General features: G+C 43.9%; 2 protein-coding genes and 2 non-coding genes across 4 annotated transcripts; 3 read left to right on the top strand and 1 right to left on the bottom strand.

Annotated features, from left to right (window-relative positions):
* Window positions 1–1,228: 1,228 nt before the first annotated feature.
* LOC136760149 (U7 small nuclear RNA) lies at window positions 1,229–1,286 on the top strand. The gene has a single exon (XR_010820161.1). It is a non-coding gene; the product is annotated as a U7 small nuclear RNA (small nuclear RNA).
* Window positions 1,287–9,297: 8,011 nt separating this feature from the next.
* Window positions 9,298–9,359, top strand: LOC136760156 (U7 small nuclear RNA). The gene has a single exon (XR_010820163.1). It is a non-coding gene; the product is annotated as a U7 small nuclear RNA (small nuclear RNA).
* A 26,048-nt stretch (window positions 9,360–35,407) lies between these two features.
* Window positions 35,408–44,055, bottom strand: LOC136755536 (uncharacterized). Its single transcript, XM_066712208.1, has 5 exons — window positions 43,553–44,055; window positions 39,992–40,278; window positions 39,088–39,139; window positions 38,116–38,216; window positions 35,408–36,218 (listed from the first exon to the last, which is right to left on the bottom strand). Exons 1-5 carry the CDS (start codon window positions 43,863–43,865, stop codon window positions 35,901–35,903), a joined length of 1,071 nt encoding a protein of 356 aa, XP_066568305.1. The 5' UTR covers window positions 43,866–44,055; the 3' UTR covers window positions 35,408–35,900.
* Window positions 44,056–45,568: 1,513 nt separating this feature from the next.
* LOC136755486 (zinc finger and SCAN domain-containing protein 32) lies at window positions 45,569–52,175 on the top strand. Its single transcript, XM_066712113.1, has 2 exons — window positions 45,569–45,940; window positions 50,406–52,175. The coding sequence occupies exons 1-2, from the start codon at window positions 45,637–45,639 to the stop codon at window positions 51,623–51,625; spliced, it is 1,524 nt and encodes a 507-aa protein (XP_066568210.1). The 5' UTR covers window positions 45,569–45,636; the 3' UTR covers window positions 51,626–52,175.
* Window positions 52,176–61,838: the final 9,663 nt, after the last annotated feature.

Below are 61,838 nucleotides of genomic sequence, written 5' to 3'. Positions count from 1 at the left end.
AGTCGAGCATACATATTGTTGATTCTGTATAACTGTTGATGTTGTATTGAATGGCATTCTATTAATACCCTTATAATTATGTGTACATTTTGAACACTGTGGAATCAGTGATTAAAACTTTTTTTCCCCCCCACACAGTAGTACAACTGAATCCAGAAGAAATAAAATAATAAAATAATTGTGTATTAAAGCCAATACCCGAATAATTCATTTACGGAGGCGCATACAACATAGGCACGCCAATCACGCCGACTCTGTTCGCGGAGGTCTGCGTCTATCCCACAACTCCCCTGACCACTCTAGGTATGGGATTGACTAGTGTACTCTATGGTGTGAATTTGTTCTCGGCTATATCATTTGTGGAAGTATAATTTAGAAGTTTTATATTGGCCTGTATAGTGAAACGGTTTGACACTATTTATGTATGATTTTAATAGTATGTATTGATTTGTTTACAATAATGAAATAAAGTTAAAATATATTTAATTCATATTGTATATAGAGTATTTTCAGAATGCTGCGTATTTAAAGTTATTGCTCATAATAATCGTAATTACGTATCTTACTAGCAAGTTGTTGTTAAAGTGTTGTTTTATAATCATCATCATCATCATCATCATCATCCTAATAGTTATGATATTATAATACATTATGTTAATTTGCTATAGTTTTCAATCTCAAACTACATATTATAAGCATTTCAGATCCTATAACGCTAAACCTGCTCAGACTACACGTATGTTGAGTTTATATCACACGCTGTTGTATACCAATCATTTTGCCTGAATCTAGCAGAGGTGGTGGTGACCTGTGGCAGCAGTGAATGTGTCTGTCCAAACAACAGTAAACACAACCGGACAGATGACAGCAACTCATCCAAGCCACCTGCACTTAAACAGCGTGTAAATCAGAGGACACATAAAGTGTGAGTAGCAGCGCAGCAGCACGAAGTGCAGCATTTACAAGTGGTCTGTGGTTGGTCGAGATGGCTGCTTCATTTGCATACCGTTCTTAAAATGAATATTCCCCCTTTTCCCTCGCAATTTACACACTTTCTGAATGAAAAGTTTCACTTATTTAAACACAGTGGCCAGGTATTCATCCTAATAATTTACACTGTCATTGTGCCAATGTTTCGCTGTAAATTGTTTAGAATTATTGCACCCACCCTAGACCCAGGGTAATGTCTGTTACATAGCTACGGTGCCTTTTGAATGATCCTGTCAAATGGAATTTTTGCTCTTTTAGTATTTGTCCAGCAGGTTTCCTCTGATGAGGAAGCCCCCATCACTCGGTCAAAGATAGAAATACACTCCTTCAACACATTACAACAAGCATGTGTCTGTCAGCTTTAGGATTACAGATAAATTAGATCACTACATCATTTTTCTTTGTTGTCATACGTATAAACAATAGTGATTGACAACATGTGTTTAAATCGAGCTCTGCATTGAAGCTGAAGCCTCATACACGGAGTTACACGGAGTTACAGTGAGTGTCTGTCACTGGGCAATCTGGCGCAATTTCCGCAGGTGTGCGCGGCTCCTCCAATGGGATCACTGGGATTCTGTAGAACTGCGCATATCTGCGGTACAAGAACGCGACCTGCACTCGAAAAAATAGAATTCTGCTGGACTTTCACAGACGCGTCCAGTTTAGAGGCACCTTGACTTCGTGTTATGCTTGTGTTTCTTTCATGTTTATTAACGATTGCTTCACAGGCATCTGGAAGTATGCGAGCGACAACATATTAATACCAATATAACATTTACTTTTCCTTTGAAAACAACGTTGTCTGTGCCTAGACCGGGACATTTACACCGACCGAAACACTTGATTCACGCCCTGCCATGTTCCGCTTTCTGTGTCCTGGGGGATTGATAGAGCTACAAGTAAGATAAGTTTCAGATTCAATAAAATATAACCGAGCATGCAGTCTCGTCGATGTACACACACCGAGCTGCTCCCAGAGTGAACTGCAGGAAGGACCGAGGCGCCATCCTTGTTTTGGGGGAGCTGTGCTTATGTTGTACTGCGTGCGGCGTTTCCAACATGCCCACATATGTGCAAATGTCTTGTTTTCTTGCTTCGCTAAATTAACGTCTCTGTTTCTTTTTAACCAGAAGAGGGAGTTTAGGTTCTTTTGCAACTGCAACGATCAAGAAAACACAATAGCTGTGATTGTTTTCCACTGAGCATCTATAAACGCATGCTTGTATTTTGTGCAAAAGCGCCGATGCTTGTCTGCTGTTGAGTATTACAAGACAATTGAACTAGTGTTTACTTTTCCCGGCGGCGAGACAAAGCAACAAAAGCAACAAAAAATATTTAACAGAATAAATGCATGTGTGCAGTATTTATTTTCTCACAGTTATCGAAACTATATAATAAAAGCCATACTAACAACACCGCAAAGAGCAACATCGTACGTTTTACACATGACACAATTAAATAAATGACATATTACAGTTATTTAGATATCTCTACACTATTTCAAGATATATTGAATTGAATTAGATATTTTAAACAATTTATAGATGTCTAATTAAGGTATGACTAGCCAAATGATCATTTAGAGATATCTTTAAAAAGCACCTTAATTAGATATCTCTAAATGATTATTTGGCTTGCCATATTACGGTGCTTTTTAAACATGTATCTAAATGATTTGCAGATATCGCTAAAATTATTAAATATATCTCTAAATGATTTGCAGATATCTTTAAATCATTTAGAGATATCTGCAAATCATTGCAAGATAACTTCAAATTACTTCCTTTATGTTCGCTGACATTATCACTTCCTGTTTCCTCATTCAGTTACATAGAAATAAATGGTCAAGTGAATAGGAAGTGATAATCTTGGGCTACATACAGGAAGTCATTTGCAGATATCTTGAAATGATTTACAGATATCTCTAAATAAACAGGAAGTCATTTGCAGATTAGGAAATTATTATTATTGTGATGATGATGATTATTATTTATTTATGTATGTATTTATTTATTTCTTAGCAGATGCCCTTATCCAAGGCAACTTAAATTTTTAAATATCAAGATATATTTAAATGCTTTACAGATATTTGCAAATATTTCTAGATATCTTCAAATAATTCCAGATATCTTCCAGATATCTCTGAATTTTGAGCGTATTCTGCCCAAGGAAGAAACCTCGTCCAATCCTTTTGATTCTGGCTGCAATATGTCGGCTAGAAATGTCCTATTTCTTGGTTTAGTCATTCCATTTGACTGTTTGACTGTGGGTGATAGCCCAAGGAAAGACTGACCTATACTGTTTAATAGGAAACATTTTACATTACAAAATAAAAACATACACATTTTTAATTGTCATGATTCATTATTTTTTATAATAAAGACAGCTCTAAATTCACTTAAAACTTTTAAAATCTTAACGTGATTAAAATAAACCAAAATACATAAACTCAAACACATGTGCAACAAATAATTCAAATCAAACTGTGCTTTAAGGGCAAACTGCCAAACCAACAAAACAGTCAAATGCATTAAATTAAATGGGAAATGTATCAGATAAATCAATAAAATAACAAAAACATAAAAATAAAAAACAACAATCTGATGCATTTGAATAATAAACATAACAGTTAACGCATTTGACAAAAGTAAAAAAACATCCAAACAAAACAAGTGCATTTTAAAAATCCAGAATTCATTAAAACCAATTAAAAGTCATTTTTAAAAGACAATCATATTCAATAAAAGCAGTTATTAATCAATAAAAGGTTAAAAGATCTCAGACTCGGGCTCCAGCAGGGGGAGATGGCCGTCCCCAGATGTGGGGTCCCATCACGGGATCCTGAGCTCCCCCAGATCTTGAAAATGCCAGTTCTTCACAGAGAACACGGTCAGTGGGCCCCGGCCGACAGGCCATGCCTTGAAGAGGTAGACCTCGCTCTTGGCCTTATTGACAGCAGCCCCTGTCGCCCTGCAGAAGCCGTGCAACAGTTCCTCAACCCTGGCCACGGACGGCGCGTCCGTGCAGACCATGGCCACTTTGTCCATATAGGCCAGGGCTTTCAATTGCTCTCCGCCGGAACCCGGGAGATGGAAACCTGTCACCCGGACGTCCCGGCGGATCGCCTGCATGAATGGCTCCAAACAGAGGACTTGGACTCCTGGTTCAGGCTGATAAGGACCAGGGGAAGCCCTCTCTCATTCAAGTAGGCCACGACATCCCTGATCAGCATGGCGTTGTCGGCCGCCGATCTCCCCCGGGCACCACAGACCTCGTAGGGACCCACGACTTGAGGGAGTGGGCGCTGCAGCCGGAGCGTCAGTGCTTTGGCTAGTATCTTATAGTCGGTGCATAGGAGGCTGACCGGCCGCCAGTTCCTCAGATTCTTTGGATCTCCCTTCTTGTGAAGAAGAGAGAGGATGCTCTTCCTCATAGAAGGGGCCAGTCTACCCTCTCTGTACACCGACCCCAAGATCTGTGCCAGATCTTCCCTAAGCACCTCCCAAAAGATCTTATAGAATTCAGCAGGGATCCCATCGGGACCTGGTGTCCTTCCAGAGTTAAGACTCTTTATCACCTGGGAGAGTTCCGTGGTGGTGATCTCTGGATCCTCCTCCGCCTCCTCGTCCCCCTCGTTGCGGGACTCCAACAGGGACAGAAAGTGATCCTTCACCTTCTGGTCGTACAACTCCCTGTAGAAGTCCCGCACCACTGTCTCAACAACCTCCTGCCCTGAGGAGTCGATCATGGAGGACATTGCAGGCTGCCTCTCCTTCGGTTTCTTGAAGATGAAGCGACTGCACTTCTCATCGTCCTGCATGATGCGGACGGAAAGGACCTTCATCTTCTCTTGCTCCTCCCGATAGAGGGCGGAGAGACTCAGTTTGACCCGGGCTACCTCCTCAGCCAGGTCGAAGCCTCTGAGCTGTAGAGCTTTCCGTTTCCTCCACTCCTTGAGGCGTCTACTAAAGATCTTAATTACATGAGGGTCATCGAGCAGAGAGGTGTTGAGCTTCCAGACCCGTGTGCTCAGGATGAGCACCTCTGTTGTCAGGAGCCTGTGGTCTGAAAAGAAGACTGCCTCCAAAGAGTTCAAAGTCCTCCACGAACGCAGCTAGATCCCTGCTGGATCTATCGTTGTGGGGCTTACTCCGGTCTACATTCCTCAGGGCACAGTTGGAATCACCTGAAATGATAACTGGTAAGGTGCCGATCAGGAGCGGGCATAACTGAGGGAAAAAGAGGACTCTTTCTCTCTGGCTGGTGGGGGCATAGACGGGGCCAACCTGCCCGCCTCTATCACCCTACATTTTTTAGACTCAATGAAGGGGTTCTTCAGGAGTACGGCAATCCCATCGGCCCTCTTTTTCACCTCAGCAATGCTCCTCACATTTATTGATATAATAATTAATGCCATAATGGCTGTGAGGGAAATTACCCGCTCCGTAACAATCATGTAAAGAAACCCTCCTCTTCCGCACTTCTCTCTTCTCCCTCACCTAGCTTAGCACTCGCACCCATCATTTCAACCATTTGCCTCACCGCTTGATCCTCTAGGAAGACAATGGGGGGGGTTCGGGTCCCGTCACCCAGTAAGGCTGGCGAAACTCCACTGGGCTCAGGGCCCGTGGTGCTGGAGGTTCTCCCTGGTTCCCTTGCAGCCGAGGCCCGACAAGCAGATGGCAGAGCAGATGCCTTGTGTACGACCGAGGAGACAACTGGATAGACCCCGGTGATCTTATCACTATTGGGGAGGGGGCGTGGTCTCTCCCTTTCCGGCTGTCTGCCGCCACAGGCCTCCACCCCTAGCGCCAGCAACTCCGCCATTGCAGCTCTAAGGTCTTTGTGGTCGAAGACGCTAATGCTGTTTATCCTCTCCTGAGGACCTACGGCTCTCGCACTACTACCAGGAGGGCATACCTGTCCCCTCACCTGAGAGAGTCTAGGGCGTGGGGCAGGGGGGATGTTACTGTTAGGGGGCCGGTCCTCCACCAGGCTGCCCACTGGCAGAAGTGGAGAAGGCCCACAACTCTCCGCTCCGGATTCGGAGAGGGGCGTATAGAACTGAGGGGGGAGGTCTCTGCTGCGGGGGAAGAGCTGGCGTGGGGGGGGGGAGCCAGCAGAATTAATCCGTTAGCTCTTCACACCCCCCCTACCCACACTCATCTTCTCAGCCCTTCTCCTCTTCCCCGCCACAACTATCCACTCCCCCTCCGCCTCCACTTCCAACCCAGAGTCAGAGAGGGAGCCTATAAGACTCCTGAGGACTGTTTCCTCTCTACCCACATCTTGGGGTATCTCCTTTGAAGGAGCCTCAACTTGTTTTTCTTCCTCTCCACTCCCCCCGAGGGCCCACGACCTGTTTGCATAGGAGGAGGGACAATTCCTAAAGGTGCCCTCCCCCACCGCACAGGTTGCAGGCCCTCTCCTGCTTGCAGGCCCTGGTCTGGTGTTCCCCGCCGCAGACCTTGCACTTAATAACTGTGCAGGCTGCGGCTAAATGACCCAGGGCCCCGCAGTTCCTACAAAGCTTGGGCATGCCATGGTAGAAGACAAGCCCCCTGTTTGCACCTAGTACTACAGTGCTCGGCAGGTGGCGTACTCTGCCGATGGCAGCCACTTCCACCTGCATGCGCACCTGCCACCATCGAGCACCGGTCCAAACCCCATCCTCATCATTAACCCTCTTACTGTCTGAAAGGATCTCACAGTGTCTCCTCAGCCATACCTCTACAACGTATTCTGCCACTGTTTCATTATAAAACTGAATCGTGACAATTTTGATTTCTCTGTCGGTCAGAGCGTCGACTACAAAGTCACTCAGGGGCATACAATCTATTTTCTCTCTGTAAATGTTCCAAAAACTCTCCAGCACTTGAGGGTTCTTAAAACTCACCTCAAACACGTCCCTAGGTCCAGCCAATTTTACCACGCAGTTCAGCTCAGAAGGGGCGAAGCCCAGGCCCCTCTGCAGCATGGACCTGCTAAACTCCAGCCGGATGAGGGCCGCGGTCTCGACTCCAGCCTCTCGGCTGAAGCGCACCGCATTATGGCGCCTCACTCCGGCCGTCCGCTGGGCTATGCTGCACGTTCCTACCTGGGAAAGCGTCCAGAGGCTCTCAATCTGGAGGTCGGGGCAAGTCCACCTGACTGGGGAGCTGCTTCCACCTCCGGGGCTCTTGCAGGGAGAAGTCCAGGCCCTGGCTGCAGGAGGCCTCCCTCAGGGACGTTCGCCGATCGTCCTGGTCATAATGTTCACCAGGAACATGTATAGGCTGTAGTTTGTCAACATAAGAGTTTTTTGTATCATTCAGAACATTGGAAAGCCATGACTAATCACCAATTTCCATAGACTCTCTTCCTCCAATGTCCTCATGTCCTAGACCAGTTCACACCTGAAGTCCAAGAGCAGGGGATCAGATTGGCCTTGTTTGCATTTCCCTGTCTGGAGTCTCGCCTGAATGCAGTGATCAGCTGATCTACTTGTTAATGTTAATGACTCCAGCAGTCAGTAAAGCCACATCATACAACTTCCATTGTTGTAACTAATAGTCCCAGTCAGAAGAGGTTTATAGCCAATCTCCTTAGAACAATGATCAGTCATATCCTATCCTATCCAAAACAACATGAGCCAAACAAGCATTGTTAGATATCGCTGCTCTAGAGGCAGTTCAGAGGAGAGCAACAAGACTTATTCCAGGTCTGAAGGGAATGTCCTACTGAGAGACTGGGGAACTGAACCTTTTCACCCTGGAACATAGGAGACTACGTGGGGACTTGAGCCAAGTCTTCAAAATCATGAAAGGCATCGACCACATCAAACCAGAGGAGCTTTTCCAGATCAGCAGGGATACATGCACCCGGGGACACAAATGGAAATTGGGCTTCAAGGCATTCAAAATGGAAAACAGGAGACACTTTTCCACACAGAGAGCAGTCACAATCTGGAATGAACTCCCCAGCGATGTGGTTGAAGCTGAAAATTTGGGAACATTTAAAGTCAGTCTGGATAGGATCCTTGGATCACTCAGTTATTAATGGACACCAAACCAGCATGATGGGTCGAATGGCCTCCTCTCATTTGTAAACTTTCTTATGTTCTTATCTTAAGTGCAACATTTCAAATGTGATGCATTTCCCAAACACTGTCATTTCTTAAAACATTTGTGAAAAGCATGATGAGTTCAGTGATTAAAACTGTTTTTTTTCATACACAGTAGTACAACTGAATCCAGAAGAAATAAAATAATAAAATAATTATGTATTAAAGCCAATACCCGAATAATTCATTTACGGAGGCGCATACAACATAGGCACGCCAATCACGCCGACTCTGTTCGCGGAGGTCTGCGTCTATCCCACAACTCCCCTGACCACTCTAGGTATGGGATTGACTAGTGTACTCTATGGTGTGAATTTGTTCTCGGCTATATCATTTGTGGAAGTATAATTTAGAAGTTTTATATTGGCCTGTATAGTGAAACGGTTTGACACTATTTATGTATGATTTTAATAGTATGTATTGATTTGTTTACAATAATGAAATAAAGTTAAAATATATTTAATTCATATTGTATATAGAGTATTTTCAGAATGCTGCGTATTTAAAGTTATTGCCCATAATAATCGTAATTACGTATCTTACTAGCAAGTTGTTGTTAAAGTGTTGTTTTATAATCATCATCATCATCATCATCATCCTAATAGTTATGATATTATAATACATTATGTTAATTTGCTATAGTTTTCAATCTCAAACTACATATTATAAGCATTTCAGATCCTATAACGCTAAACCTGCTCAGACTACACGTATGTTGAGTTTATATCACACGCTGTTGTATACCAATCATTTTGCCTGAATCTAGCAGAGGTGGTGGTGACCTGTGGCAGCAGTGAATGTGGCTGTCCAAACAACAGTAAACACAACCGGACAGATGACAGCAACTCATCCAAGCCACCTGCACTTAAACAGCGTGTAAATCAGAGGACACATAAAGTGTGAGTAGCAGCGCAGCAGCACGAAGTGCAGCATTTACAAGTGGTCTGTGGTTGGTCGAGACGGCTGCTTCATTTGCATACCGTTCTTAAAATGAATATTCCCCCTTTTCCCTCGCAATTTACACACTTTCTGAATGAAAAGTTTCACTTATTTAAACACAGTGGCCAGGTATTCATCCTAATAATTTACACTGTCATTGTGCCAATGTTTCGCTGTAAATTGTTTAGAATTATTGCACCCACCCTAGACCCAGGGTAATGTCTGTTACATAGCTACGGTGCATTTTGAATGATCCTGTCAAATGGAATTTTTGCTCTTTTAGTATTTGTCCAGCAGGTTTCCTCTGATGAGGGCCGGGGCCCGGGGCCCGCCGACCGTGTTCCCTGTGAAGCCGTTTATCAAGGTTCTGGGGATCACGATCGACGGGACCAACACGGGCACCCGGAGCTGGGAGGAGGCCATAGCAAAGGTCCAAAGGAAGATCCACGGCTGGAGCACAAGGACCTTGACGATGGCTGGTAAGGTGCTGGTCGTAAAGGCCATCCTCTTCCCGATACTCCTCTACGTAGGAATGATCTTCCCCCCAGACAAGGTTATCGCAAAACTAGTGACCCGAATTATATTTCGGTTTGTCTGGGGGAGCAAAATGGAGAGGCTGAAAAGAGTGCAGATGGTGAAGGGTACCCTGGATGGAGGCAGGGGGGTCCCGGACGTTGTGCGGCTGATAAAGGCGCAGGGGCTGGCCTATGTGGTCAAGAACATCCAGGCTGCTGGCAAGAAAGTGAGTTTCATGAACCGCTTTTATTTTGCCAGCAGCCTGAGACCATTCGGCCTCTGCGCCATGGACAACACCAAGCCGCACTCGTGGGATCCCCCGCCGTTCTACAGGGCGCTCCGAGCCTTTGCGCTCGAAGTAGGCCTCCATAAAGTCGTGCTGGCCTCCTGGGATTATAAGACCATCTGTAGTCAGATGAGATCTGCCCAGGAGACCAGCCGGATAGAAGATTTCCCTCCCGAAACCTGCCGGTTTATCTGGGCTAACGCTACGCACGTTTGCCTCACGAACACGCAGAAAGATGTCTCCTGGATGGCTGTGAGTCGGTGTCTCCCCACCCGAGTGTTCATGCACAGAAGGGGCATAGCTCCTTATGACACCTGCCCCTATAAGGGTTGCTTGGGGAAGGAGACGGAGGCTCACATTTTTAGTGAGTGCCCCTCCGCCCACAGGGTCTGGCTCCTGTTTTCTCCGTTCCTCCACAGGTTCGCCGTTCCTGCGCGGGCGACCGCCCAGCAGATCCTATACGGTCCGGCAAGGGGAATTTCAACATCAACCCTGAGGTGCTGGTGGCGTGTCGTCTGCGCAGTGAAGCAGGCACTGTGGGAGGGACGGAACATCTGTTTGTTTAATAAGCAGGAGCTGGACCCGATCGTCATCGCGCGGAGGGGCATGGTGTTTGTAAAAGACTACGTCAATCTGGAGGTCCATCAGAGGGGCAAGGAGGAAGCCTTTAAGAACTGGCGTATACAAGATCTGGGGGAGCTCAGGATCCCATGATGGGACCCACCTCCGGGGACGGTTAGTTCCCCCTGCTGGAGCCCGAGTCCAAGATCTTTTAAAGATCTTTTAAAGATTTTATGAATGATTGTTTTTAAAAGAAGATTTTAAATAACAAATCTTAATTGTTTTTAAAGACTTAGTTGTTTTTAAATCACAATTGTTTAGGGTTTCTGGTATAGTTTTGTTATATTTTGTTGTCAGATACATTGACCGTTTTGGGTTTAATTTAAAATGCATTAGACTTTTTTTGTTTGTTTTTTATTTTTTCCTTTTTAATTGTTTCTTTATTTTGTCTAATGCATTTTCAGTTATTTTCAATGTATCTGACTCTTTTGTTGGTGTGCAATTTTTTGCTTTTATCACGTTTTGTTTATTTGATTTGAGCACGTTTATTTTAAAGTTAATTGTTTTAGTTTTGTTAAAATCACAAAGATTTTAAAATTTTTAAGTGATTTTAAGGATTGATATGTCAATGTTTTTAATCATAAGTATTAAAAATCGAATTGTTTTTATTGATGAAAAGAAAATACTAAATCCAATAAAATAGTATTTCCTCTGATGAGGAAGCCCCCATCACTCGGTTAAAGATAGAAATACACTCCTTCAACACATTACAACAAGCATGTGTCTGTCAGCTTTAGGATTACAGATAAATTAGATCACTACATCATTTTTCTTTGTTATCATACGTATAAACAATAGTGATTGACAACATGTGTTTAAATCGAGCTCTGCATTGAAGCTGAAGCCTCATACACAGAGTTACACGGAGTTACAGTGAGTGGCTGGGGAGGGGACAGGTATGCCCTCTCGGCAGTAGTGGGAGAGCTGCAGGTCCTCAGGAGAGGAGAGTCAGCGCCAGTGTCTTCTGCCAAGAAGACCTCAGGGCCGCAATGGCAGAGTCACTGGCGCTGAGGGAGGAGGCCAGTGGCAACAGACAGCCGGGAAGGGAGAAACCACCCCCTCCCCCTTTAGTTAAAAGAATGACTAGCGGGGTCTATCCAGTCCTCTCCTCAGTCGCACACAAGGCCTCTGCCCTGCCATCTGCTCGTCGGGCCTCGGCTACAAGGGAACCAGAGAGAACCTCCAGCACCGCGGGCCCTGAGCCCAGTGGAGTTTCGCCAGCCTTACCGGGTGGCGGGAGCCAAGCCCCCCACATAGTCTTCCTAGAGGATCAAGCGGTGAGGCAAATGGTTGAAATGATGGGTGCGAGCGGTAAGCTAGGTGAGGGAGAAGAGAGAAGTGCGGAAGAGGAGGGTTTCTTTACATGATTGTTACGGAGCGGGTAATTGCCCTCACAGCCATTATGGCATTAATTATTATATCAATAAATGTGAGGAGCATTGCAGAGGTGAAAAAGAGGGCCGATGTTTTAAACTCTCTGGCTGGTATGAAGGCGGATGTCATCTGTTTGCAGGAGTGCAGCATCCCGTTCCAAAAGGAATATAAAGATCTCCGGGACACTTGGACCCTAGGCGAATCCTTCTGGTCGGGGTCCAATGTGTCCCGAGCGGATGGGATTGCCGTACTCCTGAAAAACCCCTTCATAGAGGTAAAGTTATTTAAGGTAATAGAGGCGGGCAGACTGGCCAGCCTCGATTTTAAATACAAGGGGGCTGTATTTAGGCTGGTCAATGTCTATGCCCCCACCAGCCAGAGAGAGAGACTCCTCTTTCTCCCTCAGCTACGCCCGCTCCTGATCGGCACCTTACCAGTTATCATTTCAGGTGATTTCAACTGTGCTCTGAGGGATGTAGACCGGAGTAAGCCCCGCAATGATAGATCCAGCAGGGACCTTGCTGCGTTCGTGGAGGACTTTGAACTCTGCGACGCAGGTCGGGACCTGGTCCCCTTGTTCACCTGGGTGAGTTCTTCTGGCTCCTCCTTCTCCAGGATAGATCTCGTCCTCCTCAGTAAGCCACTGGAGAGGATCGCCATGTCTTCGGAGGCGGTCTTCTTTTCAGACCACAGGCTCCTGACGACAGAGGTGCTCATCCCGAGCACACGGGAGTCGGGGCCTGGGGTCTGGAAGCTCAACACCTCCCTGCTCGATGACCCTCGTGTTATTAAGACCTTTAGCAGACGCCTCGAGGAGTGGAGGACCCTGAAGGACCTTTTTGATTCTCCCATAGAGTGGTGGGAGATGGTGAAGAAAAGGACCAAGGGCTACTTCATTCAGCTAGGGAAACGGAAAGCTCGTGAGAGGCGGGCGAGATATTCCCATCTAAACGCCCGCCTCCAGCGCCTGAGTCTTTTACAGCTCAGAGGCTTCGACCTAGCTGAGGAGGTGGCTCGGGTCAAACTGAGTCTCTCCGCCCTCTATCGGGAGGAGCAAGAGAAGATCAAGGTCCTTTCCAGGGTCCGCATCATGGAGGACGATGAGAAATGCAGCCGCTTCTTCTTCAAGAAAACGAAGGAGAGGCGGCCTGCAATGTCCTCCATGATCGACTCCTCGGGGCAAGAGGTGGAGGGCAGAGAGGCTGTCGAGACAGTGGTGCGGGGTTTCTACAGGGAGTTGTACGATCAGAAGGTGGTGGATCAAAATCTGATCCATCACTTTCTGTCCCTGTTGGAGTCCCGCAATGAGGGGGACGAGGAGGAGGAGGAGGATCCAGAGATCACCACCACTGAACTCTCCCAGGTGATAAAGAGTCTTAACTCTGGAAGGACACCGGGTCCCGACGGGATCCCTGCTGAGTTCTATAAGATCTTTTGGGAGGTGCTTAAAGAAGATCTGGCCCAGGTCTTGGGGTCGATGTACAGAGAGGGCAGATTGGCCCCTTCTATGAAGAAGAGTATCCTCTCCCTTCTTCACAAGAAGGGAGACCAAAAAGATCTGAGGAACTGGCGGCCAGTCAGCCTCCTGTGCACCGACTACAAGATACTGGCCAAAGCACTGACGCTCCGGCTGCAGCGGCCACTCCCTCAAGTCGTGGGTCCCGACCAGGTCTGTGGTGCCCGGGGGAGATCGGCGGCCGACAACGCCATGCTGCTCAGGGATGTCGTGGCCTACTCGAACGAGAGAGGGCTTCCCCTGGTCCTAATCAGCTTGGACCAGGAGATAGCCTTCGACAGAGTGGGCCACGAATACCTGCAGCTCGTCATGGAGAGGATGGGTCTCGCTCTTGGCCTGAGGAAGTGGGTTAAGATCATCTACAGCGGCCTAAGCAGCAGGGTCCTTGTGAACCGCCACCTGACCGAACCATTTCCGGTCAGGTCGGGGGTCCGGCAGGGTTGTCCCCTGTCGGCCCTGCTGTACGTCCTCTGCTTGGAGCCGTTCATGCAGGCGATCCGCCGGGACGTCCGGGTGACAGGTTTCCATCTCCCGGGTTCCGGCGGAGAGCAACTGAAGGCCCTGGCCTATATGGACGACGTGGCCGTGGTTTGCACGGACGCTCCGTCCGTGGCCAGGGTCGAGGAACTGCTGGACGGCTTCTGCAGGGCGACGGGGGCCGCTGTCAACAAGGCCAAGAGCGAGGTCTACCTCTCCAGGGCATGGCCTGTCGGCCGGGGCCCGCCGACCGTGTTCCCTGTGAAGCCGTCTATCAAGGTTCTGGGGATCACGATCGACGGGACCAACACGGGCACCCGGAGCTGGGAGGAGGCCATAGCGAAGGTCCAAAGGAAGATCCACGGCTGGAGCACAAGGACCTTGACGATGGCTGGTAAGGTGCTGGTCGTAAAGGCCATCCTCTTCCCGATACTCCTCTACGTAGGAATGATCTTCCCCCCAGACAAGGTCATCGCAAAATTAGTGACCCGAATTATATTTCGGTTTGTCTGGGGGAGCAAAATGGAGAGGCTGAAAAGAGTGCAGATGGTGAAGGGTACCCTGGATGGAGGCAGGGGGGTCCCGGACGTTGTGCGGCTGATAAAGGCGCAGGGGCTGGCCTATGTGGTCAAGAACATCCAGGCTGCTGGCAAGAAAGTGAGTTTCATGAACCGCTTCTATTTTGCCAGCAGCCTGAGACCATTCGGCCTCTGCGCCATGGATAACACCAGGCCGCACTCGTGGGATCCCCCGCCGTTCTACAGGGCGCTCCGAGCCTTTGCGCTCGAAGTAGGCCTCCATAAAGTCGTGCTGGCCTCCTGGGATTATAAGACCATCTGTAGCCAGATGAGATCTACCCAGGAGACCAGCCGGATAGAAGATTTCCCTCCCGAAACCTGCCGGTTTATCTGGGCTAACGCTACGCACGTTTGCCTCACGAATATACAGAAAGATGTCTCCTGGATGGCCTTGAGACCTTTAGCAGATGCCTCGAGGAGTGGAGGACCCTGAGGGACCTTTCTGATTCTCCCATGGAGTGGTGGGAGATGGTGAAGAAAAGAACCAATGGCTACTTCATTCAGCTAGGGAAACGGAAAGCTTGCGAGAGGTGTGCGAGATATTCCCATCTGAACGCCTGCCTCCAGCGCCTGAGTCTGTTTCAGCTCAGAGGCTTTGACCTGGCTGATGAGGTTGCCCGGGTGAAACTGAGTCTCTCCGCCCTCCTAAGGGAGGAACAGGAGAAGATCAAGGTCCGCATCATGGAGGACGATGAGAAATGCAGCCTCTTCTTCTTCAAGAAAACAAAGGAGAGACACCCTGCAATGTCCTTCATGATCGACTGCTCGGGGCAGGAGGTGGAGGGCAGAGGGGCTGTTGAGACAGTGGTGCAGGACTTGCACAGGGAGTTGTACGATCAGAAGGTGGTGGATCAAAATCTGATCTCAGGGATGTCGTGGCCTACTCGAATGAGAGAAGGCTTCCCCAGGTCCTGATCAGCTTGGACCAGGAGAAAGCCTTCGATAGAGTGGGCCACGAATACCTGCAGCTTGTTATGGAGAGGATGGTCTCGTTCTTAGCTTGAGGAGATGGGTTAAGATCATTTACAGTGGCCTAAGCAGCAGGGTCCTTGTGAACCGCCACCTGAACGAACCATTCCCAGTCAGGTCGGGTGTTCGACAGGGTTGTCCCCTGTCGGCCCTGCTATACGTTTTCTGTTTGGAGCCGTTCATGCAGGCGATCCGCCAGGACGCCTGCATGACAGGTTTCCATCTCTCGGGTGCCGGCGGAGAGCAACTGAAAGGGGTGGAGGAACTGCTGGACGGTTTCTGCAGGGCGACGGGGGCTGCTGTCAATAAGGCCAAGAGCGAGGTCTACCTATCTGAGGCATGGCCTGTCGGCCGGGGCCCGCCGACCATGTTCCCTGTGAAGCCGTTCATCAAGGTTCTGGGGATCACGATCAACAGGACCAACAAGGACGCCCGGAGCTGGAAGGAAGCTTTATCTAAAGTCCAAAGGAAGATCCACGCCTGGAGCACAAGGACCCTGACGATGACTGGTAAGGTGCTGGTCGTAAAGGCCATCCTCTTCCCGATACTTCTCTAAGTAGGTATGATCTTCCCCCCAGACAAGGTCATCGCAAAACTAGTGACCAGAATTATATTTCGGTTTGTCTGGGGGAGCAAAATGGAGAGGCTGAAAAGAGTGCAGATGGTGAAGGGTACCCTGGATGGAGGCAGGGAGGTCCCGGACGTTGTGCGGCTTATAAAGGCGCAGGGGCTGGCATACAGTGAGGGAAAAAAGTATTTGATCCCCTGCTGATTTTGTACGTTTGCCCACTGACAAAGAAATGATCAGTCTATAATTTTAATGGTAGGTGTATTTTAACAGTGAGATACAGAATAACAACAAAAAAATCCAGAAAAATGCATTTCAAAAAAGTTATAAATTGATTTGCATTTTAATGAGTGAAATAAGTATTTGACCCCTTCGACTTAGTACTTGGTGGCAAAACCCTTGTTGGCCATCACAGAGGTCAGACGTTTCTTGTAGTTGGCCACCAGGTTTGCACACATCTCAGGAGGGATTTTGTCCCACTCCTCTTTGCAGATCCTCTCCAAGTCATTAAGGTTTCGAGGCTGACATTTGGCAACTCGAACCTTCAGTTCCCTCCACAGATTTTCTATGGGATTAAGGTCTGGAGACTGGCTAGGCCACTCCAGGACCTTAATGTGCTTCTTCTTGAGCCACTCCTTTGTTGCCTTGGCTGTGTGTTTTGGGTCATTGTCATGCTGGAATACCCATCCACGACCCATTTTCAATGCCCTGGCTGAGGGAAGGAGGTTCTCACCCAATATTTGACGGTACATGGCCCCGTCCATCATCCCTTTGATGCGGTGCAGTTGTCCTGTCCCCTTAGCAGAAAAACACCCCCAAAGCATAATGTTTCCACCTCCATGTTTCACGGTGGGGATGGTGTTCTTGGGGTCATTCCTCCTCCTCCAAACACGGCGAGTTGAGTTGATGCCAAAGAGCTCAATTTTGGTCTCATCTGAGCACAACACTTTCACCCAGTTCTCCTCTGAATCATTCAGATGTTCATTGGCAAACTTCAGATGGGCCTGTACATGTGCTTTCTTGAGCAGGGGGGCCTTGCGGGCGCTGCAGGATTTCAGTCCTTCACGGCGTAGTGTGTTACCAATTGTTTTCTTGGTGACTATGGTCCCAGCTGCCTTGAGATCATTAACAAGATCCTCCCGTGTAGTTCTGGGCTGATTCCTCACCGTTCTCATGATCATTGAAACTCCATGAGGTGAGATCTTGCATGGAGCCCCAGACCGAGGGAGAGTAACAGTTATTTTGTGTTTCTTCCATTTTGCGAATAATCGCACCAACTGTTGTCACCTTCTCACCAAACTGCTTGGCGATGGTCATGTAACCCATTCCACCCTTGTGTAGGTCTACAATCTTGTCCCTGAAACCATTTGACAGCTCTTTGGTCTTGGCCATGGTGGAGAGTTTGGAATCTGATTGATTGATTGCTTCTGTGGACAGGTGTCTTTATACAGGTAAACGAGCTGTGATTAGGAGCACTCCCTTTAAGAGAGTGCTCCTAATCTCAGCTCATTACCTGTATAAAAGACACCTGGGAGCCAGAAATCTTGCTGATTGATAGGGGATCAAATACTTATTTCCCTCATTAACATGCAAATCAATGTATAACTGTTTGAAATGCGTTTTTCTGGATTTTTTTGTTGTTTTCTGTCTCTCACTGTTAAAAAACACCTACCATTAAAATTATAGACTGATCATTTCTTTGTCAGTGGGCAAACATACAAAATCAGCAGGGGATCAAATACTTTTTTCCCTCACTGTATGTGGTCAAGAACATCCAGGCTGCTGGCAAGAAAGTGAGTTTTATGAACCGCTTTTATTTCGCCAGCAGCCTGAGACCATTCAGCCTCTGTGCCATGGATAACACCAGGCCGCACTCGTGGGATCCCCCGCCGTTCTCGAAGTAGGCCTCCATAAAGTCGTGCTGGCCTCCTGGGATTATAAGACCATCTGTAGCCAGATGAGATCTACCCAGGAGACCAGCCGGATAGAAGATTTCCCTCCCGAAACCTGCCGGTTTAGCTGGGCTAACGCTACGCACGCAGAAAGATGTCTCCTGGATGGCCGTGAGTCGGTGTCTCCCCACTTGAGTGTTCATGTGCAGAAGGGCCCTGTTTGACACCTGCCCCTACAAGGCCTGCCTGGGAAGGGAGACAGAGGGACATATCTTTAGGGACTGCCCCTCCGCTTACAGGGTCTGGTTCCTGTTTTTCCCGTTCCTCCGCAGGTTTGCCGTTACTGCGCGGGCGACCGCCCAGCAGATCCTGTATGGACCAGCAAAGAGTATAACATCTTCATCGCTGAGGGGCTGGTGGCGTGTCGTCTGCGTGGTGAAACAGGCCCTGTGGGAGGGACGTAACATCTGCCTCTTCAATAAGCAGGAGCTGGACCTAGTAGTCATCGCGCGGAGGGGCATGGTCCTAGTTAGAGCCTATATCAATCTGGAGATCCATCAGAAGGGCAAGGAGGAAGCCTTGAGTAACTGGCACATTCAAGATCTGGTCCCATGATGGGACCCCACCTCAAGATCTTTTATTGTTTTATTGAGAAATGTTTGCTTTTAAATAATAATAATAATAATAATAATAATAATAATAATAATAATAATAATAATAATAATTTGGAATTGCTTTTAATGAATTATTGGTTTTAAAATGAACTCGTTTGAGTTTTGCTTTGAATGTTTGGTGTTTTTTTTTTTTGGTTTGTCTAATACATTGACCGTTTTAATTGCTTTAAATGCACCAGATTGTTTTGGTTTTGTTTCTTTCTTGCTTTTGTTTGTTTGTTTTTTATCTAGTGTATTTCCCGTTATTTTACAATGTATTAGATTGTTTTTGTTGTTTTGGCAGTTGGCCACATTTACACATTTAATTGATTTTAATGCTTTCGTGCATTCTTTAAGTTAATTCACTTCGTAATTTGGGTTCACGCACTTTAAGATTTTAAAAGTTTTAGAAATGTTTTTAAGAAATAGATTTTAACAATTTTAATCATAAGTATTAAAATTTGAATGGTTTTATTATTTGTATTTGTAAAATACTTTAAACAATAAAACAGTATTTCCTCTGATGAGGAAGCCCCCATCACTCGGTCAAAGATAGAAATACACTCCTTCAACACATTACAACAAGCATGTGTCTGTCAGCTTTAGGATTACAGATAAATTAGATCACTACATCATTTTTCTTTGTTGTCATACGTATAAACAATAGTGATTGACAACATGTGTTTAAATCGAGCTCTGCATTGAAGCTGAAGCCTCATACACGGAGTTACACGGAGTTACAGTGAGTGTCTGTCACTGGGCAATCTGGCGCAATTTCCGCAGGTGTGCGCGGCTCCTCCAATGGGATCACTGGGATTCTGTAGAACTGCGCATATCTGCGGTACAAGAACGCGACCTGCACTCGAAAAAATAGAATTCTGCTGGACTTTCACAGACGCGTCCAGTTTAGAGGCACCTTGACTTCGTGTTATGCTTGTGTTTCTTTCATGTTTATTAACGATTGCTTCACAGGCATCTGGAAGTATGCGAGCGACAACATATTAATACCAATATAACATTTACTTTTCCTTTGAAAACAACGTTGTCTGTGCCTAGACCGGGACATTTACACCGACCGAAACACTTGATTCACGCCCTGCCATGTTCCGCTTTCTGTGTCCTGGGGGATTGATAGAGCTACAAGTAAGATAAGTTTCAGATTCAATAAAATATAACCGAGCATGCAGTCTCGTCGATGTACACACACCGAGCTGCTCCCAGAGTGAACTGCAGGAAGGACCGAGGCGCCATCCTTGTTTTGGGGGAGCTGTGCTTATGTTGTACTGCGTGCGGCGTTTCCAACATGCCCACATATGTGCAAATGTCTTGTTTTCTTGCTTCGCTAAATTAACGTCTCTGTTTCTTTTTAACCAGAAGAGGGAGTTTAGGTTCTTTTGCAACTGCAACGATCAAGAAAACACAATAGCTGTGATTGTTTTCCACTGAGCATCTATAAACGCATGCTTGTATTTTGTGCAAAAGCGCCGATGCTTGTCTGCTGTTGAGTATTACAAGACAATTGAACTAGTGTTTACTTTTCCCGGCGGCGAGACTTGCTGTTTAATCAGATTTTGAACTTTTTTTAGGTAAGCATTGCTTGTATATTTTAATTAAATGTATTTGTTTTAAATGTCTTACATTTGTTTTGATGCAAGCAAAGTGTTTCACATTTTTGAACACACAACAATCGGTTCCCTTTTATTTTCAGCGATTATCTGTGTAGTTATTAAGGGAGGTTTATAATTCAGACTGATAAAGTTTGAAGTTCGATATCGTTTTATTTCCCGCTGACATATGGTGTTAACTTACACCATAAAAATAATATAATTGTTTTCGTTACAGTTAGCATTGGAATGGTTTGTGTAAATCATACAATTCAGTCTTGACAGGGAAGGATTAGATTGTAATTTCCAACGAACACAAAACACTTGCGCAGCAGCCTCCACATTTATTCGTACATAGCAATAAAAATGATTTAACAGAATAAATGTGTGCAGTATTTTTTTTTCTGACAATTAACGAAAATATATAATTAAAGCAAAACTAACAACACCGCAAAGAGCACCATCATATGTTTTACTCATATTAAATATTATTTACACAATTATTACACAAATAAATTACATATTACACTTAGTTACACCGATCAGCCATAACATTATGACCACTGACAGGTGAAGTGAATAACACTGATAATCTCGTTATCATGGCACCTGTCAGTGGGTGGGATATATTTGGCAGCAAGTGAACATTTTATCCTCAAAATTGATGTGTTAGAAGCAGGAAAAATGGGCAAGCGTAAGGATCTGAGCGACTTTGACAAGAGCCAAATGGTGATGGCTAAATGACTGGGTCAGAGCATCTCCAAAACTGCAGCTCTTGTTGGGTGTTCCTGGTCTGCAGTGGTCAGTACCTATCAAAAGTGGTCCAAGGAAGGAAAAGCAGTGAACCGGTGACAGGGTCATGGGCGGCCAAGGCTCATTGATGCACATGGGGAGCGAAGGCTGGCCCGTGTGGTCCAATCCAACAGACGAGCTACTGTAACTCAAATTGCTGAAAAAGTTAATGCTGGTTCTGATAGAAAGGTGTCAGAACACACAGTGCACCGCAGTTTGTTGCGTATGGGGCTGCGTAGCCGCAGACCAGTCAAGGTGCCCATGCTGACCCCTGTCCACTGCCGAAAGCATCTACAATGGGCAAGTGAGCATCAGAACTGGACCACGGAGCAATGGAAGAAGGTGGCCTGGTCTGATGAATCATGAGGTGTTGACTTGGCCTCCAAATTCCCCAGATCTCAATCCAATTGAGTATCTGTGGGATGTGCTGGACAAACAAGTCCGATCCATGGAGGCCCCACCTCGCAACTTATAGGACTTTAAGGATCTGCTGCTAACGTCTTGGTGCCAGATACCACAGCACACCTTCAGAGGTCTAGTGGAGTCCATGCCGTGATGGGTCAGGGCTGTTTTGGCAGCAAAAGGGGGACCTACACAATATTAGGCATGTGGTCATAATGTTATGGCTGATCAGTGTAGATATCCCTACATCATTTCCAGATATATTGAATTTAATTTAAGATATTTTTAAACAGTTTATAGATATGTAATTAAGGTATGGCTAGCCAAATTATCATTTAGAGATATCTTTAAAAAGCATCTTAATTAGATATCTCTAAATTATTATTTGGCTTGCCATATTAAGGTGCTTTATAAAGATGTATCTAAATGATTTGCAGATATCTCTAAAAGTATTAAATACATCTCTAAATGATTTGCTGATATCTTTAAATCATTTAGAGATATCTGCAAATCATTGCAAGATAATTTCAAATTACTTCCTTTATGTTACTGACATTATCACTTCCTGTTTCCTCATTCAGATACATAGAAATAAAATAAAGTGAACAGGAAGTGATAATCTTGGGCTACATACAGGAAGTCATTTGCAGATATCTTGAAATGTTTTACAGGTATTTCTAAATAAACAGGAAGTCATTTGCAGATTTGGAAATGTATGATGATGATGATGATAATGATGATGATGATGATGATGATGATGATGGTGATTATTATTATTATTATTATTATTATTATTATTATTATTATTATTATTATTATTATTATTTATTTCTTAGCAGATGCCCGTATCTAAGGAAACTTACAAAACATAAGAGCATTACAAAATTGCGATAAAGTCTAGAATTTCAGATCAAAGCATAGTACAAATTACAAGTTCAAAATTACATAAGTGCATAAGAAAATGTTAATAGAAGTCCTACATACTAGATTAGTGAGCTAATAATTGCATACAAGATGTAGTTAATAGCTCAGGGGAAAGGGACAAAGGGGTAAACAATATAAACAACACAAGTATTAGCAATGTAAAAGCAAGCTGTACGATGAAAACTAGATATAAAGTGCCATTTAACAGGAGAGCTGAGCTCTGCAGGGGAATAACATCCAAGTTACAGGTACAGAATAGGTGTATCTTGAGTAATCAGGTCAGGGACTCTGCTGTCCTGATTTCAGTGGGAAAGTCGTTCCACCACTTAGGGGCCAGGGGTGAAAAGGAGTGGGCTCTGGAGGAAGGGGAGTGGAGAGGAGGCAGAGTTAGTCTTCTGGCACTGGAAGACCGGAGAGGTCTGGATGGGATATACGGAGAGGTCAGGGTCTGAAGGAGCTCGGTGCAGACTAGTCGACAATATTTTTAAATATCAAGATATCTTTAAATGCTTTACAGATATCTGCAACTATTTCTAGATATCTTCAAATAATTCCAGATATCTTCCAGATATCTCTAAATCATTTAAAGATATCTGCAAATAATTTAAAGATATCTTGAAATGTACTTTTAAATAAGATATCTTTAAATGATTTACAGATATCTTGAAATGACTTAAAGATATCTTGAAATATTTGTAGATATCTGTAACGGATTTAAAGATATCTTGATATTTAAAAATATTTGGTTATATTTCGTCTACTTCTCTTTCCACAGGGACTATGCAGAATATTTCAGTTGGTGTCAAGGGAGTCCTGGGGAAGGACTGGGGCAGTAGCAGCATTCCCTGGGAATCTAGCAGGCAGTGTAGCCTCACAGAGAAGGGGGAGTTAACTGAACTGTGTCTGGTCAACCTGACAGAGGAGGGCACTGATGTGGTTTCTGTTATTATAAAAGAGGAGGTTAGTTGGTTGAATACAATTTAATACTTATTCACAGAAAAACAACAAATATGTATTTAAATGCATCTTGTTATACTTTAGAATTGGCATTATAGGAAAAATGAGAACCACAGCTTTAGCATGTTGTAACACCTGCAATTTCACTTCACACATACAGTATTTAGCCATCAATATGAAATATGGGTGCTTTGTGATAATTAAGATGAGATAGTAATTTAAGAATGATGCTAATATTGTAAGTACTCCGGTCACAGGGGCCGCAGGAGGGACTAAAGGACTCAGGTGCAGGAAAAGGCAGGTCGATAACAGGCGAGGGTCAGATACTGGTGAACTTGGGCAATGTAGGCAAAACTGGAGAACGTGGTCAAAATATCAGGCATTGGGTCGATCGATCAGGCAAACAGTATAGCAAAGGGAATCCAGAAAGTGTGGTCTCAAAAAACAGGCAAGGGTCAATAAACACGAAAGGTCAAACACTACACAAGAAACAGGCTTGGAAAGGTTGCAAACTGCAGACAAGACATTGCGATAATGGAGTGTCTGGAAGAGGTTTTAATAGACAGAGTTGATGGGCAGAGAAATGAGAGGCAGGTGAAAGTAATGATTCAATAATGGAGACAAAAGCAAGAGAAACAGAAGGGAGAACTGGGACTGGGGTGACATCTACCGATGGATGGGGGAATGACACTTGTGGGCTGCCTTAATTCTACGTGGCATTGATTCAACACGGTGCTGAAAGCATTCTTTAGAAATGTTGGCCCATATTGATAGGATAGCATCTTGCAGTTGATGGAGATTTGTGGGATGCACATCCAGGGCACGAAGCTCCCGTTCCACCACATCCCAAAGATGCTCTATTGGGTTGAGATCTGGTGACTATGGGGGCCAGTTTAGTACAGTGAACTCATTGTCATGTTCAAGAAACCAATTTGAAATGATTCGACCTTTGTGACATGGTGCATTATCCTGCTGGAAGTAGCCATCAGAGGATGGGTACATGGTGGTCATAAAGGGATGGACATGGTCAGAAACAATGCTCAGGTAGGCCGTGGCATTTAAACGATGCCCAATTGGCACTAAGGGGCCTAAAGTGTGCCAAGAAAACATCCCCCACACCATTACACCACCACCACCAGCCTGCACAGTGGTAACAAGGCATGATGGATCCATGTTCTCATTCTGTTTACGCCAAATTCTGACTCTACCATCTGAATGTCTCAACAGAAATCGAGACTCATCAGACCACGCAACATTTTTCCAGTCTTCAACTGTCCAATTTTGGTGAGCTTGTGCAAATTGTAGCCTCTTTTTCCTATTTGTAGTGGAGATGAGTGGTACCCGGTGGGGTCTTCTGCTGTTGTAGCCCATCCGCCTCAAGGTTGTACGTGTTGTGGCTTCATAAATGCTTTGCTGCATACCTCGGTTGTAACGAGTGGTTATTTCAGTCAAAGTTGCTCTTCTATCAGCTTGAATCAGTCGGCCCATTCTCTGACCTCTAGCATCAACAAGGCATTTTCGCCCACAGGACTGCCGCATACTGGATGTTTTTCCCTTTTCACACCATTCTTTGTAAACCCTAGAAATGGTTGTGCGTGAAAATCCCAGTAACTGAGCAGATTGTGAAATACTCAGACCGGCCCGTCTGGCACCAACAACCATGCCACGCTCAAAATTGCTTAAATCACCTTTAATTCCCATTCAGACATTCAGTTTGGATTTCAGGAGATTGTTTTGACCAGGACCACACCCCTAAATGCATTGAAACAACTGCCATGTGATTGGTTGGTTAGATAATTGCATTAATGAGAAATTGAACAGGTGTTCCTAATAATCCTTTAGGTGAGTGTATGTTGCTGGAACCAACAGGATCACATTAACAGGATTATTCTGTTTTTCAGATAATCAGAATTGCATTTGCAATGTATCGTTATCTTTCAAGTCGAGAATTACACCCAAAGAGTGCCCAAACTGTCAGGAAGGAGAGCATCGGTAGGGCTCAGGGAAGCCAAATCCGAGGCCAAAGCAAGAGACAAGGCCTCAACCTGAGCACAATAAATAATGACAATGTTGTGAAGGGGGCAGGGTCCCAACAGTGTCCTGCACACAACCAATCAGACTAAACCAGGAGCAGGCACTACAAGGCCAAGCTCAACTGGGAACTTAACCAGAATCATTGGAGGGAGCAGGATGCACAGGCAGAGGCTGACAGACAGGTAAAGCAGGAGAAGGGGAACCCACTACTCAGCCACCAGGGATATAACCAGGGAGGCCAGGAGCAGACAACACGCAGCCCACTGTGGCTCAACTGAAGCCAGCACCAGATTCCCAATAGAAGCGGCTGAATGAAAGTGTTCAGCGAAGCCCAGCTCGCCGCAGCACAGATATCAGTCAAGGGGGCACCTTGAAAAAGGGCCCAAGACAAAGCCATGGCTCGAGTAGGGAGGTTTGCAGACTCGTAGGTCATCACAATAGTGTGAATGAAAGGACACAGAGACCCGTGCCGTAACGATTATAATAATACCTTGTACTTCAGTGTTTCAAAAAAATGTAATTTCATGTAGGAGACTGCTGGTTTAATTATTTATGCCCTTTCAGTGTTATTCTCGATTTCAAAGATAATTGATCTCAAAACAACTGTAGGTGTGATTGGTAATTGATGAAAGTCTGATAAGAGGTTAAGTTACGTTGAATTCAGACTGTTGATTAGACTTTAATTACTGTGTGCTAGAGCGACATGTTTGAAAACGATAGGTTATTATCATAACCCCGGTTCCCTGAAAAAGAAAGACAGCCATTACTGAATGGGAAGAGCCTTCTGACCTGCCAATCATTGAAAGCATGTACCAAAGCTGCCCAATGGGGGCCCTGCTAGCAGGAGGAAGACCTGCCCCCGGTGTCTGTGAAAAGTCTCCTCCTTCTTCAGGAAGGTCGTTTGGCCGAGTGACCCCTGAAGAGTAATGGCTGTCTTTCTTTTTCAGGGAATCGGGGTTACGATGATAACTTATCGTTCCCTTTCAAATCAAAAGACAGCCATTACCGAATGGGAAGACTATATTACCAGAGCTGTCGCGAGTCCTGACACCTGACTAAGCCTAAACCCACAATGACAAGGATAGCAGAGCCTCACAGCGCCTGAGGGCTAGCAATTTTAAGTACCTGGGAGCCCAAGCCTGGGCGCAGCCGGTCCACCACGTTGAGGCGATAGAACCTTGTGAACCTTGACTTGATATTTTCAAATGACCAAGATAGAGTCAGATGGACACTAGTTAGAGAACCAATGGCAAATTGTGATCACAACATGGTTAGCTTTGAGGCATTCTTTCAATAAACAAGGCCCAAGTCTAAAACAATGGTCTACAATTTCAGAAAAGCAAACCTTGAAGGTATGAAGTGGTACTTAGAAGAGGTAGACTGGAGCACACTGGATACAGATTCAGTTGAAAATGGATGGTTATATTTTAAGAATATACTACTTGAGGCTCAGGAGAAATTTGTACCAAATTGAGGACCAAAAAACAGTGGCCAAAATGGTTTAATAGAGGTATGCAAAAAAATATCAAGAGGAAGAAAATGTTGTATAGCGCATACAAAAGGGACGGAGACAAAACAAAATACATAGAATATGTTGAGCTGCAAAGAGATCTTAAGAAAGCTATCAGGAAAGCAAAGAGGGAAATAGAAAGAAACATAGCTCTTGGAGCTAAAACTAATGCAAAGAGCTTTTTTCAATACTACAACAGCAAGAGGACAATAAGGGAGCAAGTGAAACAGATAAAGGGCAAAAATTGAAGTATCTTGGAAAGTGAACAAGATGTGGCAAATGTTCTAAATGAGTATTTCACAGTTTTTTACAAAAGAAAAAACAGATAACATGCCACAGGTTAACAACCAGTCCAGTCAAACTCTAAGAGAGATCAGGATAAATTAGGAGGAGGTACTAAAGGGATTAGCAGAATTAAAAACAAAAAATTCACCTGGGCCAGATGGGATATTTCCAAGAGTACTTAAATAAATGAGGGAAATTATTTATAGGCTGCTAACTCAAATATTCCAAATGACACTTAGAACAGGAGATGTGCCAACTGACTAGAAGACAGCAAATGTCATACCAATCCACAAGAAAGGGGGCAAAACTGAGCCAGGAAATTACAGGCCAATCAGTCTCAACTGCATCACCTGTAAAATGTTGGAAAAAATGATTAGACAGAAAACAGAGGAGCATCTTAATGAAAACCATATTCTTGGAGATAGTCAACATGGGGTTTAGACGATTCAGATCATGTCTTACTAATTTATTCAAATTTTTTGAACACACAACTGCAGCTGTAGATCATGTGAAAGCATATGATATGATATACTTAGATTTTCAGAAAGCTTTTAATAAGGTTCCACACCAAAGACTGATCCTCAAATTGGAAGCTGTAGGCATTCAGGGTAATGTAAGTAGATGGATTATGAACTGGTTGATGTATAGGAAACAGAGGGTGTCGATTAGAGGAGTTGCTTCTAACTGGAGTGAGGTTGTTAGTGGAGTTCCACAGGGATCAGTACTAGGGCCTTTGCTTTTTCTAATCTATATTAATGATCTGGACTCTGGGATAGTTAGCAAACTTATCAAATTTGCAGATGATACTAAAATAGGTGGCTCAGCAGATACAATCTCGTCAGCACAGGCTATTCGAAGGGACTTAGATAACATTCAGTTGGCTGACACCTGGCAGATGAAATTCAATGTGGACAAGTGCAAGGTAATATACGCAGGTAACAAAAATGTCCAGTATAATTACACTATGGGAGGAATAGAACTAGATGAAGTATCGTATGAGAAAGTACTAGGAGTCTACGTGGACTCCTTACTTTCTCCATCCAAACAGTGTGGGGAAGCAATAAAAAAGGCAAACAGAATGCTAGGGTATTTTGTCAAAAGTGTAGAATTTAAAACAAGGGAAGTAATGTTAAGACTGTACAATGCACTAGTTAGACCTCATCTGCAATACTGTGTACAGTTCTGGGCACTACACTTCAAGAAGGATATTGCTGCTCTAGAGGCAGTTCAGAGGAGAGCAACCAGACTTATTCCAGGTCTGAAGGGAATGTCCTACTGAGAGACTGAGGGAACTGAACCTTTTCACCCTGGAACAGAGGAGACTACGTGGGGACTTGATCCAAGTCTTCAAAATCATGAAGGGCATCGACCACATCAAACCAGAGGAGCTTTTCCAGATCAGCAGGGACACATGCACCCGGGGACACAAATGGAAATTGGGCTTCAAGGCATTCAAGACAGAAAACAGGAGACGCTTCTTTACACAGAGAGTAGTCACAATCTGGAACAAACTCCCCAGCAGTGTGGTAGATGCTGAAAATTTGGGAACATTTAAAAATAGACTCGACAGGATCCTTGGATCACTTAGTTATTAATGGACACCAAATGAGCATGATGGGTCGAATGGCCTCCTCTCGTTTGTAAACTTTCTTATGTTCTTATGTTCTTATGTGAAGGTTTGTTGACTGGACCAGGTGGCAGCATTGCACAGTTCTTGCAGTATGGCACCGTGAAAAAGAGCCCACAACATGGCTTGTCCCCTCGTTGAGTGCGCTGAGATGTGTTCAGGCATGGGAACATTAGCAGTCTCATAGGTGAGCCGGATCGCATCCGCCACCCAGTGCGCCAGTCGCTGTTTTGAAACCACCCGCCCTCTGGTGGTGGAACCGTAGCAGACAAACAGCTGGTCAGATTTGTGGCTCTGCGCAGTCCTAAGCATTAGATCTCAAAGCCTCATTGTGTGGAGGGGGATGGAAAGACTCCAGGACAACAGGCTGGTTTATGTGGAACACTGACACAACCTTGGGCAGGAAGGCGGTATTCGTCCTAAGTAACTCTGTCGTTGCTTCCCAAGAAGATCAGACAGGCTTTATCCACAGATAAGGTGTGAATTTCACTAATTCTCCTTGGCGATGTTATCGCTACAAGAAAAGCTACCTTGAGCGAGAGGAAGCGGAGCTCCGTTATGGAGATGGGCTCAAAGGGAGTACCGCTCGGTCCACTCAGCACTAATTCCAACTCCCAGGCTGGAATTGTGTCCTTTATTGGTGGTCTCAAGCGTCTCGCACCCTTCAGAAACTGAATCGCCAGGAAATGCACTCGTGGGGAGACATTGTCAATTTTATCGTGACATGCTGAGATGGCAGCCAGATAAACTTTCAGTGTGGATTTCCCGTCTTCAAGTAGCTGTTGGAGGAAGCACAGGACTGTCGATATGGGGCATGACACGGGATCCACACGCCTCTCCATACTATATAGTCTGGGGGAGTGTAGGCCCCAGACTACATTTGATGGTTGATATAAGCCACCACAGATGTGTTGTCTGTCCGAACCAGGACTTGTTCTTCTGCCAGACCGTGGCGAAAGTGGCGCAGCACCAGCCGCACCGCTTGCAACTCCTGTACGTTGATGTGTGCGGCTGACTAGAGGCTGCTCCACACTCCTTGGACCCCCCTTCCTTTCCAGCCAGCGCCCCAGCCTGTTCCGGAGGCATCTGTGGTGATGACTTCCCGTCTGTGCGGGTATCTGAGGGGGGAGCTGAGGTGTAGATTGTTCCGGTTTCTCCACCAGGACAGTGCCTGGCAGCACGCCTCGGTCCCTGTCAGTGGGCAGTGTTTGTGTCTCACTGAGTGTAGCTTGTGGGCGTTTATCCAGTATTGCAGTGGGCACATTTGCAGGAGGCCCAGGGGAATAATATTCGAGGCGGCCGCCATCAGCCCCAACAGTTTTTGAAATGTGACCAGCTGGAGAGTTGATTCCCTTTTGAATGACGCCAGGCAATTCTCCAATGACTCGATTCTGTCTACGGACAGGTAGTCAAGCATTTTTTGAGAGTCCAGCTTCATTCCCAAGAAGCCCACGGTCTGTGCGAGTTTGAGGGAGCTTTTCTCTATGTGAACTGCGAGACCCAGTGCAGTCACGTGACGTATGACCTCCGCTGTATGTTCCTCTGCCTGAAGTCTGGAGTCTGCGCACACCAGCCAGTTGTCCAGGTAGTTCAGGATCCTTATCCCCTTAGTCCTGAGGGGGACCAAGGCTGCGTCCATGCACTTCGAGAATGTGCAGGGAGACAGGGAAAGGCTTAATGGCAGCACATTGAACCCTGGTCCTGGAAGGCAAAGCGCAGATATTTACTGTGTGCCGGGAGGATGGGAACGTGGAAGTAAGCGTCCCTGAGGTCTATCGTTGTGAACCAGTCGCCCGGTCGGACGGACTGCGGGATATGCTGTACCGTCAACATGTGGAACAGTCTTTTCTTCAGAAACATGTTGCGGCCCCTTAGATCAAGAATGGGCCTGAAGCCTCCGTACTTTTTTGGCACTAGGAAGTACCCCTAGTAGAAGCCTGCTCGAGAGTCTTCATCGGCCACTAGTCGTATTGCTCGTTTCTCCCGCATCACCGCGATCTCCTGAGAGAGAGCTTGAGCCCTTCTGGGACATCCAACAGTAGTGTTCAGGAGTCCTGGGTGCAGGCTTGCCATTGGTTGAGTCCGGTCTTTCTGTTGGGGTGGGATGGGGTTGGTGATGGCGGCCACATTCCTTCAGGGACGATCCTGCAGCTTCGCAGGGAGTTGTAGGGCTTCCGTCTCGCCCTTCGGCTTCCAGCTGGAGAGCCTACCTTTCCCTCTCGCCTGCAGCTGGCTTCTGTGGCATTGCTCAGGCTGTGAGCCACTAAATTGTGGAGGCCTGGGTGGAGGCCTCCCCTGCCTCTGCCACGACCTGTTGGATTGCTGGGATCCCCATAGGTGCTCCTGCAGCGGCCGCCTAACCTGCTGGAGATCAGCATATTTTGACGCTGTCTCCTTTGCCTTTACCGATCGTTCAATAGAGAGGTCCACCGTCTCTCTGAACGTCTTGCCTGGAGTGATGGGAGCATTGAGGAGGACAGACTTCTCCTTGTCCTGGAGCTTCGCCTGTGTCAACCATAAATGGCATCTGGTTGCAACCATAGCTGCGAGAGATCTCCCCATGGCCTTCGCCCCTTCTTGCAGCAAGTCAATCATGTAGGCATTGACTAGCTCCATCTCCTCTACATCCATAGACTCAAACGTCCCGTCAGGATATCCATATACAGGATTAAGATGGCCTGTGCATTATTAGCCCGGATTGCTGAAGTCTCTGCCGAATATGCCTTTTTCAGCATAGGGTCCATTGTTCTGCACTGCTTATTAGGGCAGAGTGGTTCTTTGCCCAATATAGAATTCGCCTGAACCAGCCTGGATACCGAGTCTCCTGTCGGAGGGAAAGATCCCAGTCCTTTCGTCTCCGCCCCCGCTGTTGCGTACATGGCATCCGTCTGCCTAGTAGTCATAGGACCAGATGCCGGCTGGCTCCACGTGGATTGTACAATGTCCACGTAATCCTCAAGGAAAGGGAGGGTCTCTGCAAGCTTAGCGGTCCTAGCAGAGAGGGGGAGACAGACTGTGCCCTCGCTGGTGAAGGTTGGGAGGAAGACGAGCGCCGCCTCCTTGCAGAGACACTCACTGGGGTCCGCGTGGAGCCAAGCCCACAGAAGAGTGGCAAGCAGAGCTTCCGGCTTCTGGCTTCATCCCGGTCAGCAGATCTGTGTCTATGTCTCCCTCGTTCAGACTCTCTAGATCTATCGACAGCTCTTGTGGCAGATGTACTTCGCCAAACTCCTCAGCACTGATACTGTCCCCCCACAGGCATTCAGAGGTTGAGAGCAGGTCGTGTTGTCGAGAGGTTGAGGGAACATGAAGGTCGATCGGTCGAGGTTGACACAGGATGCAGAAGGGTCGAGGAATCGACAGAGTAAGTCGATATCGACAAGAGAGTCGAGGGATCGACAGTTCATCAAGGTCAATGTAATTGAGGTCGACAAGGTATTCGTCGAGTGTTGCTCTGGATGTATCAAGCAGTTTAAAGTCCACCGACAGAGGTCGAGAGAATCCGGAGGATTGAGCTGGGTGTTTGCTTGCTCCAGAGGAGGAGTCTCTGTCTCTGTCCTCTCCTACAGCACTCGAATATGTAAAGAGAATAATGGTTACAAGAAGGTAAAATCTGTACAGTAGATCTCCGTGGAGGGACTGAAGCCGGCTCCGATCGAGACTCCTACTGTACACTTACCTCCGAAGAGAAGTAAATAATATAATGAAAAAGACCGTAGTCTGAGCTCCGAAGAGACAAAAATTGCAAGGATATTCCAAAGAAAATAGGAAAATGTTTTACCGCACTCCTGAGAGTAGGTGAGCACACTTCTCAAGCTTTAAGCAATCGTGAACAAAAGCATAAGCACATTCACACGCAGGTGAAAGAGGAAATGGCAGGGAACTGCAGTCAGGAGGAGACTTTTCACAGACGCCGGGGGTGTGTCTTCCTCTTGCCAGCAGGGCCCCTATTGGGCAGCTTTGGTACATGCTTTCAATGATTGGCAGGTCAGAAGGCTCTTCCCCTTCAGTAATGGCTGTCTTTCGATTTGAAAGGGAACGGTTAGTTTTTGTCCGAGGTCTGGGCGTCTACAAGTCACTGCTTTTAACATTTGCTGTTTGCTTCCAAAGATTTGAGATAACAGTTCTGAGAGTTCAGCAGGTTTTAAGTGACATTTGACATCTAACCCTCTCTTGTGTTTTGTTTCCCTAGATACAGCAGAGGCCAGTGTTGTCTCTGTCTGTGGCAACAGGAGCCCCGTCTGCAGGCATGGACACCACCTGGAGGAGGGTGATTGTATTGTGAGACTGGGGACAGAGCGCACAGCTACAAAACACACCAAGGAGTTCAGCCAGTTGGAGTCTGGCCACTTAGCAGGATCTGGGGAAGAGAGTTGGAATGGAATAGACCCACACCGATTGGATGGAAGTCCAGAATGGTCTGGACACCCGGGTTTGGAGAGAACTAATGGGCTGGGCTTTATCGTTGAACAGGGCTGGGCTGATGGGAAACTGGCTGCCGTTGACCTCGCTGCACGGGCAGATGAGAAGTCTGCCTGGAGTCCAGGACGAGGAGGCAGCAATGACGGACAGCTGTAACGTTGTTCAGAAGCTGGAGATGGGTGTCCAAAATGGAGCAAGGAGCTGGATTGCAGCCAGGTTCACAGTGAGATGGAAATGCGAAGAGGAGCAGAGGTGGAAGGAAGGCGGTGCTGGGAGGAGCCATATGGTGGAGGCCTGGGAGCGGGACTCAGGCTGGGGAAGCCAGTTCCTAAGATATTGATGAGGGTGCCAGGGAAAATTGAGGGCCGTGTGCAGAGGAGAGCGCAGGCATTAGTGCTCCCGGGACGGGATGGGGGCAATGTGGATGAACCTCTGAAAGAACGGCCCCACTTGTGCGGCCAGTGTGGGTCAACCTGAAGAAGCACCAGCACATCCACACAGGGGAGCAACCCTACTGCTGCCCCCTGTGTGGACGCACCTTTGGTCGGGCTGGACATCTGAGGAAGCACCGGCGGGTCCACACAGGGGGGCGGCTGTATGGGTGTGGCCAGTGTGGCAAGAGCTTCAGCCAGTCAGGCAGCCTGACAGCCCATCGCCGTGTGCACACAGGGGAGCGGCCCTACCTGTGTGCCCACTGCGGGAAGAGCTTTGCCCAGGCTGGGAACCTCAAGGCCCACCAGTGGCTGCACACGGCAGAGAGGCCTTACCCCTGTGCAAACTGCGGGAAGAGTTTCAACACCTCCTCGCACCTCAAGAAGCACCAGAGGATCCACCAGGAGCTGATCAAACTGCCACAGCTGGGGAAGTAGGCAGGACTGCAGTGGGAGACTCTGTGAAAGAAAGACTGATGCATTGAACATGCTCAGGATTTCAGCACCTTGTCATATCTACACCAGAGGATGCTTTAGCCCAGCAGTCAGGGACCCAAGCAGGGCTACACTGGGAGGCTATAAATGGGAGCACAATGAGAGCATATACACACTTGGACATGTTTAGATGAGAGCAGCAGCAGAGCAATACACAGCAGCTGGAGGAAGATCCACCCATAAGCACACTGTGCAGTTTTGAAAGAGCCTCAGCACTTTCGGTATACCAAGAGGATTCACCAGGAATGGTCCCAGCAGCCAGGGATCAAGACAGGGCTGTTTCGGGAGACTTTACAAAAGAACACAGGTGAAATCCACATTGAATCATGCATTGAATGTGGCAAGAGTTTTTATTACCAGGGATACAGACCAAGATTCAGTAAGCAGGGAATAGAGCAGGGATGTGGTGGGAGCAGCCAGATCCACATTCACAAAGCACACTGATACACCAATTGGGATGGCAGTTTCAGGAAAATGACCTGCCAAGAATTTGACACAGTCCTGCTCTGAGCGGAAAGACTTTTCTAAAGTGTTTGCCAGGCACTCAAGAGGGCTGCATTCTGATGGAGTTGTAGTTTGTATATGAAAGAGGATTATTTTTATTACAATTATGCACTTTCCAAGTCATTCTAAGCATACTTGCAGTAAACAAACTTTTAATAGAGGAAAAATTCAGTTGACACAGAATGTCCTATTAGACGACTATCTGAATGTTTATCATTAAAATATTAGAAAAAAACTTTAATACATTATTCTATTTGTCATTTTATACTATTTTAGAAAAAAAGGCCATTAATGATATGCAGGATTAATTATTGTTACTCAGGACAGTTGTGCTTATAAAATTAGACAAATTGGGCAAGTCTCAAAATCTAGCTTGTACTGGTCCGTTAACTAAAAGAAGTTGCATGTCCTTCTGAAGAAGTACAAATGTGTTATAATCCCTGTTTGGTAACAATTGTGATCTGAATGGTGTAAACAAGGTATAGAAATGGAACCAAAGATAACCCTGGCTGAGCTACGCTGACGGGGCGGGACGGGATTGATGGTCTCTCTCGAGTTATTTTCAAAGAAAGATGTAAAAAAAAAGATGTTTCAATCTGGAACTAAAATTTTATTTAATTTGGATTTTCATTGAAGTTACATTATGTTGATGTTTTTTAACTACAAATAACAAACAAAAAAGTCTTGATTCAATAAGTATTATTTTTGTTACTGTTTATCAAGTGTATGAATAAATGTGGAGTGTACATTTGGGAGTGTGGTGACTGCACTGTCCTGAACCTGGGCATGTCCAGGGAAACTCCTCTAGTCTATTCTCCCAGTGTAGACATTTTCACTGCCCCCTGAACTATATCTCTCAGTTGTTAATATTGCAAATATGTTACTTGTGTGAGGATTACAAAATATGACACTGATTTAAAAAGGCCCAAGTCAGGATTTCATAGAAGTTATCATTTATTACAAAGCTCTGGAATCCACACACACATTACACAACTTGTCTAGCAACAACACAACTTGTTCTGTCAGCTGAACCAGGTTTGATACAGATCAGAACCCTGAGCCAGAAATAGAGCAGTCTGAGACAAGACAGAGAAGCCCCCCCAACCGTCTCTGAGGATTGTGCCCTACTTGTTCTTTGAGATCAACCAGCTGCTGATATATATATCTAATATATGTAATATGTCCTTTATTGTTGTGTTCTATTGTTGTCTGGGAATTAAATCAATTTAGAAATTAAAATCGATCATGCTTTTGCTATTGTCAAACATCAGATTGGTTGCATGTTGGAGTCAGGTTGAAAATCACTGACTGCTTCTGCGTCAAACCAAAGCAGATGAGACCCTTAGAACGTTGAGTCTACTGAACTTCCAAAATAAACACTGACAGTCCAGTGAACCTTCTCTCTTGCTTTCATTTACACAGTCTGAAATTAAGCAGATTTTTCGAAATCCTCTTTCAGACAGATGAACAGCGTGACACGCTGGTAGGGTTTCCCAACAGACGTTTTGTAATCTGCTAAAATAAAAGGCTCAGCACTCCCAGGAATCGTCTGCACTATGCTCCCGTCAGGATACAACAGGAAGTAAGGCCCCTCGGGTATGTTGTCATAGACGGACTTCAGTTTTTTCTTGGCACATGCTAGGATGTCTTCTGCTGAGCTCAGTGGGTTGACGGCCACTGGCACGGTGTTCCCTCGCTTTCTCTTCAAAATGCCATCATAACTCTGGACCATAACTCCAACATTGATCTGAAAGGATATCAGACACATATGAAGTGCATCCGGAAAGTATTCACAGCACTTCACTTTTTCCACATTTTGTTATGTTACAGCCTTATTCCAAAATGGATTAAATTCATTATTTTCCTCAAAATTCTACAAACAATACCCCATAATGACAATGTGAAAGAAGTTTGTTTGAAATCTTTGCAAATTTATTAAAAATAAAAAACAAAAAAAGCACATGTACATAAGTATTCACAGCCTTTGCCATGACACTCAAAATTGAGCTCAGGTGCATCCTGTTTCCACTGATCATCCTTGAGATGTTTCTACAACTTGATTGGAGTCCACCTGTGGTAAATTCAGTTGATTGGACATGATTTGGAAAGGCACACACCTGTCTATATAAGGTCCCACAGTTAACAGTGCATGTCAGAGCACAAACCAAGCCATGAAGTCCAAGGAATTGTCTGTAGACCTCCGAGACAGGATTGTATCAAGGCACAGAACTGGGGAAGGGTACAGAAAAATTTCTGCAGCATTTAAGGTCCCAATGAGCACAGTGGCCTCCATCATCCGTAAATGGAAGAAGTTTGGAACCACCAGGATTCTTCCTAGAGCTGGCCGCCCGGCCAAACTGAGCGATCGGGGGAGAAGGGCCTTAGTCATGGAGGTGACCAAGAACCCGATGGTCACTCTGACAGAGCTCCAGCGTGTCTCTGTGGAGAGAGGAGAACCTTCCAGAAGAACAACCATCTCTGCAGCACTCCACCAATCAGGCCTGTATGGTAGAGTGGCCAGATGGAAGCCACTGCTCAGTAAAAGGCACATGACAGCCCGCCTGGAGTTTGCCAAAAGACACCTGAAGGACTCTCAGACCATGAGAAAACAAAATTCTCTGGTCTGATGAAACAAAGATTGAACTCTTTGGCCTGAATGGCAAGCGTCATGTCTGGAGGAAACCAGGCACCACTCATCACCTGGCCAATACCATCCCTACAGTGAAGCATGGTGGTGGCAGCCTCATGCTGTGGGGATGTTTTTCAGCAGCAGGAACTGGGAGACTAGTCAGGATCGAGGGAAAGATTAATGCAGCAATGTACAGAGACATTGATTGATTGATGAAAACCTGCTCCAGAGCGCTCTGGACCTCAGACTGGGGCGAAGGTTCATCTTCCAACAGGACAACGACCCTAAACACACAGCCAAGATAACAAAGGAGTGGCTACAGGACAACTCTGTGAATGTCCTTGAGTGGCCCAGCCAGAGCCCAGACTTGAACCCGATTGGAGAGATCTGAAAATGGCTGTGCACTGACGCTCCCCATCCAACCTGATGGAGCTTGAGAGGTCCTGCAAAGAAGAATGGGAGAAACTGCCCAAAAATAGGTGTGCCAAGCTTGTAGCATCATACTCAAAAAGACTTGAGGCTGTAATTGGTGCCAAAGGTGCTTCAACAAAGTATTGAGCAACGGCTGTGAATACTTATGTACATGTGCTTTTTTTGTTTTTTATTTTTAATACATTTGCAAAGATTTCAAACAAACTTCTTTTACGTTGTCATTATGGGGTATTGTTTGTCGAATTTTGAGGAAAATAATGAATTTAATCCATTTTGGAATAAGGCTGTAACATAACAAAATGTGGAAAAAGTGAAGCGCTGTGATGCACTGTATACAATTAGAGTCATGCATTTGTTGCAAATAAAATGAAATGCAACATACAACTAAATGAAAGCAAACATCTACATTATAAATTATGTATTATTTGTATTTGATAGTATTCACTCTTTAATCTTTAACAATGAAGAGATTCCAGTTGCTTAAACTTGAGACAGAGGAAGGACAGTTTGTAAACTTTGGACGGACACAATTTATTTCATTGGCCGGATCTCCAGCATGCCAGAAAGCCAGTGATAATCTTACCTGCACTTGTTTCACTGAACTGGAGAAGGTTTTCTTCTTTACATTTTTATTTGTGAACTTAAAAATAGTTTTCTCTGCTGATGACGGCATGTTGCTGATTCCTAAAACACATAGACTATTTTATTAAAAAATACACACAAACAGACAAACAGATGTAGTGGAAAGTATTCACATTATTTTCAGACCATGTTATCCATTGTTTTATTCCGTTTAATAAACATTGATCCACTTATTTATTAATGACATCTAACATTGATCAACACAGCTCAGTAAACATCCCATTTGACTTGAGTCAAGTGAGTAAAGACAGGGTACAGACTTCCACTTAATTTAATGTTTCGTTTCCACAGATGGCTACAGTCACCTCAGCCATAAAAATACGTGTTTCCATTGTTGAAGAGTCCAGTCAGAGCCAGCGTGCTTCTGTATTTATGATTTTGCTTATTAAATTATTATGATTATAATTATGCAATTATTGCAAACTTTATTCTTCCACATGGAACAGTTAATTTTGTTAATATGAAAAAAATATACATATAATTTTTTTTGTATATGAAGCCATTCATTAGGATTCATAGTGCGACATTGGGAGAAATAGTGTATTGACAACATTTTATTTAAAGTTAAACTACTGGTAAGACAAGAAAATACTACTTTTACAAAAAGAGATACTTTATATATCCCACAAGGTCAGGGGGTGGCATGGTTTTTGTTTATACCCCAAACGACTTAATTGAGTAAATGATTGGCCTTAGTCACACCTCATGTGTTCAAAGTATCCAGAGATTGATGAGAAACCTGCAGCTCTCCAAGAACAGGGATAGCTTTCTGTTAGTGGCCGGCTTTTGCAAAACATTCAGAAGGGGGGTTGGATTAGCCTCTGCTGGCTGCTTCTGCAGTAGAACGGGGTGCAAGTCAGGTGTGCAGAAAACCGTGATATGCTAAAAACCAAAATAAAACAAAAGCACTTACCCAGTGCATGTTCTGATGAATGCTGGCTGCCCTCTGGTGTCTGTGGTGCATACTGCAGACATTTTCCAGATCATACATTGACAGTAGTAAAGAAAAAATGCAAAAAACATTAAAATTGTAAATAAAGGAGGACAACCCCCATCTCATGCTTGACTTTCATCTTCCCATCATTGGTATTCAGTAACAAATCCCCTTTCCCACATTTGTTGTCATGTATCCCACCTCTATACTGTTTTTCCCGCAGCTGTGGACACCTTCTCATGTTGTCTATGGAAGCTATGATTACTACCAAGGATTAAGACCATGAAGCACTAACACTGGGTTGAATAATAGTTGATAATACTTGCCATGGACAGACATATCTGCTGAGTCTAGATTTTCCGCTATCCAAGATGTCATGGCATGACACATCCAGAGGAAATGGACGTGTACATGCTGAAGTTTGACATCAGCCTTTAGTTGGTAAGTTACATTTTACATTTATAAATGTTGCTTATAAGACTTGATCTGTAAGAGTGGTATGTAGCTTACTTATACACTATAACAACACAAAAATGCAAAAAAACATGATTTTATAAATGGCGGAGCAATCCCATGAACGTCTTATCTTGCCCTATATTGAAATATAGCAGAAAAAAACAATCACTCAAATTGATAACACACTTTTAATTAGGGCCTATTTAAACCTGGGTGTTATATGATCTAACAGTGATTTTATTATACTTGTGTATTGCAAGACCATGCATGTTCATGAAACCTTGGTGAAAGAAAATTGCTAAGTTTGCTAGACAGAAAAGGATGAGAGAGATGAGAAAAGGTAAAGGTTTTTTTCAGATTCTACCTTGCGGTTCTGGCTGTGTGTTAGAAGGATCCTAGTCTGTTGGGCAGGGACTTTTGTACTAACCTGACTGTCTCTGTGAAAGGATAGAACCTCCATGCCCTTCCCTGGAGTCTGGACGTGCTCTAACCCAGAGATGCTCTGTGTAACAACACTATGTTCCACATGGGATCCACCCACATCATTAACTTCATCTTTAATTCGAATGGATTCAAGCTCAGTGGACTCCATTCTCGTGGTGATAGGATGCAGGTCTGGCATCTCTTGTTTGACTTCAACAGATACGATCTCTTGACATTCCCAGAGAGTTCTGCAACATTCCTTGTCACAGATGTTCTCTAATTTGGAGGTTCCTGTGGCAAGAGAATAGATAAACACATAAACATACATGTATGTTGAAAGTGGTACTTAATGTTAATTTCAATAGAAATATTGTTCCTCAAATTTTACTTGTCTGATATACATTGAGTTTCCTTATTAAAGATTCTGGATTTAAGTTAATAACAATAATGGTGTGAGGGTTGAGGGAAGTAAACTTTCTCTATTACTATGGAGATACAGACCAATACATAGAAAAGCAGTCAGCCCATGGTCAGTTTAGCTATATCAAAACAAATCTCCCACACTTGTTGACATCTTGACGGTATTACAAGTTTTAATGCACTGCTGTAATCACTACCATAAGAACATAAGAAAGTTTACAAATGAGAGGAGGCCATTCGACCCATTGTGCTCGTTTGGTGTCCATTAATAACTAAGTGATACGAGGATCCTATCCAGTCTATTTTTATATGTTCCCAAATTTTCAGCTTCAACCACATTGCTGGGGAGTTTGTTCCAGATTGTTCCAACTCTCTGTGTGAAGAAGTGTCTCCTGTTTTCCCTCTTGAATTTGTCAAGTGACTAAAAAAACCTAACATTTAGAAGCATGTGGCCACTACAGTGTCAGATTTGCAGAATGATTGCCTTCCTGGATGAACTCATCCACGATTTCATTTGTGAACGTTGTCGGCAGGTTGAAATCCTTCAGATCAAGGTCCATGATCTTGAGGCTCAGCTTGTTGATCTGCGCTGTATTAGTGATATAGAAGAATTGGTCAAGCCCATGAGAGACATGGTGTGCACGCCATAACCTAGGAGAGTTGAAACCTTAGAGCAGGAAAGTGTAGAGAACTGCTGGGTTACAGTAGGTTCTAACTGCAGAAAAGGGCACTCACATCCCTTAGAGACACCCCAAGAGCTAGAAATGCCCAACAGGTTCTAACTGCTGGACACCGAGCTGGACAGTGATGGCCCCGAGGGTGACGGGAGGGCAGTTGAGCACCATGGTGCCCACTCCCCCAAAGAACAGGGAGGTAGTTATATTAGGAGACTCGATTCATAGAGGTGTAGATCACACAGTGTGTTCTAGTGATAAGGAGACCTGCATGGTATCTTGCCTGCCTGGTGCTCAGGTTGCAGATCTCCCTAAACTAGTAGACCGGCTACTGGCCAAAGCTGGGGGGAATCCACTGGTCATGGTCCACATTGGAACCAATGACATAGGAAAAGGTAGGGCAGAGGTTCTGCAAGACAAATTTAAAGAGTTAGGAAAGAAACTAAAGAGCAGAACCTCCACAAAAGGCATTAATGATAGTTTTCTCTGAAATACTTCCGGTACCATGTGCATGGCCAGGAAGAAAGAAAATGCTGTATAGCGCATACAAAAGGGATAGAGATTAAACAAAATACAAAGAATATATAGAACTGGAAAGAGATGTTAAGAAAGGGATCAGGAAATCAAAGAGGGAAATAGAAAGAAGCATAGCTCTTGGAGCTAAAATTAATGCTAAGAGCTTTTTCAATACTACCACAGCAAGGGGTCAATAAAGGAGGAAGTGAAACAGATAAAGGGCAAAAATTGAAGTATCTTGGAAAACTAAATTATGTATAGGCCGCTAAGTCAAATATTCCAAATGACACTTAGAACAGGGGATGTGCCAACTGACTAGAAGACAGCAAATGTCATACCAATCCAGAAGAAAGGGGACAAAACTGAGCCAGGAAATTACAGACTAATCAGTCTCACCTGCATCACTTGTAAAATGTTGGAAAAAGTTATTAGACAGAAAACAGAGGATCATCTTAATGAAAACCATATACTTGAAGATAGTCAACATGGGTTTAGATGAGGCAGATCATGTCTTACTAAGTTATTCTAGTTCTGTGAACAATGCAACTGCATCTGTAGATCACGTGAAAGCATATGATATGATATACTTAGATTTTCAAAAAGCTTTTGATAAGGTTCCACACCAAAGACTGATCCTCAAATTGGAATCTGTAGGCATTCAGGGTAATGTAAGTAGATGGATTATGAACTGGTTGATGTCTAGGAAACAGAGGGTGTCGATTAGAGGAGTCGCTTCTAACTGGAGTGAGGTTGTTAGTGGAGTTCCACAGGGATCAGTACTAGGGCCTTTGCTTTTTCTAATCGATATTAATGATCTGGGATAGTTAGCAAACTTGTCAAATTTGCAGATGATACTAAAATAGGTGGCTCAGCAGATACAATCTCGGCAGCACAGGTTATTCAAAGGGACTTCAGTTGTGGGCTGACACCTAGTAGATGAAATTCAATGTGGACAAGTGCAAGGTATTACATGCAGGCAATACAAATGTTACACTATGGGAGGAATAGAACTAGATTAAGTATCTCATGAGAAAGACCTAGGAGTCTATGTGGACTTCTCACTTTCTCCATCCAAACAATGTGGGGAAACAATAAAAAAGGCAAACAGAGTGTTAGGGTATATTTTCAAAAGTGTAGAAATGAGAACAAGGGCAGTGATGTTCAGACTGCACAATGCACTAGTTAGAGCTCATCTGGATACTGTGGACAGTTCTGGGCTCCACACTTCAAGAAAGATATCGCTGCTCTAGAGGCAGTTCAGAGGAGAGCAACCAGACTTATTCCAGGTCTGAAGGGAAAGTCCTACTGAGAGACTGAGGAACTGAACCTTTTCACCCTGGAACAGAGGAGACTACGTGGGGACTTGATCCAAGTCTTCAAAATCATGAAAGGCATCAAACCAGAGGAGCTTTTCCAGATCAACAGGGACACACGCACCCGGGGACACAAATGGAGATTGGGCGCATGCCAAAGAAAAAAGCCTTTCACAAACCCTGTAGTAATCGAGTGACCGAGAATCGAGTTTATTATTTAAAAAAATATATTATTTTATAGTTTTTATTTTATAAAATGAGTTGCCAATCATTTAGGTTACAGCTTTATTATGCATCATATAATTACATTACGTTTGTTAAAATATTCGATGCCATTTTTAAATCTAGCACTGACAATGCTAAAGCGTACGTCGATCTAGAATTGTGTATCTATGGTGCTGACAATCAGTTCACGGCTTCATGGGGCGATAAGTTGACGTTCACCTCCGCTTTCAAGGGGGTAGATTTCATTCTGCCTAACATGCCCTACTTGGTCTCTTTGTTTCACAGCAACAGCGCACCTCCGTGTTTCTGTGCAGACCTGTAGAGATCCGCCTTCACGAAGGCGACCTGTGCTAGATGTATCGTAAAATATGAGCCCTGGTACTGCATCTGCGTTATTTAGAAGAAGAAGAGACGCACCGCTTGCTCTGCACTCTTCGCGGGTCTCAGTGCTGTTGCAGACTGCGGTCCCTCCGCTCGTACACCGGGGCTTCACAAAAGGCTCCGTCTTCCCCTCGCTTTGCACCCCGTATCCCTGTCCTCCAGTGCAGCCGATCTGCACATGCAGCCGCCTTTGCAGAGACTCGTTCTCTCTCTGTCTGCGGGCGATTTCGTGCTGGAAGCCGGCAAAACTTTTCTTGACCATCTCTGTGATCTCACACACAGCCGTGCGGACCAGAGCCTCCATCACTGCATCGAGCTGGCTCTGGAAAGTAATCAGCGACTCCGACATCCTGCTACACTAGAGTGCTACAAAAACAGCCCCTGCCTATAATTGTGCTGTTTTTCTATTTTCAAATAATATGATTTAATTTAAATCAATGTGTAGAGCTGCTTTTCGTTTCTAACGCTAACTTCTCTTTCCTTCCAAGTTCCGGTTTCTGTATTGTGAGGCGGTATTGGGACAGTTACCGTATAATGTAAAAAAAAGGAGACATGCAAATATTTTGTTTGCTATTGTTTGTGTTTACTACAATTTAAATTGTATCGATTCATATACTAAAGCTATGTTGAGTTGACAGTATTTGTGTAAAATAAGTACGCAAGATAATTCATCGCAAACAATTTCCACGGAGTTTCTCAATTTTAAGTAATAAATTAAGTCCTTAGTCTTCTGAAATAATATTTGCGTGACTCTGGGATCTTATCACTACAGAACAAGACATTTTACAATTATTTTACTTGAAACCCAAGCATTTCAATTAGCGACAATTATTCTTTATTTATAAGACCATAATATATTTGATGTATTTGGATATGTTGTCGTTATTAAGTCATAGCATATTAAAATCTTATTTTTTCTAAATATGTTTTCAGTCACATTTAAATGGTCCCAGTGTGTTTTAATGAAATAAATTAATTTTGCAATGTTTCTCAGCTGGGGGAAGGAGGATCTTGAGACATGCTGAATGTGTGATTCAAAGGACATGTTTGGGTCGAAGATGATACTCAGGTTCCTTGCCATCTTTTAAATTTGCCATTATTCAGTCCTGTCAGTGCATGATGAACATTTAGACTTTTGTCCTCTACCCTGTTCAGGTTGAGGAGAATTGTGGATTACACTTAGATTTTTATTTTTTATTTTTTTAAATGATGATCATTTACGGAGATTTTTTGTAACCATTTGGAGTGAGAAGATAAGCGGTCAATAACAGTAACTTGAATAAACACATGTACTACCCCTGACTCAACAGTACATATCTATACCAAGTTTTGATTAATCAGGCCTTAAGTAAGGATATATGTTACAAAGTGGGTTAAACTGTATTTACATTGCAAAATCTGTCAAGAGAAAAAATGATCTAGCTAAATCTAAGCAAATATAATTTTAGTAAAAGACCTGCTGACCTTTAGTTTTTTCTACATAATTTCAACAAATGTAGCAGTAGTAGTAGTTTTTAGTGATGCATGATAAAACAATAAGGAATGTAATTTGTTGTACCAAATTCACCGTCAGCACCCCCCCTCCACCATCCCCGCTCGTACCGGAGAAATCACTGTCAGCCCCGGGTGAGCTGAAGTCTAGCGACGCCCCTGGTTGAAAGTTAATCTAAAACTGGGGACCCAGCCACACAATAAGTATGTAATGTCACTTGACGTGTAAAAAAACAACAACAATCAAACAAACAAAACAAAAAAACACGATAGTTAAAAAAACAGCATTTTAAAATAAAACACTCATCATAATCAAACAGTTTGAAACAGTACATTTTCAATTTAAATCTCAAGAATGTCTAAAGTACTTGGAAAAGCTGGCTGACTAGACACAGCGCTGTAAGTATGTATTGATAACATGCGAAAATACCAAATGCCAGATACAGAGGACTTGCAGTACTTGCAGCAACACGAGCACAGCGTTCTGCGGGGAACTGCGTATTACGTCACAGATAGAAGACCTCCGCGTCATCGGCCAGACTGCGCCGGCGGGCGAGCGGGTCTATGACAACACAGCCTGAACGCAGGCGGATGTTCTTGGAGATTTAATTTTTGACTAAAAAAACAAAATGTCACACTCTTTGTCAATTTTTCAATCCCAACTATCCTCCGTCATGGATATTTTACTTAAAACAGCCATATGTGAAATTACGAAGCTGGCGGAGGACAGTTTTACCAATTTCCAGCTTGAAATAGCCCAAAGTAAACAAGAAAAAGCAGACCTGCAACTGCGAGTGCAAGTGCTGGAGAGCGAGATGAGAGCAGGGCGGCCATACGGGCTGAACACCGCGGGGCACAATTTTAACTGCCGTTGTGTTCAAGTCCAGGCGGCAGAGCAGGAAATGCCGAGAAACACGCAAGGTGCAACACCTGGTGAGAGATGATCTAGGGATGTTGCAGTATGTTGTAATTATGCTGCTGAATCACAGGTATCTATATCGGTTGTAATATTTCGTGGTCTGTTGTCTGAACATACGAAACCCACAGCCAGCGAGTGGTTGCGAGCTCGGTACAGTTTCATGCTGTGGTCGGTACAGTGTGCCGATGTTCAGACCTCCAGGGTGCTGCTAATATGGTGTTCTGTAGTCTAAAGTTTTAACATGAGTATTAGTCAAACTAATACAAATAACGTATACTTGGAAATAGTGTGTTGTTTCTATTTCGTGGCACAGTGTACTGTGTGGTTTCCATTCAGACATGTGCATCCAGTTACAGTACTACACACGGTTGCAACCTATTTTTGCACAACTTTAGTCCATAATTAAAAAACAAAAAACAAAACAAAATCGGAACTGTGTGAATTACTTGTCGGTGGCACAAGCGATTTTTCCAACTGAAGTCATGACAGCAGAGTCCCTGACAACTTTCCAGAGATTACTCAAGACACATCTGTTCAGACTGTGGCCTGCGTATATTATTATTATTATTATTATTATTATTATTATTATTATTATTATTATTATTATTATTTCAGCAGACGCCCTTGTCCAATAGCAGCTTATTCTCCTGAGCTGTATAGCATGCTTGTAATTTTGCACTTTATATCACTATGCTACATATGCTACTGCTTACATTGTTTAATCTCCTGTTGTTTGATTTATCCCTCCCTATCCCTCCCTTTTGCACATACTCTAGACTTCACTGCATGTGTGCTTTTATTAACTCATTGAACTTGGATGTATGCTTTTTTTATTAACTGTAGTTTTGTAATTCTTAAATTACACTTTATATTAAAGCTTAATTTGATTTTGTATTGCTGCACTTTTGAAACGCATGTAATCTGTAAGTCTCCATGGATAAGTGCGTCTGTCAAGGAATACATACAAATTAATTGTGAATTTTTAAGCGCGCTAGATGTAGATTTTAATAGTGTACTTTAATGTATTTTCAGATAATACCGGAAAATCAAATGGCGGCTATAAAACGGTTTTAATTATTGCCCAATCAGTTTTAAAGATCACCTGTGAGATACAGATGAAAATAAAGTTTGTGTTCTGTGCTCCCCATAAGAAATTAAGAAAAACATATCAAGCACTGGCACAAGAGGTGTACAGAACATCACAATAAAGTGTTAAAATCTCAAGTGAACTTACTAAAAAATATATACTTCCCAGCATGCAAAACAAACTTTTTGAACATTTAAATATTTAATCAAACATCCATATGATATCAGGTGAATGTCTAAAATGAAAGTCATATCCACACCAGATTTAGATTGTGGGCTGGCCGGGAATTGTGTTCTAAAGGTTGTAACCACGAATTGAATTCAATTGAGGTATCAAGGTGTCAATTAATTGTACACTTATTGCCACAAGCATATCACTGCCAACAAATCCTTACCAGAAATTCATCACCAGACTTTTAATCTCCAGACATTTTTTCCATACAATTACATTTAATTAAATGGACAACATTGTTAAATGCATTAGAAATTACTGTTGCAGCCAGTCACCAATTATACAGCCACAATACATATACATTACAGTCTGTTAAAAAACAAATTAATGTGCTGTGCTAAAAAATAAATGTGTAAATCATGAATTGCAGAGATTCACTTACAATGTACATTAGTGTAACATGGTTCTATAATGTCTGCCACCAGGAATAAAAAACAATAAAAATGCTGCAATGAAATAAGCAACTTTTGTTGTAGCATTGTGGCATGAAAAAACATACTTGTTATTATTGTTTTATTTTTAAGGTGGCAGATATTTGTCTGCAAGTATCAAGAAAGTTTCAGATGTAGGCAAAAAACTAGATTAGATCAGCTGTAAACACAATTATATTTTGTACCAGGCTTAAAAATGTAATGTGATAAATAAATAAATATATTAGCTTTTATTTTAATATTCATGTTCTAGCATCTTGTATTAGTTGTAGTGTAGTATGATGTAACTTTAATGCACTTAAACATGTCTGTCCTGGTACGTGAATATGAAGTCATGTAATGAGCCAATTCCATGGGGAGATTGCTCTGATGTAAACTGTGCAAAATAATAATCCAGAAGTCATTGAAATAGAAAAACAAAGAAGATACAAATGAGAGATTAATGCCTGTGTTGTTCTCGGTACAACAAATTACATTCCTTATTGTTTTATCATTCAGCACTAAAAACTACTACTACTGCTACATTTGTTGAAATTATGTAGGAAAAAACAAAAGGGTCAGCAGGTCTCTTACTAAAATTATATTTGCTTAGATTTAGCCAGAGCAATTTTGCAATGTAAATACAGTTTAACCCACTTTGTAATAGAGATCCTTACTTAAGGCCTGATTAATCAAAACTTGGTATAGATATGTACTGTTGAGTCAGGGGTAGTACATGTGTTTATTCAAGTTACTGTTATTGACCGCTTATCTTCTCACTCCAAATGGTTACAAAAAATCTCTGTAAATGATCATAATAAAAAATAAAAAATAAAAATCTAAGTGTAATCCACTGAATTCAAATTGCTGATCTTACTTATGAGCAATATCAATAACAGGGAAAATCAGGTCTGTGATATAAAGGAGGGCAAGTAGAAACTGAGAAAGTCACAGAACATTAAATCAATGAAGATGTAGTACTACTTTAAGATAAAAAATGTTTAATCAAAAAAAAAAAAAAAATGTTTCCCCGTGGAATATTTACATGATGTTAAAGATTTATGAAAACGCAACATATTTAAGAAGCTTGTATCTGTTAATTTAAATTTTAAAAATGTCTGGTCAAATTAACTGAAAATCCAGATTATTTATTTATATTAAAGTCGAAGAAATCATTATCTAGACTTTATAATATTAAAATGTTATATGTATGAAACATAGTACTACATCCAATTAAAATGTAATAAGCTGTAGTTTTTAAGATTGCTTAAATTAAATTGGCATTTTGTTCGAACTACAATTATATTGTATATAGTTTAATTTATTTCTCTCTACATGGGTGTGTATAATATATATGTATATATATACACTCAACTAAAGGATTATTAGGAACACCATACTAATACTGTGTTTGACCCCCTTTCGCCTTCAGAACTGCCTTAATTCTACGTGGCATTGATTCAACAAGGTGCTGAAAGCATTCTTTAGAAATGTTGTCCCATATTGATAGGATAGCATCTTGCAGTTGATGGAGATTTGTGGGATGCACATCCATGGCACGAAGCTCCCGTTCCACCACATCCCAAAGATACTCTATTGGGTTGAGATCTGGTGACTGTGGGGGCCAGTTTAGTACAGTGAACTCATTGTCATGTTCAAGAAACCAATTTGAAATGATTCGACCTTTGTGACATGGTGCATTATCCTGCTGGAAGTAGCCATCAGAGGATGGGTACATGGTGGTCATAAAGGGATGGACATGGTCAGAAACAATGCTCAGGTAGGCCGTGGCATTTAAACGATGCCCAGTTGGCACTAAGGGGCCTAAAGTGTGCCAAGAAAACATCCCCCACACCATTACACCACCACCACCAGCCTGCACAGTGGTAACAAGGCATGATGGATCCATGTTCTCATTCTGTTTACGCCAAATTCTGACTCTACCATCTGAATGTCTCAACAGAAATCGAGACTCATCAGACCAGGCAACATTTTTCCAGTCTTCAACTGTCCAATTTTGGTGAGCTTGTGCAAATTGTAGCCTCTTTTTCCTATTTGTAGTGGAGATGAGTGGTACCCGGTGGGGTCTTCTGCTGTTGTAGCCCATCCGCCTCAAGGTTGTACGTGTTGTGGCTTCACAAATGCTTTGCTGCATACCTCGGTTGTAATGAGTGGTTATTTCAGTCAAAGTTGCTCTTCCATCAGCTTGAATCAGTCGGCCCATTCTCCTCTGACCTCTAGCATCAACAAGGCATTTTCGCCCACAGGACTGCCGCATACTGGATGTTTTTCCCTTTTCACACCATTCTTTGTAAACCCTAGAAATGGTTGTGCGTGAAAATCCCAGTAACTGAGCAGATTGTGAAATACTCAGACCGGCCCGTCTGGCACCAACAACTATGCCACGCTCAAAATTACTTAAATCACCTTTCTTTCCCATTCAGACATTCAGTTTGGAGTTCAGGAGATTGTCTTGACCAGGACCACACCCCTAAATGCATTGAAGCAACTGCCATGTGATTGGTTGGTTAGATAATTGCATTAATGAGAAATTGAACAGGTGTTCCTAATAATCCTTTAGGTGAGTGTATATGTGTGTGTTTGTATGTGTAAAAGTATATTAATGTAAACTGTAGGCATACAATCAGTTTACTGTTAGTGTACTTAACCATTATATCTAGTCTGTAAAAAAAATATTATAATAAAGCTACTAACTATGTTTTTGTGTTACCTCTCTCCCTGGAGCTTTAGAGGCCTATGATCTCTGTGATGTTGGGGAAACAATTCCCATTGAGCAGCAGCATTACACAGAAAAGGGACGCTCCAATTTGAAGCAGGATACAGAGACCACACTTTTGTGTGGCAAGGGAAGACTCAATGAGCAGCATCAAATCAAACAGAACGTGAATGAGCTCAAAGGATTGCGGCCTGTCCACATGGCAGTACCAGGTCCTGAACATGTAACCCAAAGGCACAATCCAACAGGAACTCAGCATGGAAGAGTAGGACTTAATAATCTGGATCCAGAGAACATTACTGAAAGTCCCAATATACTTCAATTTTTGATTAAACAGGAGCAGACAGAAGTGGATCTAGGCAAGATGGATATTCTTAATATTACAGAACAGCACTTTGAGTTCGAGTTGAATTCCTCCGCAGAGCAGCACAGTAATATAATGCCTGTTCAGATTACACTGGAGGAGGGTCATGAAGAACTACATGGCAGTGGAACATGTTTAGAAACTCTGCATAGTGATAGAAGGTTTTTTGATTCTGTCCACATTAAGGAAGAGACTGAAACTAACTCTGGTAAATTTGAAGACATCAGGATTAAACAAGAGCATTCCCAGCTGGAGAGGACTTGGGGCAGAGAGGAGTTGTTAAATAGAGAACAGCACCAAGCGAAAAATATTCCTCTTCAAAGGTTTACGAGGTGTTCCATAGATACCGTTACATCATTGCAACACCTTGACAAATCAACCAGCACACACAGCCCACTGACTGTGAGTGAAAACACAGCAGAGTTAACTGGAAACCCTGAAGACATTAATTACTGTGTGTATTGTAAAAAGAGCTTTCAAACAGCTTGGCATCTTAAAGTGCACCAGCGCACACACACAAAAGACAGACCACACAGCTGTCATCAATGTGGGAAAGGTTTCAGTGAAACCTCTAAGCTTAAATCACACTTGCTCATCCACACAGGAGAGAAACCATACAGCTGTGCCCAGTGTGGAAAGAGTTTCCGCCAGTCAGGGACCCTTAAGTCACACCAGAAACTTCACACAGGAGAAAGACCTTACCAATGTGATCATTGTAAGAAGCACTTCATTACATCAGGGCAACTTACCGTCCACTACCGCATTCACACTGGAGAGAAACCATACACTTGTAGTCAGTGTGGAAAGAGTTTTATTCGATCAACCCATTTGAAATCCCACCTGCACACACACATAGGGAGGAAATTGTAGAGATGTGTTGTTGTAGAAGGCTTTCACTCTGCCAGGGACCAATGTTAATTTAATTTGCTTTTTTATTTTATTTTAGTCGTAGTGCTGGCAGTGTATTTATGAAGGCTCTGTAAGGGTGTGTGTTAGAAGGATCCTAGTCTGTTGGGCAGGGACTTTTGTACTGACCTGACTGTCTCTGTGAAAGGATTGAACCTCCATGCCCTTCCCTGAAGTCTGGAGCTGTTCAAACCCAGAGATGCTCTGTGTAACAACGCTATGTTCCACATGGGATCCACTCACATCATTAACCTCATCTTTAATTCAGACGGATTCAAGCTCAGTGGACTACCTTCTTGTGCTGATAGGATGCAGGTCTGGCATCACTCCTTTGACTTTGACATCTCTCAGCTATGATCGCTTTACATTCCCAGAGTGTTCTGCAACATTCCTTGTCACAGATGTTCTCTATTTTTGAGGTTCCTGTGGCAAGGGAACAGATAAACACTTAAACATACATGTATGGTGAAAGTGGTACTTAATGTTAATTTCAATAGAAATATTGTTCCTCAAATTTTACTTGTCTGATATACATTGAGTTTCCTTATTAAAGATTCTAGATTTAAGTTAATACCAATAATGGTGTGAGGGTTGAGGGAAGTAAACTTTCTCTATTACTATGGAGATACATATAAATACATAGAAAAGCAGTCAGCCCATGGTCAGTTTAGCTATATCAAAACAAATCTCCCACACTTGTTGACATCTTTATGGTATTACGAGTTTTAATGCACTGCTGTAATCACTACCATCAGAACATAAGAAAGTTTACAAACGAGAGGAGGCCATCTGACCCATTGTGCTCATTTGGTGTCCATTAATAACTAATAATTAATAAGTGATCCAAGGATCCATTCCAGTATATTTTTATATGTTCCCAAGTTTTCAGCTTCAACCACATCACTGGGGAGTTTGTTCCAGATTGTGACTACTCTCTGTATTAAGAAATGTCTCCTGTTTTCCATCTCAAGTGCCTTGAAGCCCAATTTCCATTTGTGTCCCCGGGTGCGTGTGTCCCTGCTGATCTGGAAAAGCTCCTCTGGTTTGATGTGGTAGATGCCTTTCATGATTTTGAAGACTTGAATCAAGTCCCCATAGTCTCCTCTGTCCCAGGGTGAAAAGGTATCTTTCTTGAAGTGTGGAGCCCAGAACTGTCCACAGTATCCAGATGAGCTCTAACTAGTGCATTGTACAGTCTGAACATCACTGCCCTTGTTCTAAATTCTACATTTTTGACAATATACCCTAACACTCTGTTTGCCTTTTTTATTGCTTCCCCACATTGCTTGGATGGAGAAAGTGAGGAGTCCACATATACTCCTAGGTCTTTCTCATGCGTTACTTCATCTAGTTCTATTCCTCCCATAGTGTAATTATAGTGGACATTTTTGTTACCTGCATGTATTACCTTGCACTTGTCCACATTGAATTTCATCTGCCAGGTGTCGGCCCACAACTGAATATTATCTAAGTCCCTTCGAATAGCCTGTGCTGCCGAGATTGTATCTCCTGAGCCACCTATTTTAGTATCATCGGCAAATTTGAGAAGTTTGCTAACTATCCCAGAGTCCAGATCATTAATATAGATTAGAAAAAGCAAAGGCCCTAGTACTGATCACTGTGGAACTCCATTAACAATCTCACTCCAGTTAGAAGTAACTCCTCTAATCGACACCCTCTGTTTCCTATACATCAACCAGTTCATAATCCATCTACTTACATTACCCTGAATGCCTACAGCTTCCAATTTGAGGATCAGTCTTTGGTGTGGAACCTTATCAAAAGCTTTCTGAAAATCTAAGTATATCATATCATATGCTTTCACATGATCTACAGCTGCAGTTGCATGTTCAAAAAATTCTAATAAATTAGTAAGACATGATCTGCCTCGTCTAAACCCATGTTGACTATCTTCAAGAATATGGTTTTCATTAAGATGCTCCTCTATTTTCTATCTAATCAAATTTTACAAGTGATGCAGGTGAGACTGATTGGTCTGTAATTTCCTGGCTCAGTTTTGTCCCCTTTCTTGTGGATTGGTATGACATTTGCTGTCTTCCAGTCAGTTGGCACATCCCCTGTTCTAAGTGTCATTTGGAATATTTGACTTAGCAGCCTATAAATAATTTCCCTCATTTCTTTAAGTACTGTTGGAAATATCCCATCTGGCCCAGGTGATTTGATTGTTTTTAATTCTGCTAGTCCCTTTAGTACCTCCTCCTCATTTATCCTGATCTCCCTTAGGATTTGACTGGACTGATTGTTAACCTGTGGCATGTTATCTGTCTTTTCATTTGTAAAAACCTCTGTGAAATACTCATTTAGAATATTTGCTACATCTTGTTCCTTTTCCAAGATACTTCAATTTTTGCCCTTTATCTGTTTATTTTAGGTAGAGATATTAGACTTTGTAAATAAACTATGCAATTCATGTAACACACAAATGCTATCTTATCTCTTTGGTGCATGAGCTTAATTTTCTGAAAATATTTTGGATGTTCAACACCCAGATTATATATGCATGAAAACAGTGACCCAAGTCTCTTGTGTGAGAGAGAGAGAGAGAAATTGAGCTGCTTCCGAGGTTAAAGAGTTCTAGTGAAGTAACCCTTTTGGACCACACTATCTGCCACATTGAAGAACTCCGGGTTAAGTGAATTATCACTTCTACCTCTAATCAGCAATCATAGGATTCATTCATGCTCCTTAGATGCCAGGTTAGAGTTACACACAAATTTTCTGTCTTGGTCTATGGACCCCCTGAAGTAGCCTTGGCCATCCCCTGGCCACCCCATATATAAAACTCTAGTTCCGACACTGTTTGCACATAAAGACTGATGGATATACAGAGAATGACAGATCCATCTTTGTTTGTTTGTTTTAAAGGTAGGCTGTATTGAAGTTGCTTCCAGGGCTCTGTCTCTTTAATGAGTTTCAAGCCCCATTCACAGTTTTGCAGCCTTTTTCATGGCATTTTGTTGCCGGCAAAGATCTGTGAGAAAGGGTCTAAGCTGGCATATCGACAGCAGGAATTTTCCACATCATGACCTAGTCAAAATGCTAGCAAATTTGCAGCAACTGGTCTGTTGAATGAAGCAGGAATAAGAATGATGGTATATGACACATCACGCCCTTGCATTATTGTGTGAGAAAGGGTGCATCCCAGCATTTTGCCTGTATTCACAGTCAGTGTGAATGGGGGTGCTGGTATTTGAGTGTCACTTTGCCAGACACCCTTCACTTTTTGAAAATAAATCTTAATTCCTGGGCCAGATTAAATCAAAACTTTGAACCACCCGCTAATAGCAAACTACAAACCTGTACATCATAGCAGTTACATTTATGATTAGAAGAAAGTGGCATCTTACTAAAAATGAAGCCGCAACTGAGTACAGTTCTGTAGTTTTCTATTAGCGGGTGGGTCAAAGTTTTACTTTAATCTGGCCCCGTCTCACTAATGCATTCAATGACACCGCAAATCTTTGGAATGAAGTGGCATAAGTGGTGGAACGACCTTCCATTTGAAGTAAAGACAGCGGAGTCCCTGATCTCCTTCAGGCAATTACTCAAGATGCATCTTTTCAGACTGTACTTGTAATTTATTAGTTTATTCTCCTGTAAAATTGCACTTATACAAGTTTTGTCATACATCTTGCTTTGCTTTACTAGTACTCATATTGTTTATTTTGATTTCCCCTATGCCCCCTTTCCCTTAGCTCTTAATGATGACTTCATATCTTGTCTGCACTTGTTAGCTTTTACAATCTAGGATGTAGGACTTGTATTGTTTACTGTATATTTCCTATACACTTGTGTAAATTGGAATTTGTAAATTGCATCATGTTTTGAACTGTACTGTATTATTGCACTTTGTATTGCTCTTATACACACAGCTAAAGGATTATTAGGAACACCTGTTCAATTTCTCATTAATGCAATTATCTAACCAACCAATCACATGGCAGTTGCTTCAATGCATTTAGGGGTGTGGTCCTGGTCAAGACAATCTCCTGAACTCCAAACTGAATGTCTGAATGGGAAAGAAAGGTGATTTAAGCAATTTTGAGCGTGGCATGGTTGTTGGTGCCAGACGGGCCGGTCTGAGTATTTCACAATCTGCTCAGTTACTGGGATTTTCACGCACAACCATTTCTAGGGTTTACAAAGAATGGTGTGAAAAGGGAAAAACATCCAGTATGCGGCAGTCCTGTGGGCGAAAATGCCTTGTTGATGCTAGAGGTCAGAGGAGAATGGGCCGACTGATTCAAGCTGATAGAAGAGCAACTTTGACTGAAATAACCACTCGTTACAACCGAGGTATGCAGCAAAGCATTTGTGAAGCCACAACACGTACAACCTTGAGGTGGATGGGCTACAACAGCAGAAGACCCCACCGGGTACCACTCATCTCCACTACAAATAGGAAAAAGAGGCTACAATTTGCACAAGCTCACCAAAATTGGACAGTTGAAGACTGGAAAAATGTTGCCTGGTCTGATGAGTCTCGATTTCTGTTGAGACATTCAGATGGTAGAGTCAGAATTTGGCGTAAACAGAATGAGAACATGGATCCATCATGCCTTGTTACCACTGTGCAGGCTGGTGGTGGTGGTGTAATGGTGTGGGGGATGTTTTCTTGGCACACTTTAGGCCCCTTAGTGCCAATTGGCCATCGTTTAAATGCCACGGCCTACCTGAGCATTGTTTCTGACCATGTCCATCCCTTTATGACCACCATGTACCCATCCTCTGATGGCTACTTCCAGCAGGATAATGCACCATGTCACAAAGGTCGAATCATTTCAAATTGGTTTCTTGAACATGACAATGAGTTCACTGTACTAAACTGGCCCCCACAGTCACCAGATCTCAACCCAATAGAGCATCTTTGGGATGTGGTGGAACGGGAGCTTTGTGCCCTGGATGTGCATCCCACAAATCTCCATCAACTGCAAGATGCTATCCTATCAATATGGGCCAACATTTCTAAAGAATGCTTTCAGCACCTTGTTGAATCAATGTCACGTAGAATTAAGGCAGTTCTGAAGGCGAAAGCGGGTCAAACACAGTATTAGTATGGTGTTCCTAATAATCCTTTAGGTGAGTGTATTTTGTAAGTCACCCTGGATAAGGGCGTCTACAAATAAATAAATAATAATTATTATAATAATGAAATGTATTAAAAACTTAGATGTAACTGTTTATCACAAATAATACATTTTGTTACGTGTTAGGCTATATTTTTCTGGTCACTGTGAACACATCACCAGTATACATTCAATTGATGTATTTTTCATAACAAATCTGAAACTTTTTCATTTTCCCATCCCTTGATGGTAGAGGGGTGAGGGAGAGTAATGTTGCCTTGTTGTAGAGTTGTATTAGTGTGCTCCCAACTTTCATTACTGCTCAGATTGTGTAATGTTAACACAACGTTAGCTGCTAGTTGTTTTACACTTTGCTGGAAGTTCGTCCCATAATGCGCGCGATGCATCTGTGACGTACCGCGGGGCACGGGAACAGGGGGACCCAGTTGCGGTGCGTGGTAGGGTAGAGATGGTCGCAGCCGAACCGGACGAGACATGGCGGGGTCGGCCAGGGGTTCGAGGAGCCGGTGCAGCGGGATGGGCAGAATGGAAGTCAGCGATGAGTGAGGGGTCAAGGACATCAGAGGCAGCAACCTAGGATCGTTCCTCCAGACCGTAAACCCTCCCAGTGGACCAGGTATTGCAGGTGACCCCGGAGGCGACAGGAGCAGAGGAGGAGGAGCATCAGTGACAGGCAGAGCAGGAGAAGGAGAAGGCAAGGGATCCGACACCACGGGCTTCAGCAGGGAGACATGAAAAGTGGGTGCACTCCTGTAATGAGTGGGCAACTGCAGGCGGTAGGCAACCAGATTGACCTGGCGCAGAATCCTGAATGGACCGATGTATCTGAGGCTGAGCTTCTTGGAAGGGAGCTTCATTTTAATGTCTCGGGTGGACAGCCAGACCTCTTGTCCTGGTCGATACTGCAGGGCTGGTTTCCGATGTCGGTCTGCTGCGGTCCTCTGGCTGGCGGATCATGCGTTGCAGCCGGGTGTGCCCTGCTTGCCAGACTGCAGCACTGCGGCGAAACCAGTCGTCCAGCGCCTGGACATCAGTTGATTCCTCATCCCAGGGGAACAGGACAGGCTGGTATGCACTGGAAGGGGGTGAGGAAGAGCTGGTGAGGGAGTTCTGCACGTACTTCCCCCAGGACAAGAAGTGACTCCAGTCAGTCTGGGACGTGGTGCAATAGGAGTGCAGAAACCTACCAATCTCCTGGTTCAGGCACTCAGTCTGTCCATTCGACTGGGGGTGATATCCGGACGTGAGGCTGATGTTTAGTGCTTTGAAAAAGGCAGACCAGACATGGGAGGTGAACTGGGGACCTGGGTCAGATATAATGTCCTCTGGCAGCTGATATGATTAAAAAGCATCTCCGCCATCTCAAGCGCAGTGGGGAGTCCCTTGAGAGGAATGAGCCGGCAGCCCTTGGAGAACCGATCAATGGCCACCAGGATGGCGGTGTAGCCATCGGAGATGTAGAGATCGGTGATGAAATCCACGGCTACATGCGACAACAGATGGTAAAACACAGGAAGCGGTTCAAGCAGACTTGCAGGAAGATGTCTGGAGGCTTTGGACTGTGCGCAGGTGGAGCAGGTGCCGACGAACCCGGTGATGTCATGCACTAAACCGGGCCACCAGAATTTTCCCTGAACCAGGGCAACAGTGCGGCCGATGCCTGGGTCACCGGACACAGGAGTGGAATGGATCCAGTGCAGCAAGTGGGGGTGCACGGATGACGGGACATAGGTCTGGTTTGCAGGACATGCAGAAGCAACTGGATCAGAGGCGAGTCCGCCTTGATGTACAGTCCGTTGCGCAGCAGACACTGGAGCACCTGACGCAACTGGGAGACATGCTCGGAGAGGGAGGAGGAGTAGATCAAGATGTCATCAATGTAGATGATGATGGAGAGATGGAGGATCTCAGAGCCTCATTGACGAATGCCTGGAAGACAGAAGGGGCATTGGTGAGCCCAAACTGCATGACCAGATACTCGTAATGGCCAATGCGTGTAATGAATGCCATCTTCCATTCATCCCCCTCTCTAATGCAGATGAGGTTGTATGCGCTGCACAGGTCCAGTTTGGTGAAGTAGTGGGTTCCTCTCATTTGCTCCAGAGCGGCAGGCACTTATTGGCAGTGGGTACCGTTACTTCACCATTACTGCATTGAGTCCCCTGTAAACAATGCAGGGACGAAGACTGCCATCCTTCTTGGAGATGAAAAAGAAGCTGGCGGTGGCAGGTGACGTGCATGGACGGATGATTCCCAGGTTCAGAGCCTCCTTGATGTACTCCTCCATGGCCTGTGACTTAGGGAGAGAGAGAGGGTAAATGTGCCCTCTGGGAGGAGAGGTGCCCGAAAGGAGGTCAGTGGCACAGTCCCCAGGTTGGGTCTTGCTGAACACCGGCGCCAGGTCTGTGTATTCAGAGGGGATCTGTGTTGGAACTGAGAGAAGGGGGCTCTCTATGTGTGTTGCCCAGCAGGGGTGAGTCAGGCACTGGGCAAAACAGTTCTGCCCCCTGGAAAATATATCCCCATCAGACCATGAAATGACAGGGTTGTGCTGAGCAAGCCACGGCAGGCCAAGAATGATGTCCGCTCCAGGCGAGTCAATGACGAGGAAAGGCGATTTTTTGGAGTGAAGCAGACCGATGGACATGGTGATGGGACTCATCTTTTGGGACATCGGACCGGAACCAATGGGCTGGTTGTTGACAGCCCAGATGCGGAGAGGCACACATGGCAAGAGAGGGATGTGGTGTTTAATGGCTGTCTCCCTGTTAATGAAATTGCCCACCAAACAGTCCAACAGCACACGAACAAAGACATGTTTGTTGCCGAGCTGGATCTGAGCCCGAACATGGCACTGAGTCGGAGTGTCGAGCAGGCACAGTGTTGCACTCACAGGGTCGGCAGGGGCAGTGAAGGAGGAGCCAGGACAAGTCGGACACGCAACCTGGAAATGACCAGACTGTGGAACAGTGGAACAGAAAACCAGGTTTGGAGGTGCGGGGTGAATGGGAGAAGAGGGTGATTGCAGAAGTTTCAGGAATGATGATTGAATGAAGGGAGCTGGGAGAGGTGACTGGAAAAGGGTAATAGTGACATCTAGTGGAGAACTGGGGATGTGTTTAGAACTGTGACAGCATCATGGTACGTAAGAATTTTGTGGATAAAGGATAACCTACCTCATTTCATAGTTATAGTAGGAGACTTGATTCTTAGAGGCTAGTGATAAGGAGACCCGCATGGTATCTTGCCTGCCTCAGGTTGCAGATCTCCCTAAACTAGTAGATGGGCTACTGGTCAAAGCCGGGGGGAATCCACTAGTCATGGTCCACATTGGAACCAATGACATAGGAAAAGGTATGGCAAGTTCTGCAACACAAATTTAAAGAGTTAGGAAAGAAACTAAAGAGCAGAACCCCTCTAGTTTTCTCTGAAATACTTCCGGTACCACGTGCAGGGAGACTAGAAAGTTAGAAAGTTTTCTAAGAGATAAGAAAGTTCAACACATGGTTGAAATCCTGGTGTAGGGAAGAGGGCTTTAGATTTGTGGGGCATTGGTCTTTCGTTTGGGATAGATGGGACTGTACAAACCGGATGGTCTACATCTAAACAGAAGGGGGACTAATGCATTGGGAGAGCATATGTGCAGAGTAATTGAGAATGTTTTAAACTAGGGACCAGGGGGGCAGGGAGCTCTGACAATGGGAGATGTTCCACTAAGGAAAGAAAACCAAGGGAGACTGATAGTAGGAAAGTCCTGAAATGTCTGTACCTCAATGCCAGGAGTATAATTATGGACAAGAAAATTATGTGGATGAATTCAAGTTGAAAGGATACAAAGAGTTTCGGACAATCAAAGATGTGGTGAGGTAGCATTATATGTCAAAAATGACATTGAGGCAGAAGAACTCAAATTAGATCCTAGTAATGGAACAGAGTGTTTGTGGGTTAAACTTTTGAATAAAAGAGGTGGAGGAGTAGTAGTGGTAGTAGAGTGTGTTACAGACCACCCAATTCAGATATTCAGAAATATGTTGCATTGTACAGTGTAATCAGGACTGCATGTAGTAAGGATGTGGCTGTTATAATGGGGGATTTCAATTTCCCAAACATAGACTGGAAATCCACAGTTGGGACTACAGAAGCAGAAATAGAAATGGTTGAGATGGTAAATGACTGCTTTCTAACTCAGTTTGTCAGGGAATCAACTAGAGAGAGCATGCATTGATTTGATCTTTTCAAATGACCAAGATAGAGTCAGAGGGACACTAGTTAGAGGACCAATGACAAATTGTGATCATAATATGTTTAGCTTTGAGGCATACATTTAAAAAACAAGGACCAAGTCTAAAACAATGCTCTACAATTTTAGAAAAACAAACCTTGAAGGTATGAGGCGGCACTTAGAAGAGTTAGAGACTGGAGCACACTGGATACAGATTCAGTTGAAAATGAATGGTTATATTTTAAGAATATACTACTTAGAAGAAATCTGTACCAAAACTTAGCAAATTGAGGACCAAAAAACAGTGGGCAAAATGGTTTAATACTAAAGGGATAGAGATGAAACAAAATACAAAGAATATATAGAACTGGAAAGAGATGTTAAGAAAGGGATCAGGAAAGCAAAGAGGGAAATAGAAAGAATCATAGCTTTTGGAGCTAAAACTAATGCAAAGAGCTTTTTTCAATACTACAACAGCAAGAGGTCAATAAAGGAGGAAGTGAAACAGATAAAGGACAAGTATCTTAGAAAACGAACAAGATGTAGCAAATGTTCTAAATGAGTATTTCACAGAGGTTTTTACAAATGAAAAGACAGATAACATGCCACAGGTTAACAATCAGTCCAGTCAAATCCTAAGGGAGATCAGGATAAATGAGGAGGAGGTACTAAAGGGACTAGCAGAATTAAAAACAATCAAATCACCTGGGCCAGATGGTATATTTCCAACAGTACTTAAAGAAATGAGGGAAATAATTTATAGGCCGCTAAGTCAAATATTCTAAATGACACTTAGAACAGGGGATGTGCCAACTGACTGGAAGACAGCAAATGTCAAACCAATCCA

The sequence above is a fragment of the Amia ocellicauda genome, chromosome 1, assembly GCF_036373705.1.
Source record: "Amia ocellicauda isolate fAmiCal2 chromosome 1, fAmiCal2.hap1, whole genome shotgun sequence".
In the NCBI taxonomy this organism is placed as follows: Eukaryota; Metazoa; Chordata; class Actinopteri; order Amiiformes; family Amiidae; genus Amia; species Amia ocellicauda.
This window is presented reverse-complemented; position numbering and strand designations above follow the sequence as displayed.

Coding starts and splice junctions, on each gene's coding strand:
- LOC136755536 (XM_066712208.1), bottom strand. CDS start 43,865: ATGTCGGAGTCGCTGATTACTTTCCAGAGCCAGCTCGATGCAGTGATG. Junction 38,217..39,087: donor TTCATCAGAACATGCACTGG/GTAAGTGCTTTT, acceptor TATGTGTTTTAG/GAATCAGCAACATGCCGTCA. Junction 36,219..38,115: donor GTTCAGTGAAACAAGTGCAG/GTAAGATTATCA, acceptor ATATCCTTTCAG/ATCAATGTTGGAGTTATGGT.
- LOC136755486 (XM_066712113.1), top strand. CDS start 45,637: ATGTCACACTCTTTGTCAATTTTTCAATCCCAACTATCCTCCGTCATG. Junction 45,941..50,405: donor CACGCAAGGTGCAACACCTG/GTGAGAGATGAT, acceptor CTGGAGCTTTAG/AGGCCTATGATCTCTGTGAT.